At 37.3% G+C, this 50,761-nt stretch overlaps 1 protein-coding gene across 1 annotated transcript; it reads right to left on the bottom strand.

Annotated features, from left to right (window-relative positions):
- Positions 1 to 283: 283 nt before the first annotated feature.
- SLC15A1 (solute carrier family 15 member 1) lies at positions 284 to 46,003 on the bottom strand. Its single transcript, XM_070943206.1, has 23 exons — positions 45,907 to 46,003; positions 37,371 to 37,393; positions 35,883 to 35,967; positions 35,642 to 35,783; positions 33,307 to 33,426; positions 31,979 to 32,078; positions 30,901 to 30,991; positions 28,441 to 28,524; positions 27,654 to 27,736; positions 24,260 to 24,346; positions 22,634 to 22,723; positions 21,419 to 21,463; positions 20,605 to 20,637; positions 20,404 to 20,492; positions 18,017 to 18,098; positions 16,362 to 16,481; positions 14,744 to 14,890; positions 13,191 to 13,240; positions 12,047 to 12,151; positions 10,101 to 10,194; positions 3,186 to 3,332; positions 2,764 to 2,871; positions 284 to 493 (listed from the first exon to the last, which is right to left on the bottom strand). The coding sequence occupies exons 1-23, from the start codon at positions 46,001 to 46,003 to the stop codon at positions 284 to 286; spliced, it is 2,232 nt and encodes a 743-aa protein (XP_070799307.1).
- Between the last annotated feature and the right edge of the window lie 4,758 nt (positions 46,004 to 50,761).

The following is a 50,761-nucleotide window of genomic DNA, read 5'->3' as shown; positions in this document are numbered from 1 at the left end:
TTTACTTTCTTCCATATAAAATTAAAGTAGTTCTGTATAAAAATAATACTCTGAATGTCTTTCCACAATGGCCAAGTGCAACTAGATTCAGATTTTATCTAAGTGCAGCCTTCTGCTGACTAAGAAAATGAAAATCTCTGTTCTTCACAGGAGAACTGATTTCTTAATCTTCAGCCACAGGCATGGGTGTTCATTTTATGGTACTCTTTACTCTTTCCTGTTCAATAAGACAGCTTATCCAGCATGTCCCTTATGAATTCTTATTCTGATTTCAAACATATTTTCACATCGTAGTTTGTAGCTCAGATTCAACTTCATTTTCATATATCTGTTTCTCTTTTTCCAGTTGATCTTTTTCTTTCTTCTTCTCCTCTTCTTCTGCAAACTGTGCTTCAACCTCAGCTGGATCCACATAGGTGTAAAAATAGGCCATAATAGCAAAAATTATAGTAACTGCAAACAACAATGCTGCAAAGAGAATATATTCTGCCCACTGTGAAAAAAGAGAAAAAAAAGAAAACTACATAAACAGGATTTTTGCACATTATAGTCTTGCTAATGAATAAGCATGTCTACATTGGTTTAGAGAACAGAACGGTCTTATCTTCTCTCTGAGGCGAAAATTAGTGTTTTTTAGGCTTCAGAATAACCTCAATTGAATCAAAATGGTACAAGTAAGAATTTGAATTCTAAGGTACTTGCAGGAATAGTACTAATATGGAAAAATAAAATGGTGTTTCATATTTGGATCACACTAGAAATCCTTTCCATTTTCTACACTTTAGTAGAAATTTTCCATACTTTTCTTTCGTTGTTATATCTAAAGCACCACTAGTTGTATGCATGTACAATGTCCTTCAGTACCTTACAATCACATAGCTGGGGGATGATATCACATTGCACGATTCATTTTACACCATTCAGATGGCACTAGACTTGTGAAGTTCACCTACAACATGTTAATCATTTCTAGATATTAAGAGGTTTTCAATTTCTCACTCAGCAGCAATAGCACTGATCTTCAGTCCATGATATTTACACTACAGCCTGCAGGCTACCTGGTATGAGTCAGATTTGGGGAAATTCTGACCCAGTAACAATTCTCAGCTTCTGATCATTCAATGACATCTCTCAACATTGGACATTCTGCCTTAGGCTTCAGGTAATGCTAGAGCATTAACATCAGGAGAACGTGATTCCCCTAAACCAGGGGTGTCAAACTCAAGGCCCACGGGCCGGATCTGGAAACGGTGCTTAGATCTGGCCCATGGGGCCAACCTGGAAACAGCAAAGGAGCGGCCCACCGTGCCTCTGCCAGCGAAGAGAGCTCTGTTTTCCTTGGCAGAGGGTTGTAGGAGGTCATGGTAGCTGGAAACGGAGCTTGCGAGGGCCATGCACGGCCCTCCCGAGCTCAGTTTTCACTGGCAGAGGGTTGCAGGAGGCTGAAAATGGAGCTTGGAAGCTTGTTTTTGCTGGCAGAGCGCTCTGGCCACCATAAGTGCCCCCAACATGAGTGACATCAAGCTGGCCATGCTCACCTTGGCCACACCCATCCCTCCCAATGTCAAACACAATCTTGATGCGGCCCTCAATGAAATCGAGTTTGACACCCCGTCCTAAACCATGATCATCCTATGAAATAAGGTTCAATTAGAACATACAGTTAAGGCAAACAATACATATATTCTTTTGGACAACTTTGGCATGCACGTGATGACATTTTTAAAGGGATTAAAATTTACTGGGCAGTAGAGGGAAAAGTATCATTTGGAAAAGACTTCAACTTTAGTTCCTTGGGAATTGATGGAATTTTCAGCAATCATGCCTAGGATTGTACCATTAGTCTTTTAATTAAGATAGGGAATCGCTTGCCTAGAGATATGTCCTGTCTACAGCTTTCCCCAATGGTAGAGCAATTAGGCTTAGTTTTTTTTTTTTAATGTTCATTTTTGCAAATAGAATATTTTAATATAAAAAGATCATCACTTGCCAGCTTCATTTAATGACACTATCTAGAAGGAGACTGTCTACCTGCAGTGGTCCATGCTGTCATAATCTCTCATTTTGATTACTCGAGTTCTTCACTGTATATGAGATTCTCTTTAAAACAGTCTAGAAATCTATTGCAAAACAGGTCTAAAAAAATAACTTGTAGACCTATTTTTTAAAAATAAAAAAGTCTCAGAAGTTATATTCATAATATGTTAGTCTAATATGTTAGTCTACTATGATTTCTTATTTGTTTTCAGGACCAATTCAGTTCAATGGGTTGAACGGTAAAGTTTTCATACGTGAGATTCTCATATGCTAAGAGAAGAACTCCCATACCTTATTCATAGCTTATCATTTTTTTAAAAAAAAGTCTCTTCCTTCTGGATCTCACATGTAACAACTAGGAGGTCTTCTTTGATAGGTATTTTGAGATACCCATCCCAAGGAAGTCCAACCACAGTCAACATGACTCTTTTTAGTCCTAGATGAAAACATTTTTTCTAGGATTTAAGATTTTTTTTTATGTTCTTAATGCTATTTGTGGTTTTGTTTTATTGATTTTATGCAATATATTTCCTTTTACTGTATTTTATTAATAAGTAAAGTAGTTTATTGAATAAGTTTCCAGACCAATTCAAATATACCGCAGGTAACAACAATGCATGCATATCTTAAAACCAAGCACTAAAACTAATAAATTATGGAGATTAATTCTGTATTCTTTGTTGATTACCAAAGTTTGTCAAAGTTTTGTTTTGGTTAATAATTTACCTGTTCATCGAGTTTTGAAGCACCAGCTATAATAAGAACAATGATATTGCCAAAGGCCACAGTCAGTAGCCAGCCAGCTTGCAACACAGACTTCATGTTGGTAGGCGCCTACAGAAATAAGATATACAATTCAATAGTTTCAAACCTTGTTTCAAAATCTAGTAAGGCATATTTAGTTTTAAGGATTTGCAAAGTACTTCAGTATCAACATGGTCCTGAGATCTTCATTGTAAACAAAACTCAACCATCTCAAGATGGCCTGTTCTGAGGAAACCATTTTGAAATGGGTTGTTGTGATTGAGCTGAGGTTTCTCTCATGACAAACCAAACCCTACATTCATTTTTTTCTGATAATATGCCTTATGTTGTCAACAGCACTCCACAGTCCAACAGCAGGACGGTTGTAAAGCCAAGTGAGTTACCTGTGAATATGAAAATTCGAGTCCAGTCACTGAGAAGACAACTTCAGCACAAGTAATAATGAAATACTGGGGGATTTGCCAGGCCATACTGATTGTGTTGGCTTGAATATCTTCAATGTATTTAATGTTTAGTTGCTTTTCAGTACACTGAAAGAAAGCAAAATATATTCATATTCATATAGTACCTTTTCCTAAAATAAGGAAAAAGATACCAAAATTAATTTCTTTTATTGTCATTGTATCATACTTATCTGAAAGGTAGGCAGTCTTGAACTGAACCTAACCTCCTTTCCTTCCATAAAAGAAGAATAGGATAGAAAAACTCATCTATCTCCATAATCATATTGTCACTCAAACTAAGCAAACCTTCCCATTTTAAAGGTGCAGCATGGAGGGGGAAATCTGTCGCCACTTCAAGATTATATAATAATCTCATATTCCCTGTGTCAAGTCATATATGTTGCAATATTTTCAGGATCAGACTCAATAAAGATAATAGAAGTTATAGGTTTAAATATAATTCTCTTTAATCATAATAGGCATTCTATATTCGCTGAATATTCAAGATAGAAGCAAGGAAAATGGGGAGGATGGCTCCTTTTATATACAAGGGGCGGAGCCAGGAATGGGAGTGGTAAAATATGAATACATTAAAGCTCAAGTAATAAGTTAACCCCTGATGTTCCATATATACATTATTTACACATTAGAGAATAAGGCATTTACATCTGACAAATCCCCCTCTAAATGCCGGTTCGTTATACAACACCAGTTACATTCAGATTCAGGACAATATAATACATATAATTTAGAAGTTAAATATTTGTGTTGTTTAGAAGGTAAGGGTTTTGTTAATATGTCAGCTAATTGTTCAGAAGTATCACAATGTATTGCTTTGATGAATCCGTCTTGAGATAGTTGTCTCACGTGCTTAAATTTTATATCAATATGCCTGGACCTTTGTCCAATTGCATCGGATCTAGAAATTTCAATGGCCGCTTTATTATCTTCATGCATAATAAATGGTAAAGTAGGTTTCTTCCAAACATCTATGATCAAATCATTGAACCATACAAGGTTATTTGCAGCTTTAGACAAGCAAACATATTCTGCTTCTGTGGTAGAGGTGGCTACCAGTTCTTGTTTACCAGTATACCAGTAAACTGGACAATCGTTCAATAGAAAAACATAACCAGAGGTACTCTTTCTGCATGATGTATCACCAGCCCAATCTGCATCAGCATAACAAGTAATTTTTGGTTCTTTGTCATTATTGGGTTCCAATATTAAACAAAAATCTAATGTACTTTTCAGATATCTTAAAATTCTTTTGACAGCTTCCCAATGATACAAGGTTGGTTTGCTAACATATCTTGACAATAAATTGAGAGGTAATGCAATATCTGGCCTAGTCCAATTAGATATATAAAGGAGTGAACCTATAACTGATCTGTAAAATGTGTTGTCTTTAAACTCAGGGGAAGATTCATCATTGTTTCTAAGAAAATCAGTTTGCATAGGTGTGTCACATGTTTTGGCATTATTTAAGTTACATTTGTTTAGGAGTTCAATGATTTTATCTTTTTGAGTAAGTTTGAATCCCCTTTTTGTTTTGTTAATTTGTACACCAAGGTATTTATTCACTCTACCTAGTGATTTCAATGAGAAGTGTTCGTTTAACTTATTTACAAAGATTTCCCTGCTCTCTTTATGCTTTCCAATATATAAAATGTCATCCACATAAATTAATACAAATTCAATATGATCATTACTCTTTTTTACAAAGAAACAGTTATCAGCAGTGGTGGCGTTGAAATCCATGGTCTTTAGTACTTTTACCAAGCAATCGTACCATCTTTTGCCAGATTGCTTCAATCCGTACAGACTCTTATTTAGTAACCAAATTTCGTTCTTATTAGTGTATTGACTGTGTGGTGCTCTTACATATATTTCCTTATCTAATTTTGCATGTAAGTATGCAGTCTGTATGTCATATTGAAACACGTCTAGATTGAGTGCAGATGCTACTACAAGAGCTGTTTTGACACTCTCTGTTCTCACTGTGGGTGAATATGTGTCAGTATAGTCTTCTGGATATTTTTGTGCATAACCTTGTGCAACTAGTCTGGCCTTGTATAAGGTATTACCTCCTTCTAAATTCTTAATTTTATAAATCCACCTGGTACCTATAATTGTTTTATCCTTAGGTGCGATCGCAGGTGTGAATACATTTAATCCTTGTAAACTTTTCATTTCTTTTTCCATAGCTAGTTCCCATTTTTCTCTTTCTTCACGGGGAAGTTTCAATACTTCCTCATATGTATTAGGTGTTATTTGTTCTCCATCCATATGCATAATATAATCTTTGTATTTATTTGGTATTTGGTTTCTATTATTTCTAATATTTCTTTCAGGTTTGCTATGGTTGTCATGCAAATATCTGGCTTCCTTTTTTGTTAATGTGTCTGTCTTTATTTTATGCTGACTATTTGTCCAAGTTTTGGTTTTGTTCTTACTTTTGTTAATATTTTGATTTTCTGTTGTTCCTTCCTCGCAAGATATATTATCTTTGCTTTTATTAGGAAAAATTTCATTAAGGTGCAACTTAGACCAATTGGCCTGCTCATGAAACACAGCTGTTCTGGATACTATAAATTTGTTATTATTATCGATGAATCTGTACCCTTTGGTTCCAGTTTCGTATCCCATGAATCTTAATCTCCTGGATACGTTTTCTCCCTTTCTCCTCAATTGTTTAGGTATGTGCACGTCTGCAGTAACTCCAAATATGTGCATGTGTGCTAATTTAGGTTTTCTATTGTACATCACCTCATATGGTGTCTTATTCACAATACTGGACCATGTTCTATTTTGAGTGTAATTTGAATAATGTAAGGCTTCTGACCAAAATTGTTTGCCTAAACCAGCATCCTCTAATGTGCATCTAATCATGGTTTGTAGTGTGGAGTTCTTTCTCTCTGCAATCCCATTTTGAAAGGCAGAAAATGGATTGGACGTGAAATGTAGCATCCCTCTATCCTTTAACCATTGGGAGAATTCTTTAGACATGAATTCACATCCCCTATCTGTCATAATTTGTTTTATTCTGATATTATGTTGTGTTTCTATGCGTTTGTAGAATTCCTTAAATTTCTGAAAGGTTTCATCCTTGTGCTTTAATGTGTAAACAAAACCATAGCGACTGTAATCATCCACTATTGTTAGGAAGTAACGTTTTCTATAGGTAATTGATGGAGTTAATGGACCAACTAAGTCCATATGTACCAAATCAAAAATATTGTTAGTTGATCTGTTAGATTTTTTTGGTCTAGGACTGGTTTTTAGTTTGGTGGATTTACATACTGAGCATTCTAAATAATTTTCACAATTTTTTATTTTTACACCTTCTGCGTGTTCAGTCATTTTTTGTACTACAGGAAAGCTAGCATGTCCTAACTTCCTATGTAAGATATGAGCACACTCATCATGAATTGGTTTACCTATTTTTGGTTTCTTCTCATTGTGTGTATTTTTGTTATCATGAGTTAATTTACATTCATCATTGTCACTGTTACTGACATTTTCATCATCTGCTTCAATACAATCTTCCATATTTGAATCAATGTTATGTAACCATCTTTCTTTGGTTATCAGATAGGGTAGACCCCCTTTTATCATCACAGTGCCTACATTTGTTTTGTTCTTTTCTATAGTTGCTTTCCCCTTTGAGAAAACTATATTGATGTCAGATTCTCTGCTTAGTTTTATAGCACTTAGTATGTTGTGAGGTATTTCTGGGATTAATAATACCCCCTCTATTTTCCCTAAACCAGGCAAGGTCACATTTCCTCTGCCTAATACTTGAACCTTTTCTTGATTAGCTACCTTTATCACAAACTTATCTTCTGTAAATGAAGATAATATACTTTTGTTATTAGTGGTGTGATTTGTTGCACCAGAATCAATAAGCCAATTATTGTTCTCATCTTGTTGTGTTTTGGTGCTGTCTTGTTTATTTAGCCCATTTAGTGACCCAGATTTTCTCTCTTTTGAATTTTCTCTACCCCCTCTACTTTCTCTGTAGTTTGGTGGACTTCTATATTTGTGTCTATCTGTGGAAGATTGTCTGTAATTGTATTTGCTCCTATATTCTGGCCTATGTCTCTCCCTTGGGACTTTGTGACAGTCTCTTCTACTGTGTTCCCTGGATCCACAATTGTGGCATCTAAAGGCTTCATTATATTTATCTTGAAAGACTACTTTCCTAAAAGATTTGTGTTCTGTTTGGTTACTGGAACGATTTTTTCTTGAATTGTCTTCTGCTATCAATTTGTTAGATAGACTTTCTATTGATAAATATCCCAAATTAATGGTATCTAAGTGTGACATAAAGCTATCCCATGATGGATCAAGTGAATTGATAATAACACTTTTCATAGTTTGATCTGAAATCACTTCCCCCCTCAATTGCAGCTCAGCTCTTATTTTGTTTAGATTTATCAAATGTTCACTTATAGAAACCCCTGGTTTCACTCTAGAAGAAAAGAAATCCTTAGACATTCTTGTGGTTGTGGCTACGCTATCGCTGTGGAATAGATTAAACATGCATTGAATTATTTCTGATACAGTTAGGTTTGGTTTGATGCTATGATACATTGCAGGAGACACGCTAGAAATTATTATGAAAAATGCTCTATGATGTAAACAGTCTATTTTTAAAGTCCAAGGTCTTCTTGGAGGACTAGTTATAAAGAATAGTAAATTTTCTTTCATAAAAATAACCTGAAGCTGTTGGTACCACTCTTGTAAATTAATGCCATCAACTCTAAGTTTTGGGAAGTCACTGGGTAAGTTCCCCACATTATTTTGTCCATTACTTACAACCTGAGGCAGTCCGTGGTCTCTCAAGTGCAGGAAATTACAGAACGGCATTGGGATGCTTGTAACGAGTCTGCGCGGTTCTCTGGCCAGTTCAAGTCTTTCGGGGCCGTCTACGTAGTTTTGCACATGCGCGTTGCTCATTTCTTCTTTGGCGCCGTTGTGGAAGGTTCTCTCCATTTCAGCTCTCTCGATCCGCTCCTCTTCAGATGAGTCGGTCTCTGGCTCGGTTTTTGGGGCTTTGGTGATGGCGGCGGTTCTTTTCTTTCTCTTGTGTGTGCTGGCACTCGATTCTGTCTGCGGTGTAGGACGGAATCGGCATGGCTCTCTGGGCTCGGGTGTCGTCGTTTTCGAAGTCAGGATGGGAGCGTGCAGGTCTTGAGTTGTCGGTTTGATTTCTTGCTTCTTCGTCGATGTCTTGGAGATTTTCAATCTTGGCCCAAAAGCAGCAAAAAGCGTTTTCATTGCTGACTTTACTTGAGACTTTGTTAAATCGTCTTCACTTTCTGATTTTGGTTCATCTGAAGAGTTTGGGACTTCTTTTTCACTTTCTTCGTCTGATAGCGTTTTTCGCGCCAGAAATTTTGAACTGAGCGTTTTGATTGGCTCTGCTTCACTCTCTTTTGAAGTTCGTTGAAACCAAGATGGCTGCCGTTCAAAATTTCGCGCGGGGTCACATCTTTTCTTTTTTACAACTATTTTCTCAGTAGTCATTTCACTCACAGTTTTTTGATCTTTGGGTTTTTCTTTAATGACGTTTTTCTCTCTCGCTGCTCCGCTGTTCCTCAGCATCTCCTGGAGGTCCGCGATGAGGCTTTCATCATTCTTTTGGCTTTTTAGTATTTTTAATATTTCTGACCTGAGTTCGTTATTTTCTATCTCGATTTCTTCCTGGTCGTTATTTTCACTCATCAGTTCTTCTTCTTCAGTGGTGTATTCTTCGGATTCTCTCGAAATCGCATTAGTGGATTCGTTGATCATCTCTTGATCAGTTTCTATTTCTTTGCTGTAGGCCCTGGTGTTGGGCCTATCTTTCTTGGACATTTTTAATTACTTATTGAGTCAATTAACCATCCTCTGCTACCAGCTTGTTGCAATATTTTCAGGATCAGACTCAATAAAGATAATAGAAGTTATAGGTTTAAATATAATTCTCTTTAATCATAATAGGCATTCTATATTCGCTGAATATTCAAGATAGAAGCAAGGAAAATGGGGAGGATGGCTCCTTTTATATACAAGGGGCGGAGCCAGGAATGGGAGTGGTAAAATATGAATACATTAAAGCTCAAGTAATAAGTTAACCCCTGATGTTCCATATATACATTATTTACACATTAGAGAATAAGGCATTTACATCTGACAATATAGAACCCAGAAAATCATAAAAAATGAACAGTTTGTTTTCCATATTTAAAAAAATTCTTCAAATTAATTAATTAATTATGAATATCACACAATTTCTTTGGGCAGATCACAAATCATAATATAAAAAAAGAATACAACCCCAAAACAAGATAGTATCTGAGCAACATGTTCTCTTACAAACCTATGGAGAGATTTCTGACTGTTATCGGGGAGTGAGTCAAAAACATCAAGATAATGGCCAGAATCAATATTAAAAAATGGCAAGGTTTTGATCACACTATTAGGGGCACCATTTTCAGGTGATGACCAAAAGTTTTTGTATTATAAAAACCCACTCCTTATTTACATTGCCTGTATTTTCCATTATTAACCACAACAAAACTTTCATGAAAACACATCTGCCTATATATTCGTATCCATTTCAGGTATTCATAATCATGTTTATACTTAATATCTGTTATCTTATACATGCTTGACAAAATAAATAATTAAATAAATAAACTTTAGTCCTTTGCTCCTCTTTTATTTGACACCTGTGATAGTGTAACAATCATTAAAATAAGATGACAATGCTAAAAATTCAACTAAGACCTTATTATAGGGGTTTAAATCTTTGACTGGCTATGTAGTAAATATTTTGTTAATTTAGGCACAAAGTTTAGAACTTACCCCTGTGACTATAATAGTGTAAGCACTGCCATAACCAAATGGCATGGATGGAACTGTACACTCTTTATTACCAATTTTAGCAGTAATATTTTTTCTGGAAAAAGCAATAAGAAATATTAGGTACTGATAACATAATTTCTAAACATAACTTTTTAAAAAAAAAATACCCAAATTTTGGAAAGAATGTCAAAAATAAATGTAAAGAAACCCTATTCATATTATGAGCATCAGCCCAAAGTAGGTTTGCAAACTTTAATTCCTGATCGTAAAATAGGTGTAGCACAGTGGTGGGTTTCAATTTTTTTTACTACCAGTTCTGTGGGTGTGGCTTGCTGGGCATGGCATGGCTTGGTGGGCGTGGCAGGGGAAGGATACTGTAAAATCTCCGTTCCCACCCCACTCCAGGGGAAGGACACTTTAAAATCTCCATTCCCTCCCCAATCCAGGGGAAGGTCACTGCAAAATCCCCATTTCCTCCCAATCAGCTGGGACTCGGGAGGCAGAGAATAGATGAGGGCAAGGCCAGTCAGAGGTGATATTTACTGGTTCTCCAAACTACTCAAAATTTCTGCTACCGGTTCTCCAGAACTGGTCAGTACCTGCTGAAACCCACCTCTGATGTAGCAGGCACTTTTTAAGATAGTTTGCGACAATTCCCAACATGTCATTACATGTTCCTGCTACCTGTAATCAAGCAGCACAACATTCTTCCAAGTGCCTAATTAGAAACAGAAACTTGCCAAGCTCTTTTACATAATCACAGAAAGAGCATGCAATTTACAAAACAGGCTGGTTGAACAGGCAGAAAACAAGCCGTCTGCTGCCAAAAGATCCCAAGCAGGCAATAATAGTCTACAAACCAGGATCCAATGAACACCTAATAACTTTTCCTAACTGTCTTTGAAATTCAGCTGTTGCTTTCAGTATTTTACCAAAGTGAAGATGTTGGTAAGCCTATATCTAGGATTCTTCTCAAATCTTCCATTAACAAAGTAACAGGCATCATTTGTTTCGCTCTTTCCATGAAATGTTTTCCTCTCAAAATCAACTAGAATAACTCCTTTTTATTTCAACTCAAATGTTATCTTGCTCATGTAAAACTACATCATTGATTTAAATTATTGTTCTACTTTAGAAGTCCAAGTGTGTTTTGCAAACTTTTAAAATTCAACAATTAATATTGGTAAAATCTATGGTTGATATTCAATGTTCACCAATGTTCACCACTTCACCTATGATGTAATGGGCATAGATAAGAAAGTTTAAAAGGAGTTCTTGTCGCCCTCCATTGCTACTTTTTTTTTTTCTTTTCCCTTCCCACTTTTGACTGTCCTCGAACTTATTTCTCAAAGGTTCATTAGTTTCATTATTCATCATTTTCATATTTGCTTTCTTCTATTTCTTAAACCATTTTTTGCCACCTGTGACAGTCATAGCAATTTTACCTACTCATATGTGATGCACACTGAAATGTTTCAGGCCAAGATAGGAAAAATGGCAGCCATCATTTCTTGGTGGAATTGCCACTATGTTAACCCAGAATGCCTAGAGACCTTGATCTAAATCAAAGGTTACACTCCTAAGATGTCATTTTCTTCCCCAAAGGCTAAGTACAATTTTGGAATCCAGTGTAGATAAGAAAGATGAGACATGAACTCTTCAGCAAAGTTGTCAATCAACCAGTAGATCATAGCTTAAATTATAAGCTTTATTACAGGTAAACTTACTAGTCTATTCTGTGAGATGTATACATTAATTGTACCTAATGTTTTTATGGACTAATTTTCACTTTCTATCAATTCCATCTTACCAGCATACTTTCCCATACTGATACCCTTCAGAAATATTGCGATTGCAATTGTAAGTTTTGAGAACTGAAGTCCCAACACATCTAACAGCACCAGTTGGAGGAAAGCTGCTCTATCGTAATGTTAAAGAATACTTACGATCCACTTAGAAAAGGAGTGTAGTTAGTGATTGAGGAATTCACCTCTCCAAAGACCACATCACCCATAGTGATATTAATGGTTGAATCCAAACTGTTTATAAATCTTTAAAAAGTTAAAAAGTTGCATTAAAAAAATTGAAAGGCATTTTAGCCATTTATTATCATTAACTGGTATTTCCTTAATACAGGTAGTCCTCAACTTACACCACAATTGAGCCCAACATTTCTGTTGTTAAATGAGACATCTGTTAAGTGAGAGGGAGCGGTATAAATATTTGATAAATAAAAAAAAATAAAAAAGTGAGTTTTGCCCCACTTTACCAGCTTTCATGCCTCAGTTGTTAAATGAATCACTGCAGTTGATAAGTTAGTAACATGGATGCTAAGTGAATCTGGCTTCCCCATTGACTTTGCTTGTCAGAAGATCAAAAAAGGGGATCACATAACCTGAGGACACAGCAACGATCATAAATATGACCCAGTTGTCAAGCATCTGAATTTTGATCACATAATCATGGGGATGCTGCAAAGGTCATAACTGAAAAACGGTCGTAAGTCAGATTTTTAAGTGCTGCTGTAACTTTGAACAGGCACTAAATGAACTGTTGTAAGTCGAGGACTACCTGTATTGACATTACATTCTTAAATATTATTAACAGAGATTTTCAAGTGTTTAGAGTAATACTATAGACAAAGCTTTCTTACTCCAAAAATTCTGTGACAAGATACAAAATTTAGTTATACAGCTAAAGGTGTTATAATTTAGACTACAGTAAATCTAAAAATTTTCAGTTCCATTGCCTTAAAATAGTACAGCACTCCGTCCACCCTCTCCCACAAACAATCAAGAGGTCCTCTACATACAGTACATGATATCTCAACTTCTCTTGTCTTGTTTTTGCAGGTGGCAGGCTATTACAATGGAGTCTAGTGTGGGTTTCTGTGTAAGAGAGACCTGGAGACAAACTTGTGGTTTGCGGTGTATCATCACACCTAGATAATAGATCCTACCAAGACTGTCTTCACTGTCAAAGCAACTAATCTCTGCCACAATATTTAGTTCCAGGCTCTTATCATGTAGCTTAATAAAATTAAACATTAACCACAATAAAATATAAATCCACACAATTAATTTTTATTACCTGATCATATTATTGCCTTGTTCTGGTTTTTCCGTGATGCCATCTATAGACTAAGAGGGAGAAATAGCTTGAATAATGGTAATAAAATCCACACAGAACAGTTATGTAAACAGTTTCTTTACACCATAGGCACTTTCATGATTTTTGCTCACAAACATACTTATATCTGAATACCACTAATATTTAAATGTTGTATACAGATAATGACTAAATCAAACAAATACAACGGTTGTTAGTTTGGATTGATGTATTCTTGTACAGTGCTTTCAACCCCTGAACTTTTTGTATTGTTTTCTGAAGTGCACTGCATGAATACATCAATCAATCTTAACTATGTATATTAAACTTCATTTTAACCACAATTAAGGTCAGAACAAAGTCCTGTCAGTCAGGATTTCAAGCCAGTCCCAACCCTGATATAGAAAAGAGACTGATTAACTTTCACTACTATAAAGTCATGAGATTATAGGAATAATAAGGCACACAATATGCATACTTGTTCCAGGTTTTAAAATACATAAACACATACCATTCATGTAAGCAGGAGATAAAAGGAAATATCTAGTGAAATCTAATTTATGCTGACATTAAAATATATCCACACTTTTCTGCTTCTGCAAATTTATCTTGCCACCATTTCATCTGCATTCCCCTCATATTGCTATTATATTTTTATTCCATTTTTAACCTTATCTTTATTAATAAAGTTCATAAAAGAATACTATGTATAATATTAAAATAGTCCTGTGTATTTTTCAACACATTTTTGATATATTAACTTTTCCATATGTATCTTATATAATACTTCATTTAACTATTTACCAAATGTTGTGGAAACTGATTTCCAGCATTCAGCTATTGTCAATCTGGGTGCAATCTTCTCTTTTTGATTCCATCTAGCCACAACTTTTCTGATATTTCCTTTTATCTAGGCTCAATCAGTCTCTTCAGATTTTTGTGTTATGATTCGCTCATTCATTCTCTCCATTGGATCAGATCACCTTAATACCTTTCTTTTCTGTTGATTTTTTAAAATTTGATCTATATTCATACATTCATTCTTGACCTTATCTCTTCATGCTTTACTGCTTACTTAAATATCCCACCCTACTGCATTCAACATGTATGCTTCCCCTGATATACCATAATCAACACTAATTTCCATATAACATTGGCATTCTTCTTCCTATGAATACACTCTTTATGTTTCAGTGTATCATGCTAAATACAAATTCCCACAAATGGAAAAGCAGAAGAATTAAGCTATTACTTAGACAACATGAAACCTTATTTTAAATATGGTTCTTTTGTGATCTTTTATCAAACTTATTCTGCTTTTGTTGTTGTTTAATTCATCTGGATAGAGTTTTTTATTTAATTATTGTAATTATTTACATACTATCCCTATGCCCAAACTCTGCGTATATTCAACAGCAACAGTCCTATTATAGCCTCTATCACATTTACACATATTGTAGCTCATACATTTAGTGCTAATATTTAATAGATAATAAATGATTTAAACAGAACAAATAATCTTTAAATAAATTTACCAGATGTGCTTCAATTTTAGGCTTATTTTTTATTACAAGAGTGTGGCGTTGTTTCTCCATATTAATCAAGCTTTTTATTAGAGAGCCATTTGGATATGATATGTCAATATTGTTTGATGTCTTCATTTCATATGTGATATATTCCGTCTGTAAATAAAAATAAAAAACAATAAAACAACTGGCATCGCTTTCATGTAACTGAATAGTTTTCATATCTGCCAATTAATAATAATATTAATTATATTTTCTATTTTATGGTTTTGATACCTAGTCAAAAAAATCCTGCATTTAGTCAATTAAAATTGTTGAAATATGATCAGATTTTTACTGATATTAATTTCCTTCTAACGTTTTATCTTCCCAATCATTTCAGCTGTGCACATGAAATTTAACTTCTGAATAACTGGCTTCATTTCCCTTCTGTGATGTGTGATGCTGATAAGAGGTGAAATCCTCTGCTTGCTTTCCTAGGATGTATACAAATAGGGCTCATCCAACTATGGATGACTGTATCGAAGACAAAGAAAACATAGAAAATGCTGCCTTGAGGTGCCTTACATCAGGGCATGAGAGAAATTATAACTTTATAACTTTGTAAGAAACTTAAAGTGGAGCCACTTCATAAAGCACCATACATGACTAATTACTAAAAGAGGGTAATATGAATGGGAAAACAGAGTGGTGTTGTTCTAAAAATTATTAATTCTAAATTTCGTTCTATATAAGAAGTACAATAGTACAAAGCAGTACAATAGTTATAAATACTGATTTCAATATTGATGAGAAATTGTTTATAGGCTCCAAAAGATACTAATTTTCATGCCAAGTTCCAATTTAGAAACAGGCAAGTTTAGGCATGGTAAACACATCTCAATCGGGATAATGTCCCAAAGGTGCTTTTTCAAGAGGCAACTGGACTTTCTGGTTTTTCTTTGAAGACGTTTTGCTTCTCATCCAAGAAGCCGAAGAAGCTTCTTGCATGAGAAGCGAAACGTCTTCAAAGAAAAACCAGAAAGTCCAGTTGCCTCTTGAAAAAGCACCTTTGGGACAACCATGACCTGGATGACTGAGAATCTCTATAGACAAAAAGAGATTTCAGAAATTGTTAGTATTAAAACAGAAATCGTTCTTTTTTATTTATGATGGTATGCAATGTAGGAAATCGTGGTTGTGGAATTGGGATCGTAGAAACACCCAGGAGCATAGAAGAGTTCAGAGGCAGATGCATAAATAAATGTCTTAAATGTATTTATTCATATGATAAATCATATTAACTATGTACAACAGAGTTCAAGTCTCATGAGGAACAAACATGAAAAGAGAGAGATGGAGAGAGAGAGATGGAAAAGGTTGGAGGGGGTTTTATACTCAGGGTAAGCCCCTCTTTTCCACATAGGGGTGGAGACACTCTCTGCCTCCACTGGTGTCTATATGACACATGTGCCAATGGCTTGCAAATACTTGACAGTGGTCTATGCATGAGAAGATGTATTCCCAAACTGTATTTTGACTAATAGTATATTCACTAATTTCTAATTAATGCTGAGAAATTTTATCTCATTAAAATGCATTTGTTTTGAAACTGGAATAAAATTTAAAATGAAATCCTAAAACATACCGCATTAAATGGACTCAAGGAAATGCTCTCTCCAGCAGTAGCAATATTTGCTTTAGTGTCTCCCAGATTTATTATTTTGACTTGAAATTGGTTTTCTGAAGGAAAGACTGGAAGAGTTTTCTGTGGTAGACAGTAACAAACAGAAAGTGCTATTATGCCACCTTGAAAGTATCTTCAGAACTAGTAACGTATATTCACATCCACAAAATGTGCCTTTGTGCATTATTAATGGCAGTTTACATTGTTATTACACAATCCCCCCATCCAATTTTGAAGGAAACTTCCTATGAAAGTCACGGTCTAAAACAGAGGTAGCAACCTACAGCTGTGGGCGGCCCCAGCATCTTTCTCTGTGCTCACTGGGACCACTAGTCTGAGGAGAAGGACTGGGGAAGTCTTCTGGATGTAATTTTGCAAGACAATGGAGCAGATGCACCAACCAATATTATGTTACTCATCTGCAAGACTGATTTTTTTAAAAAATCATCAATAAAACAAATCTTTCCTTACTTTTGTCTTAAACATAGCTAGAGTGCAAATGACAGGGAAGCACTAAATTCCTCCTGTTTCTTAATACTCACACCAATTCTTTGTCTCTCCAGTCTCTCTCCACTTTTCAAAAATAAACCTTTGTCAAAGACTTAGGCCTAATCTGAACCATAGATTTTCAAACTTTTTCAGGCCATGAAACCTGTTTGTTAAAAAATAATAATAATGAAAAAGCCTCAGTCCAGTTTGGTGGGGCTTCTGAAGTTTAGCTGACGAATTTGCCCTTCCTGCTATACCATAGTGACCAAAGGGATGAATATCTCTCCTTAAGAGACTTAGGGAGCCTTATAATCCCTGGCAGAAATTTTTTTTTAATAAAATAAATGCACCCTCTCTGCAATGGACGGGGGAGGGGGGAATCTCTTCCAGGAAAAATTCTGATGTAAAGAATATCAAGTCAAGATCCTTTTAACTAAGCCACGGGTGTCAAACTCGCCGCGTCACATTGCCATTTCATGACATTTTTTCCATTTGTGGAGCTGATGTGGGCGTGGCCTGCATGTGATGCATTCGGCCCACGGGCCACCAGTTTGATACCCCTGATCTAAGCCATTTGATTGCACAGTATCTTTAAATGATATCTATCCCCCTGTATAAGAAACATATACCGGTGATCCTCACTTAATAATCATAATTGGGACAAGCAACTCCATTGCTAAGCAATATGGGCATTAAGCAAAACATCATATGACCATGATCTTCAATTTTAATGCCAGCATCTTCATTGACTTTGCTTGTCAGAATCTGGTTGTGAAGTTGCAAATGGAGACTATACGACTACAGGATACAGTGACAATGGTCAATGTACACCAATTGCATAGTGCCTGAATTGTGATCACGTGACTGTGGAGATGCCACAATGATTGCTATGTTCTAGGACTGGTCATAAAGTCACGTCTTCAATGCTTTTGTAACTTTGAACATTTGCTAAACAGGGCAGTTAACTAAAAACTATTCTATATAGCACTTCCCCTTCCCATATAATGTAAAATCAGGATTCTAAATCGCTTAAGAGATTCATGAATAGACAATGCCCACCACTTCAAAAGTTTAAGTCTTATAATTAAAAACACCCCTGGACAGAATTTGACTCTATTTTTACTTACATCAATTTCAACTTGTACCACAGCAGCAACAACAAAAGCCAAAGCTGCCAGTAACATGCCAACCGTCATCTTTCTCAGAGGCCTGGAATAGAACAAAGGACAAGGAGCTATTCAGGAACACTTTAAAATAAATACTGCAAACATTAAAACAACATTATTAAAATAAAAATAATTATGGGCTTCGAATTATTACAGTAAAAAGAATACGCCATAATACATAACTAATTTACATCTTCTTTAAATTCTCCTTTTCATTCAACCACTATTGAGAAAAAATATCTCCTAATTGATTCTAAACTTTTAGCAAACCAAAGCAAATCTTTCCAAATTAGTTTTAAAAGCAAAATTGATGATGATGATGGTTAGTCATACAGTCAGCATATGTTGGCTGCATTTGGCATTTTTGTCCACCTATCAAATCTTTCCCAAGCACTTGAAATAGGCAGACTATGTGTAGGTAATCCATGGTTATTTTTACAGACTGGTGGAAATTTAATTCAAGCCTTAATCAAAGACCTAAGAATTATTACTATTATTCAGAACAATGTGAAGACACAGCTGCCTGTTCTTTAGCTGATGTTGGTCTTCATACACATCAAGTTCTTCTCAACATAGTAGATATGTGGATCAAGCAGTTAACAGATGGAAATTATATCAATGTGCAGATTTTCTAATATGATTTTTTGATATGGCATCCAGTGTGCCAGTAATGGCTGGTTTGTGCCATAATAGTTCAATTTTGATTTTCAGATCTTGATATTTTGTGGTCTCCTCAACCCTTTGTCATTTATTATATTATCCCCTGGATAGTATCCCCACATCAATTATTCACACTTTTATCTTTTCCACCAGAGTTATATCGCTAGAGCCTAGATTTTATGTGTTATGAGCCTAGATTTCATCAGTCTGTATTCAAAAAATCCCATAATATTTTAATCTACTCAGTTTCAATTACTTTTTCAACGATGTATTCCCAACAGTTTTTCATTAGTGATACATGTTAATATTTTAAGATGTTCCAGTGAATCGTTTGAGTGAGTGTGTTATGTCATTACTTATAATCAATTTCTACAATCTTCTTGTCTGAGTTGAGTATATGGTCAACCATTTCTTATGCTTCTTTGCATAATCTGCACTTTGAATCGTTTGATGATTTTTTCAATCCTAACCTTGCTTGCATTGGTTCTAACAGCTTGCTCTTTTGCAGCCAAAATGAAGTCTTCAGTTTCTTTTTTTAATGTTCCAGTTATAAACCATTGCCAGATTTCATCTTTGTTAACTTTCCCTTTTGTAGAAATTAACCATGTAATGCTTTTCCTTGCCAGCATTCTGTTCATGTTTTTATTACATTATTTTGATTTTCATGTTTTCTTTTCTGAACATTTACTAAACTCCAATTTTTAACTTGCCTTAAGAGCACACCCCATTCTCATGCGGCCTCCATTCCACAAAAAATTCTGTGAGAACAGGGGTTCTTTGGAGAATAGCTGTTTTTGGGTATTGGTGAATGCTGGTATGTCACCCAAAACATCATGGCATGTGACATGTGTCAGGTCGCCATCAGTGCCCTAATATGTCTACTGTCACAATAAGTAGTGATGCATATATCTTATCTCCCTAAAAACATATTTCCACTGTTGTTGGGTCTTGATGCCATTCCTCAAAACCTGCAGTAAAGTATGTTGCAATGTTGAGGAATACATATGTAATCTAAAATGTCATTTTGCAAAACTGGTGCCTTTCAAACAAGTTGGAATACAATTGTATTAACTCCTGAGATCAAAGCCAAATTAGATGAATTAGAGTCAAATCATTTTGAATCAATACATGTTTTTTTCTTTATCCACTATTAGACCAACACAGACTTAATAACTGAATACTGAAAGAAATTTAGCAAGATACCTAACTTAATATTATCATTTGACACAGGACAAATAATTTTGAGGTGCAATATTCACTTATGTTTAACAGATTCTAGCACAATCAATTTGTTATATAAAAAAGTTGATACAAATATTGATATTAACAGGAACAAGCTTTCTCACATGGGTACATTGAGCACATCTTATATTCTTCTCACCTGCAAAATACTATTAAATTAAGATTGTTTCTTTATAAAGTTACAGTGCTTTAATTATTCATGAAAATTATGTTGAATGATGCTTCTTTTTTTATCTACTGCTTAGTTCTGTTTGTACCATTAGAAGAATGGTAGTTATTTTTCATATAAAAGTATTTTTTTACTAGTTATATCTTCTTTATACTTTGATTTGTAAAGTAACCCAAGTCGTTCATATTACCATCACTTCAGGATACTGTTAAATTTCATGCATTAGAATTTGATACAATTTTCTACTTACAATTTTTAAAAGTCCATATTTACTTACGTGAAATTTAAGCGACACTTTTTAATTAAAGGGTAAATGACAGCATCTACAATGGGGACCATGATTACAATGAGAATTGGGTTTACAGTCTGTTATAGGAGAAAAAAAATAAGAAAATTAATAATGTTCAGGAAAAACTAAAATGATATTTGAAAATAGCTCAACCCTCCAAAAAAGTATAAAAAATCCATCTTGCTGTACCTGCATCTGGTCTGGCTGAATCTGAATAGAACCCTAAAAGGAAAGAAAAAAAGAAATGGATGCATTTCACTTATAAAAACTCATAAAAACTTAATTTAATAATTTGATTTAATTTAATTTAATTTAAATATCACTGCTTTAATCTAGCAAGGGTAATATACATGGATATCTATCAATTGAATACTTATCACTTGCTGGGTGAGAAGCTACAGATAACTTTTAGGCAGTGGTGAAATCTAAAATTTATTACTACCGGTTCTGTGGGCGTGGCTTGGTGGTGGTGGGGTAATGTGACTGGGTGGGCGTGGCCATTTTTTTTTCTTTTTAGTTTTAAAACCATTTTTTCTACAACCTCTTCGGCGAAGAGGTTGTAAAAAATGCTTTCAAAAGGCTCTGACGATCCCAGCTGAGTTGCCTGATCGTCAGAGGGTTTTTTAAAAGTTGCTGATCAGGCAACTCAGCTGGGATTGTCAGAGCTTGGATCGTCAGAGGCATTTAAAAGAAAAAAACTTTTTTCTTTTAAATGGCTCTGACGATCCCAGCTGAGTTGCCTTGATCCCGATCAACGCAACTCAGCTTGGATCGTCAGAGCCATTTAAAAGAAAAAAAGCCTCTGATGATCGTGTGGCTCAGCTGGGCATGGGGGGGGGCAGGGATTTTTGCTACCGGTTCTCTGAACCACCCACCTCCATCGCTACCGGATCGGGCGATTCGGTCCGAACTGGGAGCATTTCACCCTTGCTTTTAGGTAAAAATACATAATAAAGACTCAGTTAGAATTTGATTGAGGGTTCATGAGTAAGAAAGAACTTACAAAATTTCCATCCATAGTTGTGGCTTGCAATGTCCATCGAGATCCCTTCAGAACAAAAAGTACAAGCAAAAATCCTAATTAAACATTAAATAGCACTATATTAACAATATTTACATTGCTGTTACACAAGTCAGTGGTAGAAGGAAAAAAGATTAAGAGCCCACATTGTTATCTGGAAGTGATAGGTGAATATGTCATGAAAATATAAAAGTAAATTGAATGTCGCATAAGAAGCTTTGATAAAACCCAAAATATAGGATCCAGAATGAAAAGGGAATGAATGAAATATGAATTGAATACTAAAGGGAATGACCAAAATGAAATAAATACTTTGAGATGCTTTGATCATATGGAGATAACGGATGAGGATTGAATTACAAAGCAAATATATGAAGGAAGGGTAATGGATCAAGAGGAAGAGGAAGTCATGGTTGGATAGAGTTGATGATATCCTCAAAACGATACAGGTAAGAATTTTAAAGAACAAAAAGGTACTGTGTGAAGCAGTAAGGCATGGTCCCAGTGGAAGTGACAATGGTTTGCAAACGTACCAAGACATAGACTGAATAGTCTTTAGTTAGATTTTGTCTTCTAACTTGTTCTTAATTTTGTTTTTGCTTACTAAAGGTAAAGGTTCCCCTTGCACATATGTGCTAGTCATTCTCTAGGGGGCGGTGCTCATCTTCGTTTCAAAGCCGAAGAGCCAGCGCTGTCCAAAGACGTCTCCGTGGCATGTAGCTGGCATGACTAAATGCCAAAGGCACACGGAACGCTGTTACCTTCCCACCAAAGGTGGTCCCTATTTTTCTACTTGCATTTTTTACGTGCTTTCGAACTGCTAGGTTGGCGGAAGCTGGGACAAGTAACGGGAGCTCACCCCGTTACGTGGCACTAGGGACTACTTTATACCTATTTTTTTGCGCTTTGTATAAGGTACTCTTTTCAAAAGGGAATACTGTAGGATGATGGGAAGTATGGAAAGATGGATGCAATTTTTATTAACACAATAAAAAGACTTAACTGAAGAATGAGGTATACCATCTCTAATATACAATCACATTGGATTATGTTTTATGTATTTTATTCCACTGTAATAAAACTGTTGACATAGAGTTTTTAAAGTCTATATCCAATACTAAATCCTAATGTATAATTCTAGCAAGCACTGCATGATCATATGCAGAGGAAGAATAACAATTTTTTCTCACAACTTACCTGCTGATCAAAAAGGGCCCAAAACATTGGAAGAGGAATGTATAAGAACAAAACTTTCAAGACCATCTTCACTTCAGTAATAAGCCGTTTCTATAACAAAAGAACAAAACAAGAAATGTTAAATAGGTATCTTCCTTATTCATTTGCATTTGTTAATGTATCAAATATTAAATATTTAAATTCTGCAAAATGAGGCCAATCTCCATATACAGATTGAAATAAGCATCAGCTATGCATCTAATCTATTGAGAGGTACCAAGAGATAAAGAAAATATGATGAAGAATAGCAGTAGGTATGGAAGAGGACTTTATTCATAACCATATTATAAAGGTGGGGTGTTTCTCCCACCCCCTCAAAATAAAGACTACACTATAGAGGTAGTTCTTGGTTAACAACCATTCATTCAGTGACCATTCAAAGCTACAGCAATACTAAACAAATGGTACTGATGCCCAGCTCCTGAGGTTATGGCCAATGCAGCACCTCTGCAGTCATGTAATCAGCCAGGATCTACTTGACACTTTCCTTCAGGAAAAGAAGTACTTCTGCTTAGTGGATATTGTCATCTGTTTGATTTGCTGTCAAGAGGAAATAAGTAAATTCATGGAAGCTAAAATAAGCTGATTCTGACGGATAGACATTATTTCAGTAATCAAAACCAGTATTTTTCCTCAGCATCAGTGTTGACTTAGTAGGTATTAGTTAATTATAAGACACCTTACTTGTAATTGTAACAATACTGCCTCTATTAAGTGCTTATTTGCACAAGATCCTAAGTGTTATGTTTGCTTATCTCAAGTTGGCTTGTAAACCATGTTTGTAAATCCACCCCCATTTGGTTAATTTATCAAACTCAGAAAATAAATAAATTCTACAACCATATTGTGTAAATACAACCAAAATTGGATTAAGCTTTATTTTTATGCCTGTAATTGAAACGTAGGTGAGTCATAATTACATAATTGATGAAGCAATGCAGGGATTATTTTTACATCTCAAAATTGCGTAACTGAGAATGAATAGTACATTGCCTGATATAAACAAAAGACATGCATGATCTCTACAAAGAACAGAATGCTGTTTTTTAAAAAAAAACAGATTTGTCCAAAAGTTAATCTGAAAGTTAAACTAATTAGACCCACATTTTTATTCTGATAAATACAGTAGATATCTACAACTGGGTAAACTGCTTTTATTTTAATCAACCTAGTCAGCCTATTGACTTATTGAAAAAATATTAAAGCATTATTTATTTGTTCATTTGTTATTACTATTCTTATGCGTGTTTTCAAAGTAAACTGATATTAAATCTAACTGCCCTAATGATACAGAGGACGCTTTAACTTTTATTCTGATCTTACTTGTTAAAATTTCTGAAGTTTGGGGGTTTCACACCTATTGTTTTTAAATTATATCTGCTGTCATGTTTATCTTTTTGAAGTTACAAGCAAATTTTTAAGGCTGCTGTGTATGTGTGTGTCATAAAATTAGACATTTGGCAATGGCACAATGATAGCAATCACTTAATGAAAACAGGTCAATCCAAAAAGTAAAACCTAAAGCAAAGCAGTTGTTGTTATAGTAGCATATAATACAATTCAATATAGGCCAATAATACAACTTACATCATACTTTTCAGTAGCCCAGTCCAACCAGTGTTCTCTCTTGGGAAATTGTTTGCTGCGATGTTTAAATCTATTTCGAATAGCAAACTGGAAAAGAAATAATTTGCACATTAATTAGAATACTATTTTTCTTTTAATTACATTCATAAATATTTTTTGGGGGGAAAGAACCCCAAGTTAACTACCAAAAGTTACCAAATACCAAAATTTATGGGAATAGAAATGGTGCTAACTAGATGTGAACAAAGTTCTCGATCCAAGAGGCAATCCAAGTCCAGCCCACCTCAAACTACGTTAACTCTTATTTAGTGCCAGTTCAGTGCTGACAATTAGTTGACTAGGTTCTTGTGTACAGGTGTGAAAAATAAGCCTTCTTAACTGGAACTTAACATGTGGTCCTGATTCTTCATGCCTGACAATATTAACTACGATAATAAACAGTAAAGAGAATACAAAGTACCATTTCCAGAACAATCAAAGACAGTCTAAACTACCTCCTTGAACATCCTCCCTGATGCTCTTCAAATATGCTGGGCTGACATTCTTATTCCCCTTTCAGATGGAAATGATGCGAGTTCCAATCTAATACTTTCAGTTTCTTGATTAAAGAAATTGGAGGAAGACTATTTTTTTTACTTTTTTTTACAAATACAAATGAAACAGTGGTGGGATTCAAATAATTTAACAACTGGTTCGCCCAGGGTCAGGTTGGCTGTTGTGGGAAGCATGGCCCATCCCCATCCTCCAGCTCCGCTGCACATGCGGGACGAGCCTCCCACGATGGTCAACCTGACCCTGGGCGAACCAGTTGTTAAATTACACATCCTTTGCTATCAAACTGGAACCTGGGCGCTGTGCTCAATGGAGAAACGGGCAACAGAGTGGCCAGCACGAAGGAAGGAGGAGGGCTTTCTCCTTCCCTCATGCTGGCCGCTCCGTTGCCAGTTTCTCCATTGCAGCGCAGCGCCCAGGATCCACTTTGATAGAGGGGGATGGGTGGGTAATTTAACAACTGGTTCGCTTGAACCGGTGTAAACAGGCTGAATCCCACCACTGAAATGGGACAAAAACTTCCAGGAAGAAGATAAATTTAAGGAACCCAAACAGTTATTTAAAAGCTGACTCAATAAATCCATGTTTCTCAACCTCAGCAGCTTTAAGATGTGTGGACTTCAATTCATATTGGCTGGGGAATTCTGGGAGTTGAAGGCTGCACATCTTAAAGTTGCTAAGTTTGTAATAGATGCTTCATTCAGAATATAAAACTTCCTTGTTTTTATTAGGGAACTGTGTCAAATTTTTGGATAGCATAGTAGTGACCCCAAAGTAGCTGGCATGTTGATCCCAGATGGAGTTCAGTTTGTTTTCCAAAAATACTTTTCCTGTTAAACGTTTTAATGCTATAGCATAACTAGTCTGCACTTTAACCATATTCTCATAATGTCTTTAGGACAAAGAAATCACTCAGTGGATAGCTGCTGATTATTTGGAATATTTAGCACGACTTCTCCCAGTGATATTAACATTCATTTATTCTCCATTTTCCAGAAAAGATAAATATAGTCCTCAAGAAAAAAGAAAAGAGAAAAAGAAAAAAGAGCAAGAGTGCCATCTAATATCCAAGTAGGAAGCCAAATAGGAAGCCAAGTAGAGCCCTGGTGGCACAGCAGACTAAAGCACTGTTATTAATACCAGCTGCCTGCAATTACTGCAAGTTCAAATCTCACCAGGCTCAAGGTTGACTCAGCCTTCCATCCTTTCTAAGGTAGGTAAAATGAGGACCCAGATTGTGGGGGCAATAAGCTGACTTTGTATAAATATACAAAAGTATGAAGGCTATTGCTTAACGCATTGTAAGCCGCCCTGAGTCTCCAGAGAAAGGTGGCATATAAATTTTTTTAAAAAAAAAGATGCAGCCTTTAAAATACTTAAAGCTAAAAACTTTTTTAACCTTAAGGTTAAAAAAATCTTAAGGTAATAAGAACTGGTTTGACTAGGCTGCCTACACATCTTAAAGAATTCTGCATATATTTCTTTCCCCCTGCCCCCAATACTTTTTGCATGGAAACATTTGGCTTAATTGGTTGAATAAGGTAGGGGCAAATTTTGTTCCAGTTTTGCTACCCAAAGCACAGTCTTTTCTTCTTGGATTTCAGTTTGTCAACGTCTGTATTTTTGGCTTTGGATAGGAAGATCTAAACTACTTTCCTGTTTATTTTTCCTGGAGATGAATTGAAGGGAGAAGAGCCAAGAATGCTTCATATGGAGCATAAGGAGGTTTGATCTGCATATTATAATTATATATGCAGATCAATTGCATAAGTATAAGAGCCATGGTGGCGCCATGGTTAGAATGCAGTATTGCTGGCTAACTTGGCTCACAGCCAGAAGTTTGATCCTAACCGGCTCAAAGTTGACTCAGCCTTCCATCCTTCCGAAGTCAGTAAAATGAGGACCCAGATTGTTGGGGGCAATGTGCTGACTCTGTAAATCGCTTAGAGAGGGCCGTGAAGTGGTATATAAGTGTAAGTGCTATTGCTATTTTTATTACTATATTTATCAAAGAACCCTTGGAAGAAGAGGCCTGCCAGAAAGCTTTTTACACTAGAATAGAATAGAATAGAATTCTTTCTTGGCCAAGTGCGATTGGGCACACAAGGAATTTGTCTTTGGTGCATACGCTCTCAGTGTACATAAAATAAAAGATACATTCGTCAATAATCATAAGGTACAACACTTAATGATAGTCATAAGGAACAGATAAGCAATCAAATCATATTAGAAAACAGTCAATATAAATCATAAGGATACCAGCAACAAGGTTACAGTTATACAGTCATAAGTGGGAGGAGATGGGTGATAGGAACGATGAGAAGATTAATAGTAATGTTATTAATTTATTTATTAACTTAATAATTAGTTTGACAGTGTTGAGGGAATTATTTGTTTAGCAGAGTGACGGCGTTCGGGAAAAAACTATTCTTGTGTCTAGTTGTTCTGGTGTGCAGTGCTCTATAGCACTGTTTTCTCCTAATTATTTACTATTATTATAAACTATTAATTATTAACTATTTCTCCTAATTAACAACTCTGCCTTCATAAATGCAGATTAGGTTTCAGAGATCATGAAAAACATGTTAGGCAAGAATCAGGAAGAGGAATATTTCTGATCAGCAAATAATCAGTCTAGACTAGAGCTAAATCCCAAACTGTAATTATTATAGATAAGGAACTAGAATTGCTATTCAGATTAAGGGTTTTTATGTAGTTCAGAAAAAAAGAGAACCCTGAGACAACTAGTATGAAAATCACTGAATACAAATTTATTTCAATGTCAAGTTCAAGAAAATAAACTGCCCTTGAAAATATTTGTCTTGCATTATATATTGCTTACCGAAATGCATTTACCAACTTGGACCATAATGTTGCCTTCTGGTTTCACTTTCTTGTACATTCTGCTTCCAGCTATGAACACAACTGCAGAGAGAAACCAAAAGATAGCAAATTTGGAGAAAGTGTTTAAGTTTCAACAAGGGAGGTTGGGTAGAAAATCAATTTATAGTTTAAGAACTAGTGCTAAATAAGTAAGGTGAGGGGGAATCTGCTATTAAATTTAAGAGCTATGTGTTTTCTGATAATCTATTATGCTTTTGAAAGTTATCTCTCATGCATAATCCATAATTGATCAATATAGTCAGGAAACTGTCATAATGAACCAGAACACATTACAGGTAGTTGCGACCACAATTGGAACTGGAATTTTGGTCGCTAAGCAGTGCAGTCATTCAGTGAGTCTTTTTATGGCTGGACCTGATTTTATGACCATTTTTACCATGGTCATTAAGCAAATCACATAGTTGTTAAGCAAATCCAGCTTTCCCAAGTGGCTTTGCTTGTTGGAAACTGGGTGGGAAGATTGCAAATCATGATCACATGACTTCAATCCTCTGCAACCATCATAAACTCAAACAAATTGCCAAGTGCCCAAATTGTAATCACATGACTGTGGGGGGGGGTGTACAAGGTTGTAACGTCAAGAACCAGTTGTTAGTCAACTTTTCTGAGACCAGAGGCCATCCTAACTTGAACAAATGGTCCTAAGTTGAGGACTACCAGTACTATTATATCACTGTAACAAAATTAATCATATGGGAGTAAAAAAGATCAATTGTCTGACTTACACAGTGCAATAGCCATTAGGGCAGCAGGAACACCAAATGCCAGAGGATAACATTTTTGTTTGTCGTGAATTCCACATTCCACTCCTGTACAAAAAAATAAGTGGGAGGCATAGTTGTGGTTTTTCTGCAACAGTAGCCGGAAAGGACAGGTCTTCCCTGTCCATTATTCAGTGAACTAAATTACATATTATATTTCAACAAACGTTTATATACAGTATGGGAGTCTCATTTGGAAATACAGGCAGCTTGTAATGATTTATTGACTTCTTAAGGCATATCTATAGCACATTCTTCTACTGTTCTACTGCCCTATCTCATGCTATCTTGATACTAAGCTATTCTAAGAAAATCCTCTCTATACAGAAAAGATATTTAGTCTCCATGGTGGACTTTCATGATTTCCCTTTGGACAGTTCCCCTGTTGCTGTATCTTCCCACCCTGGGGAAAATAATTCCATATTCATTTGTTCCTCTGGGCAGAACTACCTGGAGAGATAGAGAGAGATAAGAGATGATAGAGGCAGAGACAGAGAGATAGATATATGCACACATATACAGGACACACACACATAGTTTTTATAGCCAGGACATTTGTATTCTGACTTACATAAACCAATTTAATTGTTGCTATTAATAATGTCCCCACTATTACTAGAGTCTGTGGCTTGGATTCCAAACAGGATTCTTATATAAATCAAATCCTTATATAAACCAGAAAGGACATTTGAGCTGTGTCAGACACAATAGGGAAAGAAAATGGATATTTATGTTTCACTTGCTGGGATTTATGCTTCTGAGTATTTCAGAATAACAGAATCGGGACCTTGGAGGTCTTCTAGTCCACCCCTCTGCTCAAGTTGGAGACCCTATACCATTTCAGACAAATAGTTGTCCAATCTCCTCTTAAAAACCTCCAGCGTTGGAGCACCCACAACTTCTGGAGGCAAGTTGTTCTACTGATCAATTGTTTTCACTTCAGAAAATTTCTTAATCTAGGTTGCTTCTCTTCTTGATTAGTTTCCATCCATTGCTTCTTGTCCTGCCCTCTTTGTGGCAGCTCCTCAGATATTGGAACACTGCTGTCATATTATCTCTAGTCCTTCTCTTCATTAAACTACTAGACAAGCCCAATTCCTGCAAATGTTCTTCATATGTTTTAGCCTACAGTCCCCCGATCACCTTTGTTGCTCCTCTCTGCACTCCCTCTAGAGTTTCAACATCTTTTTTATATCATGGCGACCGAAACTGGATGCAATATTCCAAGTGTGATCTTACCATGGCATTATAAAATGGCTCATATTTAAGTGGTTGTTCATAAGACTCCAAGATCCTTCTTGCAGTTACTACTATTGAGCCAGGTTCCAACTAGTCTATACCTATGCATTTGGTTTTTCTTGCCTAAATGTAGAACTTTACTTTTCTCACCCCTGAATTTCATTTTGTTAGATAGGGCCCAGTGTTCAAGTCTGTCAAGATCCTTCTGTATCTTGAGCCTATCTAGAGTATTGGCTATTCCTGTCAGCTTGCTGTTGTCTGCAAATTTGATGAGTTCGCCTTCTATCTCCTCATTTAAATCATTGATGAAGATATTGAAGAGTACTGAGCCTAAGGCAGAGCTTTGGGATACCCCACTGCACACTTCCCTCCATGTAGATGCAGTTCCATTAAGGGCTGCATATTGAATGTGCTTGGTCCACCAGTTACAAATCCATCCCATAGTGATGTTATCTAGCCCACATTTTTGTATCTTGTCAAGTAGTAGGTTATGGTCTACTTTATCAAATGACTTATCGAAGTCCAAGTAAATGGTATCCATAGCATTTCGCTGGTCTACTAATTTTGTCACTTTCTACTAATTTTGTCACTTCAAGAGTAGATAACAAAAGATTAAAACAATCATAGGTTGCTTGTAATCAGAAGAATACTGGTTTAATCACAAACACAGACCAATACAGACCCCTCCTAAATGGCTACCCTTATTTATTTATTTATTTATTTATTTATTTATTTATTTATTTAATTTGTATACCGCCCTTCTCCCAGAAGGGACTCAGGGCGGTGAACAGCCAAAATTAAAAAACATACAAATGCAAAAGTTAAGATAATTAAAAGAATTAAATCATTGGCTACCCAATTTAAAACCCCAAATCCATAAAATTTAAAATCCCAATTAAAAACCATTTAGGCTAGGCCGGCTTGATGAAATAAAAACGTCTTCAGGGCTTTACGGAAGGTCCGGAGGTCCAGGATCAATCGTATTCCAGGAGGCAGCTCATTCCAAAGGGCGGGTGCCCCCACAGAGAAGGCTTGCCCCCTGGGGGCTGCCAGCCGACATTGCCTGACCGACGGCACCCCGAGAAGGCCCTCTCTGTGAGAGCGTATTGGCCGGTATATTTGTGTGTTTAGCAAACCCATGCCTATATCAAGACAAACTTATCAATCTGATGTAGAAAAATTTACCTCTAAGTATTGGGGTGATGATAGTAGAAAGAAGGCTTCCAGCATTAATAGAAAGATAAAATATAGAGAAGAACCTGCTTCTTTGTTTTTCCTGAAATACAAAGAAGAACCTTATTATCAATTAGTATTTGACATTCTTCTAATATAAAAGTATAGGGTGTCTATAAATAAATATGTTTTGCAAAATCATTTATCATATAGTTTTTAAAAGTTTCATAAAAGAATGTTTAGAGGTAGTCCTTACAACTATTTATTTAGCAATGTTCAAAGTTACAAAGGCACTAAAAAAGTGACTTATGATTGGTACTTGCACTTATGACTGTAGCAGCATCCCCACAGTCACATGACCAAAATTTTAATGCTTGGCAACTGGGATGCATTTTCATTGGTTGCAGTGTCCCAGAGTCATATGATAGTCATTTTAAACCTTCCTGGCTGGCTTCTGACAAGCAAAATCAATGGGGAAATTGGATTTGCTTAATGACTGTTTGATTCACTTAACGACTTCAGTGATTCACTGCTTTTCTTGGCAATGGAAATTCTGATCTTGAATTGTCATAAGTCAAGGACTACCTGTATTTTTTAAAATCTACATGGAAATAAGTTAGACAGCAGACGATTGCTGGGACCCAAATCACTACATTTGTTCCCCAGGAGAAAGTTGCCAAGTGTAAGTTTGGTTAAGGAAATTTCAGCCAAACTGTAGCTGCAGCAAAGATACTGTACAATACTGAAAAAGTATAAGCTACATGGTGAAGCAGGTGAGAAAAAGGCAAAGAACAAGCTTTTCAAGTATTCTAGACAGAAGTTGATGTGAATTCTGAAATATTATGAAGATCTGTTATACTTCCATTGAATCTTGTTGCATATTGTAAATAGAAAGTCAGAAATCTCCATAGTGACACTCACACACACACACACACACACACAATTCAAAGGAAATCCATTGTAGCTCCATTTCTTGATCCTCCATTTACTTCCTTATGATCCAATATGGCAACAATACTGTCATACAACCAAAAATTAAACCAAAGGATGGTAGTTACAATATTTGTAAGTAATGAAATAAAACTGATACCTGGTCTTCTTCAAACTGATCTCCACCAAAGGCTGCAACACATGGCTTGATGCCACCAGTTCCCAGAGCAATAAGGACCAAACCAATCATAGAGAAAGCTCTATAACAACAGAGTAACCATAATAGGTGAGTGATGTAAAAGCACCCTGGTCTTTTCACATGTATTTTTCTAGCTACGTTTTACTTTGAACATTGAGATGTACTTGCTAATGGGCTACAAGAGCAAACAGCTGAGGCATATAATAGGATCTCTGGAAATCCCAAAGGGATCGCAGCACAAAGTATATCTAGTCACCCTGAAGATGACCCACTGTGAAAATAGGATTTGGAAAACTGGAATTAAAAAATACATTATGAAACAAATACATGTTGGTTAATATCCTATCCAAAGCATATTTTAATATGGTATAGATTTACACCTAGCTTATCTTCATAATGGTGATTATTGCAATACATTTCAGATCCAAATTATAGGTACATGACCCATAAACCCAAAACCAACCATGACAATAATAAATACTAAGATGAGCTCATTAAACTGAAGCCTGCCAATATATAAAGAAAGAAAACCCCTGACCCAGGAACATCTGCATGGCAAATATACATCCTTAGGAAAATAATGAAGACATAAATAAGATTATAGATCAAGAATGAAAACTGACATACAAACTGCTATGCTAGACAAAAGCAATGCAATATTACAAAATATTAAAAAATGTTTCTGGATATACAGAATTTTCTGGGATAATCTGTAAACATGTAAAATGTTCATCCAAAACTCTTCCATGTTGTTTCTGTGAACCACCTAGTTTTCCTGTCCCATGTACACATTTATTACTATTATAAAGTACATTTTTGAAAGGTTAATTTTATAATGGACAAGCATCTAATCTAGCAATTAGTATTGGGTAGAGAGAGGATTATTTCCTAGATAGTAATTTAGAAGGGCAAGAATTAAAAAATTAGCTTGTATCTAACAATCTTTAACAATGTGCTGTAAAATTAGTAATTTTTTTTTATAAATGGAGAGTACAAGCTGACAAAGTTTCCATTTTGAAAAACCAAACAAACTCTTGCAAATGTTTTTTCACAGCACAATCAAAAGACAGCAATGGAAGCACTTTGTCTGTAAAAGCAGATCTGCGATCTGTTGCTACATCAGACAAAAGCTCCTTGGACTTTGCCACATGATAGGGTCATAGGATGATACAAAGGGAGGAACCAAGGCTACAATAATTAAGCGCACAGTAAACAGATTTGTGGTACATTGAATGCCTAATAGGTCCCAATATGTGTTCATGTAGAAGATAAAGATAAGTGCAACTTACATGGGAATGTTAATGTCATCTGGAGCACCATCGTGATTTCCATCCATCAAGTCATTTATGGAACTTATCGACAAGACTGCTTGCCCAACTGTGTACACAATGGACAAGGAAATAATGGTCCTGCAATGAAAGGCGCAGACAGAAGATGTATTTTTAATGATGTCTCTCTCGCTCTTTTTTTAATAGAAGAATGCTACATTGGTTCACTCAGTTTAGCACAGTGTGTAATAATAAAAAAATGAGCATACTCAATTGCACATATGTAAATATTACTGAATGCTATTCAGTATTTGATGGTTTTTCTATTTGGGTTGTCAGTATTAGTAGCTCCTTACGGGGAGATGTCAAATATGGATAATGGAGTGAAAAAATAGTAAAACGGTAAAGACTGTCAAATAGAATTTATCTCCTGGGGACTTTAGGGACATGATTATATAGTTTTCTTGACAGTAATATATGGTTTGCTATTGTCTTTCAAATTAAATTCTAAGTATAGAAAAATAAGCAAAATAAATCAATTGAAACTGGGTCCCTTTGAAATTAATCCTGTTTGCACAGTGTATTCACACACAGAAACACACTTTCACATACATAGTATGTGTGTATGCGCACCCATTACTGTATTAAACTTTCATATAAATGTGGTTTAAACCTCATGTATTAATATATGCACTGAAGAAGCCTTCTGAAAAATCTTATTTTCTGTTCTCAAAGTACAGTATATTTGCTGTACTCAACAATCTTCAGTTAAAAAAAAATCTAGGAATGTTAAACAATAAGTACACTTTTAATCTGGTGTTTAAAATAACTGTCCGAAGTCAAAAGTCTTTACTGTATTTATTTTGTATGTGATTTATAAGTTTATAAATTTCCAATTTATAAAATTTATAAATTTCCAATTTCCACTTTTTTAAAGTAGAAAACATGGAATTTACATAGCATGAGATCATTTGTTCATTTATTGTTCATCTTTGCATGTTTGATTAGATTCTAAATTGACAAGTTTAGATGTGCCTTTTCAGAAATAAAATATCTATTCTTCCTCAATCAATGAATGTAAACATTTACTGGTCATATGTTAGTAGCCACACTGGAAAACAGATAAGGGAAATGTACCGAGTTTTTCACTGTTACAGTAATAAAAACATGAAAATCAGATATATCATCTCTGATCTCCCATGAAACTAGTATTCCCAGAACAACAAAGTGCGGAATAACTTCCAGGTGAAACCCTGATAGGAAACAGAAACAAACAGCGAATGGCAATATGAAATCAAAACATTTCTTTAATTAATGTGATTAACCTACTTGATACTCATTACAATAGTTAACAAGATCTTACATGTAAATTACCTTTGACATAATTTTGTAATTTTTTTTAATAAAACTTTTCTCTGAGAAGGATAGCTTAGCTGAATTTTATAACTAAAACAAAGTATGAGCTGAAATTTAAGATTTGTGGGGAATATAAAAATATTACATGTTTCCTAGCCATTGTAATCTTTGTTACATGGTGTCTAAGTTGACACTGACATGATCAATCAGTGGCTTTTGTAGAAGCAAAAAGTGGAAGGCCTGTGATAGGTATCCCTCCAGCAGTGCACCTTGATTAGGGCAGCAGTTTCTGTGATTTGAAGGGGAAAATATGAGGGCATGCATATAGGAACTGTTACACCTGTCTGTAACTTGTTGAAATACCTAGGTTTTCTCCTGTGTTCATGCAACTGCCTTCTGAAGTGGCAGTACGATCCTGGAGAAGCTGTGTTTGACTTAAGAGTTGGTAAGAAGAAGTAAATATGCATTGTTTATGGTCAAAGCCAACTTTTCCCCTTAGAAGCCAGAGAACTACACTGCCATAATCTTTTTAAGAGGAAAATTATATTATTCACTTGGTAAGAATTGAAAAATTGCAGCAAGATGTACGTCCTTAAGTGTTAAACTAAAGGTGTGTAAACAAGGGGCCTACAAGCCATGGATATGCCCCCCCCCCCCCATTTCTCAAAATACTGAATTGTAATTTTAATATGACAGAAGCAGAATGATACCTATATTTAATTAATTATTTTAAATATATTAACTTATTTTTCTGCCTTTAGGCCTGCTACTACCTATTTACTGGAGTACACTGAGCACACATTATGCCTTAAAGAAAATTTCTCTATTTAAGTCAGGCTTCTGAGCTTTCATATAGGATCCTGGATTATATATTGATGGGTTAATGAAATGTGCCATAACTTGATCCAATTCTGAATTAAGGAAATTAATCCCACCTTCAAATTCCCGAGGGAAAGAGTTTGAATCTCCTAAGTGTGCTTTCCCACCGATATACACTCACTTGAACTTTCCCAGCCAGGAATCAGCTATGAGTGCTCCAAGGATAGGCGTTAGATAGCAGAGAGCAACAAATGTGTGGTAAATAGCAGTAGACAGATTATCATCCCAGTGGAGAAAAAACTTGAAATAGAGGACAAGCACAGCTAAAAAGAAAAGAAAAGAATAAAAGTAGTTAATGGGAAAATCAGCGAACAGGTGCATCAATAGCAATTCCAACTTAGAATATAAATTTTTTAAATCACCTCGCATTCCATAGTAGGAGAATCTTTCACAGAATTCATTGATGACTATGAAGAAGATACTAAGCGGGTAGCCAAAGCAACCGGCCTGAGGTAAGACAAAAAGAACAACAAAATTAACAGTAATGTTTATAAAACTAAACAACTTTTTTACCACATTTACTAATATCCTTCAAGGAAAAGAAGTTCTGAAACTACACAATATATATAAACTGCTCCCTCTCCAAGTACATTTGGCCTAGACATAGCAAAGATTAAAGAGTCACTAGGTAGTATCGTGTTTCCCCGAAAATAAGACCCTGCCTTATATTTTTTGAACCCCGAAATAAGCACTTGGCCTTATTTTTGGGGAGATCTTATTATTTTGGGGCATGTGGAGCAAGATGGGGCTCCTCTTGCCATTTTACCTGATTTCCAGCTCTATCTCCCTAACTGTAACCAGAGGAAATGGTGGGGACTGGCTGTGCATGCGCTTATATATTTTCAGGGAGGGCTTATTTTAGTGCATGCGCTCAAAAGCCCAGTTGGGCTTATTATCCTGGGAGGTCTTATTTTTGGGGAAATAGGGTATCACTCTAACTGCTCTATAAATTAAAATGGAGAGGATGAAGAAAATAGAAATGAGCAGATAATGCTTCATGATTATTGGAATATACTGCATGCTGATGTCCAGCCTCCGACAGGATAGTTAAGTAGTACAGACAAATTCATTAGATAAATCCACTAACACCATTAAAACCCCTAATAAATCCTAGTTCATCTCTGGGTTATACTCTGATTAGAGAATATAATTTTTGCTAGATTTAATTAAAATTCAAACATGTATTTTAACCATAGACTAATCATAATAAGTTAATCAGAAAAAGATTTGTAACACGGTAATATAATCTCTCTTTTTTGCTTTCCAAACTACTAGTAAAACAAGTCAATAAATATATACAGATAGTCCTAGACTTATGAGCATAATTGAGAGCCAAAATTTATGTTACTAAGGGAAACATTTGTTAAATGAGTTTTGTCCCATTTTACCTCTTTTCTTGCCACTTGTTAAGTGAATCATTGTAGTTGTTAAGTTAGTAACATGGTTGTTAAGTAAATCTGGCTCCTCATTGACTTTTCTTGTCAGAAGGTTGCAAAAGGTGGTCACATGACCCCAAGACACTGCAACCATCATAAATATGAAGCAGTTGCCAAGCATTTGAATTTTGATCACATGACCATGGAGATGTTGCAATGGTCATGTGAAAAATGGTCAAAAGTCAGTGCTGTTGTAACTTTGAACAGTCAATAATTGAGCTGTTGTAAGTCGAGGACTATCTGTAAAGGCTACAGTCAAAGAGATTAGGTTAACATGCAAAGACCAAAATCAGCCCTGAATTTTGCATTAGAAGCCGTCAGAGATTATAGAGTGCAAATAATGTGTTCTTAGAAAAAAGAAGAAAAAGAGTAGGCAAGAACAAAGCTTCCATGTTTTTCAGCATTAACACTTACCCTACTTTTTCCTTTACTTTCCTCTGTATGGAAAACAAAAACAAAAATGAAAAATAATAGTAACAATACAGCGCAACAGTACAACAGTCATTTCTTACAGAGAGGATGTAATTTTAGCTATGTTTTTGTATTACAGGCATTATACCAGTAATATTTAAAGCTGACCCTCTATTTAATAGAGGGTAATAGAGTCTATTACATATCTATAAAATATAAATTTAAATAGGAATACTGTAACATGAAAGATCTATGGAAAAACTGAAAGATAATCATACTTTAGTTACATTTCCAAACTGCAGATTTGAAAAGCCTACCCTTAGAAAATGCAAAGCTGATTTCTTTACTTATATTAACCCTTCTCAATTACCACCTGTTCTGGATAAGTAATTATACAATATATTAGGGGAGCACCAATTTGGGAGCACCTCTGCTTGCAGATGTTCCGGCACATCTCTGGCTACCCTGAGCTTTGTTTCCCTGGAGAACTAATGTCTGCATAATTCTAAAGCAACCTATTAATCTTGGTTCATATAACATCTGCCACGCTCAATTGTATTTAACTAAGTTTAAAGTATGATTATTGTGATGTATGACCTCTCCCCTAATGTGTTTCCGAGACCAGATAATCAATCTCGATGCCAAATGAAAAGTGAGATAGTGTAATAAGACCTGTTGTAGCAAGAGAAACAAATTGAGCAACCTTAACGAGCCTTACATTTTAGGACATATCTGAATCCATGCAATATTATAGCAGTGATTATGACATGCTCATTCTTAGCTCAGAATTCATATAATTCTACAAAGGTATTCAATCCTGCAGTAGCAAATGGTGTGGTTCTTATCTGTGCTGAATATTGTCTCTCAGTGTCACTTTAAGTACAGTTCCCCCCCAGGATTGAGACTATGGAAGATACAAACTTGTTATCTACATTATGGAACGGACAAAAAGAGCCCCAATATTGATTTGTGTCACAGTCATTGTTTTGCTTCTTTCACTGAATTCTCTAGAAGTCTGAGCAGTGCTGGACCCTAGAAATTATCACTTTATATATATCACTTCAGAATTTTAAAAAGTTGGGACAATAGCAGAATTCACGTCAGCATTTCTTAAGCACCTTTGCCCCCTGCTTTACTATCTTGAAGATAAAACCTAAGTACAAGGTGGCTCTGTACTTTAGAACACTGATTTGTGGGATAAGCATATCTATAGTTATTACAGGTCTATTTGTGATTATTCTAATAGCAAAAGGTTCATGGTTCACAATGCATGAAAAAACTGACAGCACTGTTAGCTACTGTTAAGCATCACAGTTGCTCCAAACACAAGAAATCAACTGTCAGAAGTTATACAACTGTCAGAAGTTATAAGCGCTCCATGGCTTAGGACCGGGGTATATATGAGACCACCTTCTGCCATCAACAACCTCCCACCGGCCAATATGCTCCCACAGAGAGGGGCTCCTCAGGGTGCCGTCGGCCAAACAATGCCGACTGGCAACACCCAGGGGAGACTGGCACCAGCCCTCTGGAATGAGCTGCCCCTAGAGCTTCGTCTTAGCTCCGACCTGCGTACTTTTCGCCGCGCCCTTAAGACCCTTCTGTTCCAGCAAGCCGGACTGGCCTAGTACGAATTTTAAAATGGGTGTATGTGTGTTTAATTCGCGGGCCAAATTTTTATACTAGATTTTAATTGGTTTTAAATTTTATAAATCTATATGTTTTAATATGGCTGTACACTGCCCTGAGTCCTTCGGGAAAAGGGCGGTATAGAAATCTAATAAACTTGAAACTTGAAACAACTAAGTCTTTAGTGGCATCCGTTGCAAAAGATTTGCTAAAATCAGTTTTCATTCATTTTTTACTTCTGCTGGATGAGGTCATCCAGTGGTTTGGAGTGAAGCTTCATCAATGATGCCCGGCTTTATATCTCCATCCCAGGTCACCTGAGCAACGCTGTAGATATCCTGTGTCAGTGCTTGGAGGCTGTAGGGATCAGGATGGGGTGCAATGGGCTTCAAACCATGCAAGACTGAGTGGCTCTGGGTATCTGATGACAAGGTTCTTCCCTCTTTGGTCCTGGATGGGATGGCTCTGATCCAGATGAACCCAGTGTGTAATTTGGGAGTCCTTCTGGACTCATAGCTCCTGCTAGAAGAGCATTTTGGGCAGCTATTGCTAGGAAGGCCTTTGAACACTTTCCGGTTGTGCACAAGTTGCACCATTCCTGTACCAGGAGGCTTTACTCATGGTCACTCACATCCTTGTGACCTCGTTTTGTTTCTTGCAATGCATTCTACCTGGGACTGCCCTTGAAAAGCATTCAGAAACTTTAATTTGTGCAAAATGCATCTGAATGGGTAATAAATAGTGTCAAATATTTGTCACATGTAATACCATTACTACATGAGATGCGCTGGTTGCCTGTGCATTTCCTGGTGCAATTTAAGGTGTTGGTTTGTCACCTTTAAAGCCCTTCATGACATGGGATCCTAATACTTAGTGGCCATCTTTTCCCAGTGGTTTCTACCCATCCAGTTCTATCAGGCAGGCTGGGCATGATAAGAGTCCCATCAGCCAAGGAATTTCGACTGGCAAAAACTCAAAGATGTGCCTTCTCTTCTAGCCCATCCTCTAGAGCATTTTCCTTCAGAGCTGAGGATGACCCAACCCTGTAGGCCTTTCATAAGGCCTTGAAAATTTGGCTTTGTGCCAGGCAGGGGTGGGTTCTAAAAATTTTTACTACCGGTTCTGTGGGTGTGGCTTATTTTGTGGGCATGGCTTGATGGTCATGTGACAATTATTTAGGATTTAGCAGAGGTACTGGTCTACCAGGCTTTTAACTGCTTGCAGAGCTATACCAATCTACCCATTTATTTTTTGCAGGCACTGGTCTACCCATTTATTTTTGCAGGCACTGATCTACTCATGTATTTTTGCAGGCACTGATCTACTCATGTATTTTTGCAGGCACCGGTCTACTCATTTGTTTTCTTTTACCACTGATCAGCTGTAGGGCGGCCCTTTGAAGCCCCGCGGCAAGAGTTTAAACAGTTTTTTTCCCTCTAGCCATCAGCTGGGACTCAGGAGGCAGCAATAGATTGGGGGTGGGGCCAAATAAAAGGTAAGAATAACGCGGGGGGGTGGGGGGGGCAGAACCAGTTCGGTGACATATCGTCACCGCTACTGGCTCGTGAGAACCGGGCCGAACCGGGAGGAACCCACCACTGGTGCCAGGGCATGGATGTGAAGGACTCTGTTTCCTCGTTATATTGACATATATGGTGACATTTTTTCCTCTGCTGCCATATATAATTTGAGCGATATTATAATTGTTTGTATTTTATGATTGTTTGCCATACAAAGTCACTTGCTTGAGATAGGCAGCTATAGAAATTGAATAAAATAAAAAATACCGTTCTGTGCATCCTTCAGCACATGAAGGACAAAAGGTCAACTTTTGCAAGTCACTGTCAATGGTCAAACACAACTGTGGTTACCATATGGTTAAGAGACAATTAAACACTTTTTGTTATCTATAATTTTAAACCAACTCATTATTTTCCAATAAGAACTAGAAATACAAAACCACCTAGTATCTTTCAAAAAGTGAAAAGAAGATATTATTCAGGTGAGTGCTTATCTCCAACTTTACTATAATTTTCAAGCTTTTTCTTTGATCTGATGGCTTCTTTTGTTCTGATAAATGGAAGCATTAGATCTGAATGTGCATGATTTGTAAAGTATGATGTTCTGAACTGATGCAAGAAATTTGAAAACAATTTAATTGTAAAGGGAATAATTTCAGCACAAATGGGAACAACAATGAGCTGACAAATTAAAAACAGTAAGTTCTAAATGATGAACTCTTACTGGGCACCAGAACTGAAAACATTCTGAAGTGGCCATAAGGTGGTTCAAAAATAGTAACAATGGACGTCTTGAACCCACATTCAAAGTTCTACACCCTTTGTATATGCATCAACTTAACATCAGGCATGGGTACAAAATGGCAATGCTTTAATCATAAGCTCTCAACTACCGCATCAACTTGACTTTTGGGACCCTTTCTTACATATGGAATTATTTCTAATTGCAGATAGTTATCACTATATCTATCTAACTATCTATCAATCAATCAATCTATCTATCTATCTATATATCTAAAACAGGCTGTTGAGACCCCGGCCCCGGAGGCTGATTCATCTTCGCATGCTGATTCGGAGGATGATATGGAGGAGGAGGAAGCTGTTACGAGCTATGTGCCGGAGGGGCCGTCTTCACTGGTGAGTCAGCAAGAACTGACAGTTGCTGACGTGCCTACAGACCCCAGCCAAATTGAGGAGGAAATAGAGGCCGATAACGACGAGGGGGAGCCCCTATTGGATGAAAGAGAGAGACGTAGAAGACGTCGTAGAGAACAGCTATTGCCACGTCCTAAGAGGTGTGGTCAGGAGACGTAGGGCCACACCCTACAAAGTATAAAAGGGGTGTGACTGGGCTGGAAAGGCATGGTGAACAATTTGTTGACGTTTTGGATGCAGTGGAGTTACAACTGTTAATTTGGAGTTTTTGACAAGAGTTTGCATTCCTGCATTAGCCTGCTGGCTAATGGTCTGCCAAGACCTTTGGAACATTGCCCGGTAACTATTGGACTGATATACGCTTTGGAAAAGAACTATTTATTAAAGGGCCAACTTCAGTCTCTCTCGCCTGCGTTTGTTACTGCCGGGCCATTTGAGCCTCTGCAAAGCCACTCGTGGGAGGGGACAGAACACAGGCCTTCTGGTCCCACCGGAAGTCGGGAAATGAGCAGTTTTCAGGCTCCAGAGGGCCTCCGGGGGGGGAAGGCAGTTTTCATCCTCCCCAGACTCCAAGAAAGCCTCTGGAGCCTGGGGAGGATGAAAAACGGGCCTACCGGGCCCACCGGGCCATCATGTGCCAAAAGCGGGGGGAGCACACACTCATGCATGGGAGCAGGGCACCTTGAATTATGGGTGTGGGCACCCATTCAACACCCCCCCCATGTTCCCCCTGCTTTTGGCACGTGATGGCAAAAAAGTTAGCCATCACTGACCTAACCACTTGCTTTCTGCTGCAGGGGAAAAGGCTTTGTCCTTGAAAAGACTGCAGGTGAAAATGAGCAAGAAGACATATGCCTGTGAAAAGAGGGGAGGAGTCTAGTCAGCCTCTGATAAAAAATATACCATACAATTACTTTTTATTTTAAAATTATGTTTGTTTAAGTCTTTTATATGTTTTCTGATAGTTTTCTGTAAACTCAGCCCTTGCATATTTTATATGAATCTTTTTTGTACTAAAGTTTGATTCTACTCATCCCTTGTGAGATTGGTCTACCTGCCCATTAGCACAAGAGGAGGACAGACCAATTGGCTCTTAGCCAAATACATTACTTATTACTTATTTCCCTTTCATTCGCCAGTAAGCAATTCAGAATGAAGCTTTCTTCTCTCATATACAAGTAGCCCTTAACTTACGACCACAATTGAACCCAAAATTACTAAGCGAAACATTTAAGTGAATTTTGCTCCATTTTATGATCTTGCCATAGTTGTTAAGTGAATCACTGGCAGTTTTTCAATTATTAACATAGTTGTTAAGTGAATCTGGCTTCTCCGTCAACTTTGCAGAAGTTTGCAAACCTTCATGACCCCGGAACATTGCAACCGTCATAAATATTATGACAGTTAAATAAATTTTTAAATGTTTTAAATGTTTTAATTGGTAGTGAGTTTTAATTGGGCCAAATTTATATATTTTTTAATTGTTTTTAATATTTGTACTGCATGTTTTTTAATTCTGGCTGTACACCGCCCTGAGTCCTCAGGGAGAAGGGCGGTATAGAAATTCAATAATAAAATAAAAAAAATAAATAAATAAATATGAGTCAGTTGTCAAGCAGTTGAATTTTGATCACGTGACTATGGGTATGCTGTAATGATCATAAGTGTAAAAAACTGTCACAAGTCATTTTTTCAGTGCCATTGTAACTTTGGTCACTAAATTAACAGTTGTAAGTTGAGGGCTAGCTATAACGGGATCAGAGAGGGAGGATGCTACATAAAAGCATTCCCTTGGAAAACAGGTGGTGGCAGGAGTAGTAACCACATCAAGGCAGGAGATTGTTCCAGGAAGAAATGTAAAACCTCTAACTTTACACTTTTTTCACTGAATTTTAGGCAGATTAATTTAAGGAACCCAAGATGTACATTAACTTACAAGCTGATATGTAAAAAATAGTGACACCCAAGGTAGATCTCTTTTATATTTGTAAGACTTGTGACCATAGCAGACTCCAAAACATTTGGGATTTTTGGTATACTGATTGATCAGGATTATGGTACACTGAACTTGGTCTCGTATCAGGTGGATCAATCTTCAGTTACCAAACCCATTTTATAATGAGAAGGTACTGCGGAAGGAAAAAAAGGAAAACATTACCTCCAGTATCCCTAGCTTATTTAAGGATATTCAAATTCAGCTAGCCTTGTAGAAATATGTATAAGCAACAAAGTTATAAAGATTAGCCAGTTTATCTAAGCTGCTTTAGTTTCTGGAACCTAGTTTCCATAAGAACTTTATGGGCTCCTTAGGCAACTCAGGGCACATATAAAAACTATAGCAAATTCACCTGAACAGCACCAATTTTCTAACCCTAGACATTTGCCTCTTGATCCATGGATTCCATTAAAGTAGGCTTTCTGGTTCCTTTGTGGCTAGGTACTTCACAAACGCAGAACATTGGCTTAGGAAAGGCTAGGAGAGGCCGACTGCTTTCTCAGCAAATGTAATGTCAGTTTGGCACGGTTTTATCTTGACACTGTGCAGGCTGCATTCTGAAGATTTAAAGATAAGATTTAAACCTTATGCTCTGAGCATCATTTAAAAGCCTGCCTAACAATTAGCTAACTTTGTTGATGAAACACACCCTCTTCCTGCCTTCTATTATCTAGTTGCTTAGTAAGCGAGACCAAGAGAAAGGCATTTAAACTAATTGCACCAAGTCCTCTTATGAAACTCAGTTCAATAGTCCGGTCCTTATTGGGGAGCAATATAAATAAAAAGCACAAGCATTATACTAAAACTTCTGGCACCTTTAGGAAAAGTGGGTGCATATATAGGCGGTCCTTGACTTACAACAACTCGCTTAGTGACCGTTCAACGGCACTGGGAAAAATGACCTTTGACTGTTTTTCACACAGCATCCCCGTGGTCACGTCATTTACATTAGGATGCTCGACAACTGACTCACATTTATGGCGGTTGTCATGTCGGTTGCAACCTTCTGACAAGCAAAGTCAAAGAGGCAAGCCAGATTCCCTTAACCACCACCTTAATACTAATTTAACAACTGCAGTGATTCCCTTAACAAATGTAGCAGGAAACGTCCTAAGATGAGGCAAGGCTCCCTTAAATTTTGTCATTTAGCAGCCATCAATTTTGGGCTCACGCGTGGTCGTAAGTCGACGACTCCCTGATATAAATGGGATACATCTGCATCCCATTTAAGGGGCCATAAAGCGAGTTCCTGGATTCCAAGCGCAGCCATAGAGCGCCTCACCTTTTGCAGCTTATCCCCTCAGAGACCCCTTCCTCCTCCTCCTCCTCCGACCCCGCCCTCCCCTCTCCGGCCGAGGGTCAGGTGCCCCTCCGCTGACCAGGAGCGCGCGCCGCTCCCCAAAGGGCGAGAGAGCAGAGGAGTTTCGGCTCACGAGCAAGCGAGGAAACTGGCGCGCAGATTAAAGCAGCGCCTCGCCGCCCCCAGTTTAGCCTCACGCTCCGGGCTGCGATGCGTCCCGCCCAGAAAAAAAAGAAAAGAAAACCCGGGGTTCATTATTAATGAAGCCACAGCTGGCTGAACTTCGGGTAAGCGGGTCAAGCAAACCCAGCCGGGGGCGAGAACCAAGGCGGTTGGGAAAGCTCCGCGGGGAGCGTCGGGACGTCGAAGCAGCCGCCTGCCTTTTCCAAACGCGGCTGTGCTTGTTCGACGGAGTTCCTCGACTCGGCAACCACAGCAGCCGACGGACCGGTATTGTATTGCCCTCCCTCCGCCCCCCCTTCGCCAGACTCCCTTCTCCACCGACGGCCAGTTCTGTTGCACACGAACTCCGGCCAATCTCTTTTCGCTCCTCGAAGCACCTGGGCGCCCGCGAGCGCTTGCGGTCTCGCTCCCTTTTGCGCGGCGGGCTGGCGGGCGCCCTCGTTGCTGTGCGAGGAATCGACTTGAGCGCGCGCGGGGGGGGGGGGGAGGAGATTTAAAAGGCGGGCGGCCACCTTTTTTCCCTTTATTTCCGGGGAAGGGGACGTTTCTTAAGCAGCTGCTTTCCCCCCTCCGCCCCCCTCAAGAGGCAACCGAACTTTCTGTTTTTTCTTTGAAGGCGTTTCGCTTCTCCTCCAAGAAGCTTCTTCAGCTCTGAAGAAGAGCTTGAAGCGGCTTCTCGGAGGAGAAGCGAAAACGTCTTCCAAGAAAAACCAGAAAGTCCAGCTGCCTCTTGAGGGAAAAAGAATTAAAAAGCACCTTTGAGACAACCACGATTTGGATGGCTGAGAATCTCCACAGAGTTTTTCTTAAAAGCTGGGATTTTCTTTTCATTTTGCCGCCCACGGTTGGCCATTCTTGTGGAGGTCCCTGCGTGCGCGCCCCACCCCCCGCTTTACCGGGGAATATAAGCCACCATCCCCGCTCCCCGGGACCTCCTCTCGAGAGGGAGAGAGATAACTTTGGGCTAAAACAGATCCGGGGAACCGCCTGAGCTTCCTCAACCCCACAGTTGTCCCCTCAGAAGGAACTTTCTGTGGGGCTTCCCCGCCAGAGAACCGGATAGAGCGCAATTGCAGCCTAAGGGCGCAGAAGTGCTCCCAAGGCGCTTTAAACGCGAAGAGACGCCTCCAGACCCGGCGAAGTAACGGGGGGAGGGAGAGAGAGACGCCTGAGCGAGGGAAGCAACCGGCAGAGGCTGCTCGTCGAAGCCGGGAGACTTGGCTCCTTTGGGAGACCCAGCCGGTGACCCTCGGGTCCGGCCGCTGCGCCAACCCCTTTCCTTTCCCGTACGTACCCATTTGGGCCGCCCTTGGTGCTGCTCTCGGCGGTCCTACTTAGGGCAGGTGCTGAGGTGGAAAGGGAACGGAGGCGATGGAGGTCGGTTTCTTTAAAGCCTCTGCCTTGGCCGGACTCCAAGTCCTACCCCTACCTGGCCAAGAAAACGGGAAAGGAGGTAGGCGGCGGGCAGGGAAGAACTGGGTCTACCGCCCTCACTCCCGAGAGCGAAAAACACCCGAGAGGAAAGAGGCGAACCGCTTTCCTTCATCGCTGCGGGAGGAATTTGTAGGGCAGGGAGTGGGAGGAAAAGGCCGGCTCTCGACCTCCCTGCTCCTTGATTTGGCACATGGTTAATAAGAAATCGATAAACGCCGCTGCTTTCATCCCTTGGTCCTCCTGTGCCTTTATATGTAGGGTGATGGGACAGAAATCCAACAGGTTCTGCTTCTGTCTCATTTGCTGCTCAAGAGGCACCTGTTGAATCCCAAGTCAAATTGTTGGATGGGAAGAGAATTGAAAGTATTTTAGGTGGGTTTTTAAAATGCTACCAACAAAGGGATCAAGATTGGGGGGGGAGGGAGAAGAGAGAGTTGTAGGAACAGGAGATGATGAGGCAGGGAAGGGAAATGTGCTTGGAGACAGCAAACAGAGACTTAAGGAAAAATACAGAATGAGTAAGATATGTATAAACCGTTTGATAGAAATAAAAGGCAGTGGGATAAAGATATTTTGTTTTAGCACTTTCAATTTCTTGGCTTGAAAGTAAGGTAAGTTTTTTTTTAAAAAGCTGATAGGAAAAATACCAGACTTTTGCATTCTGCTAATGTAGAAGCTAGAATAGAGTAGAGTAGAGTAGAGTAGAATAGAATAGAATAGAATAGAATAGAATAGAATAGAATAGAATAGAATAGAATAGAATAGAATAGAATAGAATTTTTATTGGCCAAGTGTGATTGGACACACAAAAATGCTACCAAATTTCTAGAAGCCTGGCACTCTTAGACTTAGAATAACTTTATTGTCACCTTGAATGTACACTAATTGGCATACATTAAAATGAAATTTCATTGCATACAGCTCTAAAAAGGTCATCACTTCCAACATATACTACATAAACATGACAAAATAAATAAATACAAAATTATGCACATACCCACATATGACGCAGAGAAACATCACAGTCTAGTTAGGATGTATACATGTACATGGCGAGAAAAACGAATCTTGCAAGTTTACCAGACGGATGGCATAGGGAATGAAGCTGTTACAGAATCTGGTAGTCCTGCTAGAAATACTTTGAAACCTCTCTGACAAATTAGCCATCAATGGACATATAAACATAAACAATATCTACTTATGCAAAAGAGACAATCAAAAGCAGAACAAAAAGACCAAAATACCTCCCCACCAGCAATCAGCACCCAGACCAGTGTAGATTAACTCCAGGATTAACATAATACCCCAATCAAGAAAATGCCAAACCAGCCAGCAGTAAACAGCCCAACCAAAGAACCTCTAAGACCATCTTCACTAACACTGACAGGGCAAGCCACTAGAATATAAACTGAGAGAAAACCCTACTCCTTACCAGCACTGATGATGTTATCTAGTTTGGGTAAACAATCAAATATAAAGAGCACCAAGGACCCCTCAGTTAACAATTAAAAACAAAATCAGAAAACTAAAAACAGAAACATAAAATAGCAGCTGAGCAGCAACACAGAACAAATATCCACAATCACTGCAGCAAAGAAATGGGTCCATCCACATTACTTGCAGCACTTTCTTTGATGTACCTAAATGTCTGTAGAGATTCCCAGTCATCCAGGTCATGGTTATGTCCCAAAGGTGCCTTTTCAGGAGGCAACTGGACTTTCTTGTTTTTTCTTTGAAGACGTTTTGCTTCTCATCCAAAAATTGATTCCTACTCCCTTTGAGACAACCATGACCTGGGTGACTGAGAAGCTGTACAGACTTTTAGCTATACAATTTGGGATGAACACCCTTTGAGTGGTGTGGGAGTAGGAATGGATTTCCAGAGAAAAAAATTGCAGACTACAGGAACTAGGAGCACTACTCAGGTGACCCTGAGGACACAGATAAACCTCCAACTGTTCCAAGGACCTTCTAAAAGGCTGCAAATGACCAGCTGTCTGCAAGGAATATAAATACTTCCATTCCCCACTATCCTTTCAGAGCTGAAGAAACGTCTTGGATGAGAAGCAAAATGTCTTCAAAGAAAAAACAAGACAGACCAGTTGCCTCCTGAAAAAGCACCTTTGGACTAAATTTAGTGTGCACACACAATATAAATTTGCTTGTCTGAGATTTGAAAAGTTGAAAATTTACTCAAAAGCCTACATAACATTTTAAGAAAATACATAGTGTACTTTTTACTATTTGTAGATAATAAAATGAACCAAAGTCCCATTAAATTCTATTGCCCCAAATTGCTACATACAATTTTTCTGGCCTTTTGTTCTTTCAACAGTCTATTTTAAATTGTGTTGCTGTATCTGTAGAAAAAGTTGTTCACTCCGAAATGAATACGGAAGTCCGTTATTGATTGTTAACACATTAAGATTCCACAATAAGATGGGTGTATATATACACACACATACAAGCAATTCAGGCTAAATCATGGCACAAAGTTTATACTGTATATGACTGATGTTATATCCAGTTTCCACTGAGGGAGGGAGGCAGAGAAGAATGCAACTACATAAACAAGCTTATGTTCTTTTGAAAAGGATATTCTAGTTATACAAATCTAATATGTTATCCAGCTTAATGTACATTAATTAGCAGACCTGTTTAATACATGGGATTCAACTCTGTAAGGATCTGCTTCCTCTATTCTAAGGTTGAAAATAAGGACTTAGGTAAGTTTACAAATTTGATAGATAAATATATATAAATTTAGGAATAGTACCCTTTTAAGTTGATATTAGCAATGTGGTGCCAAAAAGTAAAAGCAGAATAATATTGTGGGTGTATGTTGTTCTGCTTAGTGATTTCTAAGTCATAATAAGTACTGTATAAGCAATTTTTAAAGGAACAACAATACTTTTTAAGAGATGTACAACTTTTTGCATAATTAAGAAACAAGTGATAGCTGTGGTTTACCATATGTAAAGAAGTACTTGTAATTAATGATGTAGACTATCTAATTAAGCCATATGTTGTAGGAAATGTTTTGCTTTAGATGCCAGAGGACTTATTGGACACTTCCACAACTCCACTATTTCCACTTCCGAATTCTTCAAAAGTTAATCTGAAGGTGATCTATGATTATGTTTCCTTTGGAGGCCTCAGAACACTGAGAGAAAAATAATTGCCTAAATTCAAGTTGCCATCAATCCGGGAGTAAAAAAAACCTCTCCCATTTCTACAATGCACAAGAACATTTTTTAAAATGGCTTGTACTCCAGTATCATATCCAAGGTATATTTCTTTGGTAACGTGCTAAATAAGTCACTAATTAAAGGGCTTTTTTATGGAGAGTTAAAATGGTGTCAAGTCATTTTTATTGTTGGAAAGCAAAACTGGGAAGAAGGCTGAGGAAAAGTCATATAGATAGAAAACAGAGCATTCACAAGCAGTCTTAGAAGTTAGGAGTTAAATTTGCTTTGTTTTATTTAATATTTATGTATGTATGTATGTATGTATGTATGTATGTATTTCTTTCTTTCTTTCTTTCTTTCTTTCTTTCTTTCTTTCTTTCTTTCTTTCTTTCTTTATTATTAGTTCGATTTATATGCCACCCTTCTCCGGAGACTCAGGGCAGCTTACAATGCTTTTAAGCAATAGCCTTCATACTTTTGTATATACCTGCTTAGTAGGGCTTTTTGGCCCCCCCAAACTGTGTTCTATTTTATACAAAGTCAGCTTATTGCCCCCACAAACCGGGTCCTCATTTTACCTACCTCGGAAGGATGGAAGGCTAAGTCAACCTTGAGCCTGGTGAGATTTGAACTCGCAGTAATTGCAGGCAGCTGGTAGCTAAGTGCTACTTTAACAGTAGTTTAGTCCGCTGCGCCCACCAGCGGACGTTTTCATCATGTCTTTTGACTATTAGTTCATGGATGCATTCTGCCTGGATGTCCAAGAACGGTAGTGAGTTGTTGTTTTCTTCTTCTCTGGTAAAGTGGATTTCTTTGAAGATGCTGTTGATGATTCTCTGGGTGTTCACTAATTGGTCTTTTTTTTTATTATTATGGTGAAAGTGTTGTCTACATATCTGGTCCATATTTTGGGTTGTATTTGTGGAAGAGCTAAAAGGTTGTGCACAAACCTTTCATAAATGTTATGTCCTTATAAGGACACCCGCCGG

Source organism: Pituophis catenifer, unplaced genomic scaffold, assembly GCF_029215685.1.
Source record: "Pituophis catenifer annectens isolate HBS135680 unplaced genomic scaffold, rPitCat1.0.hap2 SCAF_4, whole genome shotgun sequence".
Classification (NCBI taxonomy): Eukaryota; Metazoa; Chordata; class Lepidosauria; order Squamata; family Colubridae; genus Pituophis; species Pituophis catenifer.
This window is presented reverse-complemented; position numbering and strand designations above follow the sequence as displayed.

What these genes read in the sequence shown, in the direction of transcription:
- SLC15A1 (XM_070943206.1), bottom strand. Translation starts at nt 46,003, where the DNA reads ATGGCCAACCGTGGGCGGCAAAATGAAAAGAAAATCCCAGCTTTTAAG. An exon ending in AAATCGTGGTTGTCTCAAAG is followed by an intron (nt 37,394 to 45,906) that starts GTGCTTTTTAAT and finishes TTTTCCATACAG; the next exon opens with AGGAAAGTAAAGGAAAAAGT. An exon ending in ATCAGTTTGAAGAAGACCAG is followed by an intron (nt 30,992 to 31,978) that starts GTATCAGTTTTA and finishes TTTGTATTTCAG; the next exon opens with GAAAAACAAAGAAGCAGGTT.